Source organism: Vigna umbellata, chromosome 11, assembly GCF_029865625.1.
Source record: "Vigna umbellata cultivar VRB3 chromosome 11, Vumbellata_1.0, whole genome shotgun sequence".
Taxonomy (NCBI): domain Eukaryota; kingdom Viridiplantae; phylum Streptophyta; class Magnoliopsida; order Fabales; family Fabaceae; genus Vigna; species Vigna umbellata.
Window position 1 is genome coordinate 21,742,329 of NC_142175.1, and position 72,089 is coordinate 21,814,417.

The following is a 72,089-nucleotide window of genomic DNA, read 5'->3' on the forward strand; positions in this document are numbered from 1 at the left end:
TAAGCAGTGCCCTACAACCATCACATTGGTGATGAGAACAACCCTTAGAGCTCAAACTTGACAGGAATTGAAAAGAGGACAGTTCTAATTGCACAAAAGCAATAGAACCATAAGCCCTAAATTTCGAAAATAGCGGAGAAAAGAGGAAGCCACTTACCGGTTGAAGAACGTAAAATCAATCGGATGGTTTTGAAGCTCTCTACGAGGCGATCGCTAGGGTACCACCTAACAGAACATGCAATGGCTAAATCAGTGTGGAGGCTAGAGAGAAGGCAGAAAAGAATTTGGGAAAAGGGGTTTTAGAGAGAGAAAGGAGAATTGGCAAATGAACTTCAGCCTTTTCTTTTTAGGAGAGCCCCCTTACCAAGGTCATGAGCCCAAATTGCTAAAGGTCTGGCTGCCACAATTAAGGCCCAATAACCCTGGGTTCAAATTTTTAGGTCCTTACAATGCATGCTTAAATCTTTGCATTTAATTAATATTTGATTTCCATTCTCACATCATGCATTCACCCATTAGTTTTATCTATACATACACGTATTATTAGTTAACCTTCTTTCTTTTAATTCATTTTTCTTATTCCCCACCTTGTTTTAGTTAGTAATAATTAAGACCAAATTCTAGGTTCTAAACTTAATAAGGACCAAAGTCCTTGGATTGATTTCCTGTCAGTCCTTTAGTAGGGACTAGGTTTTACTCTGCCTATTGTTCGACCAAAAGCAAGTTTAACATTCTCCATACCTGGAACTTGATGTTCTTCACGTTGCAACCTCTTTCGCCTAGCTTCGCACTTTCGCATTTCCCTTTCACTCCCAACCAATTTCGTCTAGATCTCCTTTTTATAGGTTTGTTCACATCCAAACATACAAATCTCGAACCCTAAAAATCAAGCCTCAAAGTTCGAAAACTATGTCCAGCACACAACCATATTGACTCGTGAAACTACTTGAACTTTATATGGAATAATATCCTATAGTCTCCAACGAAAACTGTCCAACTATTGGATGCTACTAATTGCCTTCTCTAAAATCCCCTCCAGCACAAAACTACACCAATGACTATTCAGTAGTAATCGAAATCTACAAGGATAATAACTAAACAACCTCAATTAAACAACAAATATTCACAACCAGCATTTTAATCACCCCAAAAAGTGCTTAAATAATAAAAAAACAGTCCATACCTAGCATTACTAACAGAATTAAAAGCATACCTGCTCAAAACAGAACGTGCACTTAGCTATCGGAGTATTACTCTGGAGTATCAATATTCAACATATGATAACATTGCATCCAATACATATAACAAACACATCATTTTTACATATTAAATTGAAAACCGATACAGAACTGATAACTATGTTTTTATGTATATTAGTCATATCATCCCGTGATTTCACAATAAAATCACAGCAAACAAGTCACAGTAATAATTCACTAAGTCGTCTCCTCTTCTTTTTCCAACTTAAACTTTACATGCAAAAACCTATAACCACATCAACCTCTACCTTCAAAATGACACTAAAATAATTCTGCACATTCATGCCCTAACAATTTTTTTTCATAACCAATTAAACAAACATTGTACATATTTTTTTTTCCAAAAAAATTCTTGCACTAAACTAATCCATTTTCTAGAAAAACAAAATTCACTGCATTAAACCGATCATATTTAAACATTAGCTTCCAAGACCATGTACCAGATTCTTTTCTAATATTTTCCAGGAGCTAAAACCTTATAACAACCATAATACAAAAATTCATAGGTTAGTTTTTAAAGTCATTCTCCAGCAAAAGAAAAAAACACTACACCACCTAATGGATTCCCAACTTCAATTTCTTTTTAGAACCATATATCCTTTATCCTAACACCATATCAATTAATATATATATATATATATATATATATATATATATATATATATATATATATATATATATATATATATACCCAAACAACCATATACACTGGAAAAATATATAATACTACACATCCAACTAGAAAACTGCCACTTTACTAAACTAATTCCAGGTGCTAGTTTTCCCAAAAACGTGCGTCAATTTTCTCAAACAAATTACCAAACATAGCAAACATCCTGATTTAAAATTATTCTTAAGACCAACAATATAGCATACTAAGACAATTCCATCACCCAAAACACAATTCTCACTAATCCAATTCTGTAGAATAACTTTTGTTCATATCATCTACATTCACCTAACTACCACTTTAACATTCAAATCATAAATTTTCTACCTTTAGTTCATATCATCTACATACAAGCATACCTACAAAATTTAGCTTCATTTCAAAATGCACATATAAACTCAAACCATTCCATTTTCTCTACATCAAAGTACAAACATCCAAAAGTATTCCAAACCAAACAACAATTACTAGACAAACATGTAACCAATTCTACTCCTCATAGTACCAAAGTTTCCGGTTTAAATGTATAGACCCAAAATCAGAATTCAACTTGTACACTTCACGCATAACTATTCTAATGTTTATTAAAGGCACTTAAACCAACCACTATCCCATAGCCTTTCCTTTTTATTTAACAGAAAAGATATATTAAGGGTGTTAGAAATTGGAGAAATGGGCTAGAAATGGTAAGGGCTGGTGTGAGTGCATGATTCTGCAAAATTTACGTTCTGTAGATGATGCAGAGTCGCTATGCAAGCTGTCTCGCATAGCGAGTCCCTGCAGAGGGTACTCTCCGTTTGAGTCATTCGCTGTGCGAGCTAGTGCGCTGTGCGAATGACTGGAGGGTGCTGCTCTTTGTCTGGCGATTCACATAGTGAATCTGGTCGCTATGCCACTAGAGGTGACTTGGAGCCACTGCCAGTTTAATTTGAAAGGCGAATTGGGCGCAAAGCGAGAGTTTTAGGGGGGTTGGTCTCTGTCTAGGCTCTCGCATAGCGACCTGGGTACACTATGCGAGAGGTTAAAAGTCTGATGCACGCTGCGAGTTAATTCGCATGACAAATTAGGGGGTGCGCTGTGCGAGACCATGCTGTCTCGCTTTGCGAATAGTGTGCGCTATGCGAAGCGTTTAAGGTTTTATTCTTTATCTTCTCTTTTATATTGTTTCACATAGAGATCAATGTTGTATGGTTTGTGAAGTATGTGTTGGAGCAGATTATATTGTATGATGGGATTCAAACGTGTTGTATACTGTTAAAATGAAAGTGTGTGTGATTCAAAGGTATGATTGGTGATTCAAAGTATGTGCTTTTAAAAGTATGATTGATGGACGTAATTCCATGATCTTCAAGGAGAAGATCCATGGTGGTGCCCTTAGTTGTTTAGAATGAAAGTGGGAGCTCAGTCTTGGGGGTCATCCTGAAACTCCAATGGGCTTTCTTCTCACCACTAGTGCAGAAAGGGCTTTAGACGTCCGTTCTTTTGGCCTTTTGACGTCCGACGTTCACCCGACTTCTATGTGGGTGACGTTACTCAGACGTCCGTCGTGTCAGGACGGACGTCTATATAGACGTCCGTTGTGTCAGGACGGACGTCTATATAGACGTCCGACCTTGCACAACGGACGTCTATATAGACGTTCGCTGTGTTAGGACGGACGTCTATATAGACGTCCGCCTCCTCCTTCCCCGGATGTCTACCTAGCTGAATTGTTTGTGGTAGGGGCTGGGGGGTGGACGTCCGTTTGTGCACTGCCACACGTCTATAGACGTCCGACTGTACACTAACGGACGTTTACTGGGCGTTTTTTTTTTAAAAATTAATTTATTTTTTCAATAAAACCACACCTGAAAAGCAGAAAAATGTCCCAAAACAATTTTGCAATAATATAAATATGCGTTTCATATAAACAAAGTTCTACTTAATGTGGAGTTCAATCCACTACCAAAACTATCAACATAAAACTTCAACTAAAACTAAACAATGTTCAACAAGAAATAAAACTATTCCTAACTCCATCTTTGCAGAAGATAAGCGGTCCACTCCTGCCTTATCTGTTTAATTGTGTCCTCTGGAATAGGCGATGTACTCTTGAAGCGCTGCAAAATTCAAGAAAGATTCATTATGGTTTCATATATGTTGAAGATGAATTTGATTTGTAATGTATTGAAGGTATACATCATTACCTCATTCCAGTCATCTGTAATGACAGCTCGAATGATGGTCTTAATCCAACACATCACATAGAAGCCACATTCCCATGAATCTAGCTGCTGGTTACACTAAAATCACAAACTAAATAGTTAAGAATTTAGATCATTCAATAACATAGAAAATGAATTAGAAACTATAAATGACTTACAACCTTTGGATACAAAATTTGAACTAGTTGACCACGAGATTTACCAATAACTCTGTATAGATTGAAAACACAAAGTATAATTAATATGACTATTTTATCATAAAAGTTGAAGGTGAACATCAAATTCAAAGTCATTTTTGGAGAAACACTTACCCTTGAAGCATGGTTCTCAACTCATTTTTCATCCTCATGTGCAACGAACAAAACCATATAATTTTACATTGTTTGGGAATGATGACCATCAGCTGCCAGTGCGACCTATCACAAAGGACAAATAGTTATTCAACTAATTAAGGAAACTATAATAATGAACTGACCACATATAACAACACCTACCCCTCAATGTATGGCACAAGGTATACGTCTCTTTTTGACTCATCCATCCATGTTTGCAAATAATGTTGTCTATTTTGAAGTGTGTTACCAAACGGTTGAATGGTCTGAGGTTCAACAAATCCGTACATGGAAGATCGACCTTGGTCTACAACGATTGGGTCCATGTACCTAAAACAACAAAGTTAAGTTGTTAGAAACTATAACAATGTAAATAAAAGTAATATGAAAGACCAAATTGACTATCTTACATGCATCACAGCTGAATGATGGAAATATTCAACATCCTGTCTCCCCCAATCACCTCCAATGCATCAGAGAATGTGATATAAACTGGCACATGTGGGGGAAGACCAAATACTCTCAAATCCCAGTATAGTTCTAATGATGCTTTCTTCAATCTGGGTAATTTTGTCATTAACTTTGATAGAGGATCATCCTCCGCTTCAGCCATCTCATCATCTTCATGTATGACTGTAGCATGAATTGGCTGCTTCTGAGGACGTGTGAACTGAAGATAAGAATTTACGTCAAAGCGTTATCAACAATTATTTGAAGAATAAACATAGAAATACTAAGGAAAAAGACATTATACCTGTGGAGTAGTGATGTGGGACATGATCAATGCTCTAAGCCAGACAATAAATGATCCTATGGCCTCCCCCACAAAGTTAATTTCTGGAGTGGGTACAGTCACCTGAGCCTGGGGATCCCGAACCTCGTCAATGGTCACACGCACGTGCTGGGGTAATATGGCAACACCATGAATGGTCTATCCTCCCTCAAGCACTAGTCCGATAGCCACAATGCGTGGGGGATCCCCATCAACCAACAGCTCATATTGACCGCTATACTGAGTGGGATCTACAGCAGAGCATGATCCTCTAATGTTGACACGAGGTGGTGTGGGAGTTTCATCGGCCCCCATGTTGCCTTGCGTCATGGAATGCAGCTTTTCTTCAAGCGCTCTTTGTATTTGTTTTTGTTCTTGTAGCTGCTCCATGAATTGTTGCTCCATTGATCTCATGCTTTGGTTGAGTCTTTCCTCCTACTGAAGATCCATCTGCCTCAGTGTCTCCTGACTCATTGATTGGGGGGTTTTCTGTGTAGGGCCAAAGTAGTCACGAAGACCAATCGCCCCAGGAACTCCACGTACACGTCCTGGGTGCTCGGGCCTTCCAATGGCCGTTGTTAGAATGTCGTCCCTACCTTGGCCAGCAAATGTGCCCTGAGTCTGCTGCTCAACCAACTCATCCTGCACATAAAAAAACCAAGTTACTTAGAAGACATGCTGTGATAGATACACAATCAAATAACTGCTTATAATTTGAACTTACAATTCTCTATGAGATCAAGGCAACTTAGGAAGATGTCATGTTCCCATCAGATTTAGTCCGAGCAGCCTTCCACAGCTCGTACCTAGCAGGTGCAGGTGCTAGGTCCGGCGACTCAAGTCCCAAGGCATCCGCTCTAGACTTTCTCAGTTTCTTCTCTAGTTTTGCATATCCACCTCGTGATAACAAGTGGGGTGCGTCGTTTAGCCTTTGTCTTTCTTGGGCGGCTAACCTTTTACCCTGTGAAACCATGTATATAAATAAGTGTAAAATCATAAAAACTCAATGAAAGACGATCTTAAGAAACATACCTTCCATTCCTTAGACTCTCTAGATGCACGAAACTGCATCCAATCCTCCTTTGTGAAGGTATAATGCTGACATGGATTTTCATGTTGTCTATCTCCAAAGACATATAGTCGTGTCAGCCTTGTCTTGAAATCCCTCCATCTTATCGCTATACGCGATAACACTTTCTTTCTAATTTGCACTGTGTTTGGAATATCAAAATGTTACTGTTTAAAACAAAAAACTTGTTATTCCAAAAGAAAACATAAAAGATAAGTATATCACAAATTGCATGAAGTATAAACATACCTGAACATCTTGCCATAAGAGGTTCTTGTCGACCTCTGGGACGTCATCGCAACATGCATGAAGGATAGAGACATGACTTTTTGCTAACTTACCCAGATAACTCCTAAACCTATCAGCATTTGGCCCTGATGGATGACCTGATCTGTGGTCGATGTCAACATGCCTCCTCTGACCATCCACGCGTCCGGATGTCACATCTGCTACTCGGGTGACGCCTCGTCCACGTCTGCTCTTTCCCGATCCTGAGTCTGAGGCCGACATACCTGAAAAATTGTACAACGTTAGTAATAATTCAATTATGATGAACATACATATAAAGTCAATAAAAGTGAAAATATCAACCTATTAATTAATTGTTTTTTCCCAAATGCCTTCGTTGTGATCACTACGAATTGCCTGCATGACATCGACAACGTCATCAACTGGGTCTTCAGTGGGTCTACATGCAACAAATGTTGTCTCAAGTATATCAAGAGAATTGTCATCATCATGTTCATGCATGTTTTTTCCTTCTAAAACCACTGACCATTTGTTATTCGATGGATCATTTACGTAGAATATTTGTCTTGCTTGACTAGCCATGATAAATGGTTCATCAGTGTAATTCATCTTGTTCAAGTCTACCAATGTGAAACCAAGGTCATCCATCATGACACCAGAATTTATATCAACCCATTTACACTTGAAAATTGGGACTCTAAAAGTAACGTAATCAACTTCCCATATTTCTTGTATTATTCCAAAATAACTGATGGATGTTGTGATTGGATTTTTGTCTTTAGAACTAGCAAAGTGCACAGCCTCAGCTTGTAGTATGACGCCACTATTTTGAACTCTGCTTTTGTCATCTTCTACCTTTGTCTGAAAAGAAATATTGTTTATATAGTACCCACCATATGTAATGACATCTGTGTTCGGCCCACGAGATAACCTCAATAAAGTTTCAGAAACATGTGGAGTCGCATAAATCTTTTTCTTAAACCATTGCAAGAAGGTTTTCAAATGTTCATTAAGATGCCATTTTTCACTCATTTTTGGGTTTGCTGCCTTTATTTCATTAACGTGGTCAGAAATGTAAGGAATCACATCAACAGTGTTGTTTAAGACGTATAAATGAGCTTGGTCAATTTCTTTTCTGCTAACACTTTGAATTCTCACACCTCGAACACCCTTACCTTCACATTTTCCTTCATTTCTGCTCTTGGGAAGACCGACGGGTTCTCCAACCACCCTGTCAGCACCCTAAACATCCGTCCTGGGAGGGGGCGGACGTCTATAATATTATAGACGTCCGCCCCCTCCCAGGACGGACGTTTAGGGTGTTGACAGGTTGGTTGGAGAATTAATGCTCTTCTGCCCCTTAAGGGGCTGACATGGGGAGTTGAAACGTTCAGTTATTCAGTCTAATAGACGTTCGTCCCCCTCCCACGGACGTCTATAATATTATAGACGTCCGCCCCCTCCTAGGACGGACGTTTAAGTGGATGAAGACAATTAATTCTCCAACCACCCTGTCAGCACCCTAAACGTCCGTGGGAGGCGGCGGACGTCTATAATATTATAGACGTCCGCCCCCTCCCAAGACGGACGTTTAAGGTCTGACAAGGGGAGTTGAAGCGTTGATTTTGTTCAGCCTCGTAGACGTCCGGGCCCTCCCACGGACGTCTATAATATTATAGACGTCCGTCCCCCCTCACAACGGACGTCTAGAGTTTCACTTATTTACGAATATGCCACCGGTCAATTATTTACGTTGGGGCTTTTGTGAACGGACGTCTATGGGGGGACATTAAAAGTCAATTATGCACTAGTGCACGTAGAGAGGATTGAACCATGTGGTAAGGAGTGGCAGGAGGTCTTAGTCTTGGGGGCTTCCAGGACGCCTCAAGGTCCGAAACAAGCTAACCTCGTGAGTGTGGTAGGGTGGGGAACCTAAGTATCATAAGCCACTAAGAGTGCAAGACCCACCATAGCTCGATTATCATTCTAAGTCCAGACGAGTGAAGTTTAAAGTGTAACAAGTTGTGTTAAGTGATCCAATATATATGAATTAAACTTGCATGTTGTGTGGGATTGTTATAACATGATTTTTGTATATCTAACTCACCCTTCTGCTTGTGTGTGTCTTTCGTTTGTGTGTGTTTTCTGTTGCAATAATCATCCATTTGGATGTAAGCAGAGGTAGATGAGGTGCTCTGGTGCAGGCCTTGGAGGGAGATGACATTGCTGCTTAGTCTAGTTAGGATCCATAGGCTTCTGCTTATTTTGAAATACTCTATCGTGTTAAAGTTTTAAATTTACAACCATTTTGGGATGACTGTAACCTTAAGACTTTATCCACAAGTCTTCTTCTAATTGTTCTATTATATTAAAATATGGACTACTAGATTATATAGTTCTATATAATTTGGGATGTTAATTTTTCATTACTTATAAATTTAATAAAATTAAATTCAAAAACTATATATTTTAGTTTAATTTTATAAAATAATATTATCTAAAAATAATAATAATTTTTAAATTAAATAGATAATTATCTGATTTTGATTGTAATTTTCTTCCGAGATTAAACAATCGGTAATGAGTTTTCAATTAATCGGTCGACACAAACAATATATTTTATAATTATCGTTACTTAACTTATATATTCATTTTTATTATATTAGTATATATATATATATATATATATATATATATATATATATATATATATATATATATATATATTTTCTATATTATTTTGATAAGTGCCGATCACACAGTTTAATATATTATTCCTACTCTTAATCTATATCTAGTATCGTAAATCTATATGAGATAATTTATACCAACTGTTCATATAGGTCAGATCATCTATATCACATTAATCTTCGCTGTTTTAATTTAATGATAATAAATTAATTATGATAAAAATATATGATCTACATATAAAATATTAAAAATTACGAGTCTGTGAGAGTCCAGAAATTTTCGTGTTATGAAGGTGGGACAGATGTCTCAAAATAAAGAGATCAAGTGTTGCATGAGCATATAAATAAAAAATTTAAACAAATATGATCTCATTAGTTTCTTGTTTTTATGCTAATGGAGTTGATAATTTGGTGTCCTATTATTTGTATATGTTTATACCTCTTGCTATATTGTTTTTCTTGTGTGCTAAAGTAGGAAAACTTTCAACTTTTCTTTTAATCCATCGAGAGAGTTTGTCATCACCAGGAAGCGTATGTGAGAAGAGCTGTTATTTTTGCTGACTCATGTGTATTGGTTTCCCTTCACTCTTTCCATTTCATCTGCCTTGCTCGATGAAAATGTTGAATTTCTACTGGTCTTGAATGGATTCGCACATGGGCCCTTGATATAGCTGAGTTAAACACAGATAAAGAATGTTATACGGTAAGCAAAAGAAAATTTGAAGGTTCCGAGAGGTTGAAATTCGTTCTGCCAGTTCTCACAAGCTTTTAAATTATATCTGCATGTACTTTGGTCATATGAAAAGGTTCAGATTTTTCTGCATTGGTCTACTGTTATTTTATGGTGCTAAGGTTACATATTGGTCTCATTCTCGACTTCTATTGATATTTATTTTAATTGTTCATGACAATATATTTGCTTTTAAAGTATTAACTGATAAGCATCGGAAGAGTTCTATCGCTAATCCAGGTACCTTGTTATCCCTAGGAATTTTTACTCAGTCTTTTTTGTTTTACTGTAGAGCTTTGCAAAGCCCCTTATCCTATTCTATGTTTTGGTTTAACTTCTGTTATTTTCCTGTTCCCAATAATTTTTTTTATTTAACTATATATGGCTATGCCATGTTTAAGGATTTTGTTGTTGTTTAGATGACTATAACATGTCTACAACTAATGATTTTGTTGTTGTTTAGATGACTATGACATGTCTACAACTAAATGCCAAGATGGCTCTTCAAACTTCCCGAGCTTTGGAGTCAGCAACAAGTTCACTCAAGGCAGGCCCTGCACTTACATATGGCACATCCAATGTTACATTAAAATTCCCTACTTAAATTGGGATTAGAGATGCTTCGGGCTATTGTGAGTGACTTCTAACCCAACTTGATCCATTCCGTTTTGGTTTTTGGTAGTTATTGAGAATCTTTCTTATTTTACAAAGAATGATGAGTTAACTTCTCTTAATAATTTCAACCATACTTATTGTTATATTTGAACTTCTTTTATTTTAAGTGTTAGTAGTAATTTGGCTACAATTCAATAGTGTATGTACATTAATGTAATATTTGGATTTAATATATAGTTTCATGTATAAATGATGTATTAAATATTATTAGACTATTTAATGTTTGAAATGAATTCTATTTTGTTAGTTTCATTAAATTTGTTTATTTGAAGATATATTGATTATAAATTGATTGGATGAAATAATAAGACAAGGATATTATTATAATTTCCTTGGATGTCAAATGTAATAATATATTTTGACGTACAAACACATATTATAACGTACAAAAATATATACGTAATAATATATCATGTATTATAATACAAAAACAAATCTACATTATAATATCTTTCGCCTTATTATAACATAAAAATGAGAATTTGTTATAATAAATTGTGCATATTATAACGTATTGCGCAAACTTACTATAACGCCCACAACTATGTTCCAGTAACTATTTTATAATATATAATTTTTTATATATGATCCGCATATAAAATATTAAAATGTACGGGTCAAATAATAAAAAATAAAACATGATTAAGAATTTATTTATTAATTGTTACGCATGCATTAAAGGATAGAAAAAAAATGAGATTATACTTGATATTTTCAACATTGTTATTTGATATTTATTTCATGGGTCATACATTTTGGAGATTTCAAAATACCAAAAACAGTTGATTTAACTCTACTTCTTTTTTATTTTTCTCTTTCACACAAAGGAGACACTCCTCTTCTTCCGTGAAAGACTCTTTACATTTAAATTCCTAAAAGATTTATTTTCATTGGTTCTTGCATACTCATGTCGATATTTCATGACATGCCTCACTATATATTTACGTCTTTCTCTCTCTTTTATGTTAAAAGATTTATCCATCTATCACATTCTTTAAATTATACATTGTATCGGTAGATATTTTAACCTGCTGACGTGTCTGGGCCACTCGCTCGCTTCCAAACTCCTGCTATTGGCCGATCCGTGTTGGCACAAATCGATCGGTCTCCTTCTTGACGAGGGAGGATGTACCTGCAAAAGATACTCCGACGCTCAAGTTAGGTGTGTGATTTGAAGAGCCTCGGCTCTTGGTTGAATATTTAGTGAATGATTATCACTATTGAGTATTTGAGAGTAGCGTAGAGTGAATAATGCGTAAGTGAAACCTACTTGGCCTTCGGCCCTGGCTTTGTATTTATAATTTACCTCATGGATCTTAAGTTGATATAAGCCCAATAAAATATAAACAGAATAAAATATAAACAGATTACCTGAAAATCCAGTTGGTTGTTTATAACCACTCGGTCAATATTTCATTTGATGCATCATACATGAATTAAAATTTATATATATATATATATATATATATATATATATATATATATATATATATATATATATATATCATTCTCCAACTTTTTTTTTCTTCACTCCGCTCTACTTTTCTCTTCCTTCTTTTTTTGTTAAAGATTTATCTACAATGGCTAGATTCAAGATAAACCATCACTTATTGTTTTCTTCTTCTATTCTAATCTTTTTGATTGTACTTCCAACTTTAGTTACAGCAGAATGTACATGTGACGAAGAAGACAAGAATCGTGACAGAGGAAAAGCTTTAAGGTACAAAATAACAGCTTTGGTACCAATTTTAATTGCCAGTTGGAGTGTGTATTCTCTTCTGGGAAAAGTCATACAGCGTTAAGTCCGGAGAAGAACGTTTTCTTCCTAGTAAAAGCTTTTGTTGCCGGTGTGATTCTAGCCACTGGATTCATCCACATTTTAGGTACTTAATATAATTACTCAATTATAAAAGGTTTAATTTTATTTAACTAATTTATATTTGTTTGATGAGAAGAGGGAAAGATATACAACATTTGGTTAATTGATCAATTCGGTTTTGGTTTTTAGTAGTTATTGAGAATCTTTCTTATTTTGCAAAGAATGATGAGTAAACTTATCTTAATAAGAAGGAACTAAACTTTTTTTTTATTTTAAGTGTTAGTAGAAATTTGGCTACAATTCAATAGTGTATGTACATTAATGTAATATTTAAATTTAATATATAGTTTCATGTATAAATGATGTATTAAATATTATTAGACTATTTAATGTTTGAAATGAATTCTATTTTGTTAGTTTCATTAAATTTGTTTATTTGAAGATATATTGATTATAAATTAATTGGATGAGATAATAATACAAGAATATTATTATAATTTCTTGGATGTCAAATTAAAAACACATATTATAACATACAAAGGATGTACGCATATTATGACGTACAAAGGATGTACGCATATTATGACGTACAAAGGATTGACGTACAAAGGATGTACGCATATTATGACGTACAAAGGATGTACGCATATTATGACGTACAAAGGATGTACGCATATTATGACGTACAAAGGATGTACGCATATTATGACGTACAAAGGATGTACGCATATTATGACGTACAAAGGATGTACGCATATTATGACGTACAAAGGATGTACGCATATTATGACGTACAAAGGATGTACGCATATTATGACGTACAAAGGAAGTGCACATCTTATGACGTACAAAGAATGTACACATCTTATGACGTACAAAGAATGTACACATCTTATGACGTACAAAGAACGTACACATATTTTCATTGGTTCTTGCATACTCATGTCGATATTTCATGACATGCCTCATTATATATTTACGTCTTTCTCTCTCTTTTATGTTAAAAGATTTATCCATCTATCACATTCTTTAAATTATACATTGTATCGGTAGATATTTTTGGGACCGAGAGACTAACCTTCTGACGTGTCTGGGGCACTCGCTCGCTTCCAAACTCCTGCTATTGGCCGATCCGTGTTGGCACAAATCGATCGGTCTCCTTCTTGACGAGGGAGGATGTACCTGCAAAAGATACTCCGACGCTCAAGTTAGGTGTGTGATTTGAAGAGCCTCGGCTCTTGGTTGAATATTTAGTGAATGATTATCACTATTGAGTATTTGAGAGTAGCGTAGAGTGAAAAATTTGTAAGTGAAACCTACTTGGCCTTCGGCCCTGGCTTTGTATTTATAATTTACCTCATGGATCTTAAGTTGATATAAGCCCAATAGAATATAAACAGAGTAAGATATAAACAGATTACCTGAAAATCCTGTTGGTTGTTTATAATCACTCGGTCAATATTTCATATGATACATCATACATTAATTAAAATTTATATATATATATATATATATATATATATATATATATATATATATATTTCATTCTCCAACTTTTTTTTTTCTTCACTCCGCTCTACTTTTCTCTTCCTTCTTTTTTTGTTAAAGATTTATCTACAATGGCAAGATTCAAGATAAACCATCACTTATTGTTTTCTTCTTCTATTCTAATCTTTTTGATTGTACTTCCAACTTTAGTTATAGCAGAATGTACATGTGACGAAGAAGACAAGAATCGTGACAGAGAAAAAGCTTTAAGGTACAAAATAGCAGCTTTGGTATCAATTTTAATTGCAAGTTGGAGTGTGTATTCCTCTTCTGGGAAAAGTCATACAGCGTTAAGTCCGGAGAAGAACGTTTTCTTCCTAGTAAAAGCTTTTGTTGCCGGTGTGATTCTAGCCACTGGATTCATCCACATTTTAGGTACTTAATATAATTTCTCAATTATAAAAGGTTTAATTTTATTTAACTAATTTATATTTGTTTGATGAGAAGAGGGAAAGATATACAACATTTGGTCAATTGATCGATTCCGTTTTGGTTTTTGGTAGTTATTGAGAATCTTTCTTATTTTGCAAAGAATGATGAGTAAACTTATCTTAATAAGAAGGAACTAAACTTTTTTTTTTATTTTAAGTGTTAGTAGAAATTTGGCTACAATTCAATAGTGTATGTACATTAATGTAATATTTAAATTTAATATATAGTTTCATGTATAAATGATGTATTAAATATTATTAGACTATTTAATGTTTGAAATGAATTCTATTTTGTTAGTTTCATTAAATTTGTTTATTTGAAGATATATTGATTATAAATTAATTGGATGAGATAATAATACAAGAATATTATTATAATTTCTTGGATGTCAAATTAAAAACACATATTATAACATACAAAGGATGTACGCAGATTATGACGTACAAAGGATGTACGCATATTATGACGTACAAAGAATGTACACACATTATGACGTACAAAGAATGTACACACATTATGACGTACAAAGAATGTACACACATTATGACGTACAAAGAATGTACACACATTATGACGTACAAAGAATGTACACACATTATGACGTACAAAGAATGTACACACATTATGATGTACAAAGAATGTACACACATTATGACGTACAATGATGTACACACTATGATGTACAATGATGTACACACTATGACGTACAATGATGTACACACACTATGACGTACAAAGAATGTACACACACTATGACGTACAAAGAATGTACACACACTATGACGTACAAAGAATGTAGAATGTACTCATATTATGACGTACAAAGAATGTACACATATTATGACGTACAAAAATGTACGTAATAATAGATGGTGTATTATAATGTAAAAACAACTCTACATTATAATATCTCTCGCCTTATTATAACGGACAAATGAGAATTTGTTATAATAAATTGCGCATATTATAACGTATTGCGCAGACTTATTATAACGCCCAGTACTATATCCTTGTAACTACTTTATGATATATAATTGTTTTACGTTATAAAATGTTATTTTTCCATTAGTGAATATATCATCTGCATATAAAATATTAAAATGTACGGGTCAAATAATAAAAAATAAAACATGATTAAGAATTTATTTATTAATTGTTACGCATGCATTAGAGGATAGAAAAAAAAATGAGATTAGACTTGATATTTTCAACATTGTTATTTGATATTTATTTTGATGGGTCATACATTTCGGAGATTTCAAAATAACAGTTGACTTAAGTCTACTTTTTTTTTTATTCTTCTCTTTCACACAAAGGAGACACTCCTCTTCTTCCGTGAAAGACTCTTTACATTTAAATTCCTAAAAGATAAATCAATTCTTTATTATATAAGGTTGCTGATACATAGTTTCATATATATATATATATATATATATATATATATATATATAAAAGTCTCCAACTTTTTTTTCTTCACTCGGCTCTACTTTTTTTTCTTTTTGTTTTGTTAAAGATTTATCTACAATGGCTAGATTCAAGATAAACCATCAGTTATTGTTTTCTTCTTCTATTCTAATCTTTTTTTGTTGTACTTCCAACTTTAGTTACAGCAGAATGTACAGGTGACGAAGAAGACAAGAATCGTGACAAGGAAAAGCTTTAAGGTACAACATAGCAGCTTTGGAATCAATTTTAATTGCCAGTGCAGTTGGAGTGTGTATTCCTCTTCTGGGCAAAGTCATAGCAGCGTTAAGTCTGGAGGCTTTTGCTGCCGGTGTGATTCTAGCCACTGGATTCATCCACATATTACTGGATGCTTTTGAGAATATGATCTCACCTTGCTTGAAAGAGCATCCATGGGGAGATTTTCCCTTTACTGGGTTCGTGGCAATGTGTACTGCCATGGGAACTCTCATGGTTGATACTTATGCCACTGCTTATTTTCAGAAATACCATTGCAATGAAGTACATAGTGGAGATGTGGAGAAAGACACAGGGCACGAGGGGCATGTGGACTCAGAACTAACAAGGATCTCTTAAAGAAAAATAATGAAACCCAGAATAAGAGAAGAAAAGGAACTAAAAAAGAAACTAACGAAAATCTATGAAAAAGGAATGAGAGAAAGCTCAATAATTAAAGAGAAAGAGAACACTCGGTTTTGATGATACTGGAATGAAAGCAGCAACTCTATTTATAGAGAAGAAAATAACCGAAGTTGGCCCAAGGCCCAAAACCAACGGGAAAATCTCGTATCTTGCGAAACTCTCTTCACGGTTTAATCCCAAACCTTGCGGGAGTGGTTTTGACCACGAAAGGTTGCAGCCACGTTCCACTTCTTTCGGAAGAAGGATGCAACAGAAAGCTTCACTCTGAAAACATATATTTCGGAAGATATTTTGCAATATAACGGTACTCTTTTATATAACACCCAGCTTCTTCGCCATCGAGTCATATCACATGTATTCATTACTCTTTCATATCAATTCTGAATTGAAAGTTGTATTACATATATAAGTTTCATTCACCGTTATCATTTCATTTGATAGTGGTTTAGGATTAAGGGTTTTGGATCTCTTACACAGGTGTTGGAGTTGGGAATTATTGTTCACTCTGTTATTATTGGAATTTCATTGGGAGCTTCAGATAATCCTGACACGATAAGACCACTCGTAGCTGCGTTGACTTTTCATCTTTGAAGGCATGGGACTTGGGAGCTGTATATCTCAGGTATTGTATCCAAATGAATCTGTGATTGATTTAATCTGAGTCATGTCTTTTATAAGAGTGAAAAGAATAAAGGAGCATTGACTTTTTATTGTTTGTTGTAGGCAAACTTCAAAAGGTATCTGTCACCATGATGGGATTGTTCTTTGCCTTGACTACTCCAGTAGGAATTGGAATTGGCATAAGTGTTTATGATGAGAACAGTCCAACTGCTCTTATTGTGGAAGGAGTTTTTAATGCAGGATCTTAATTTACATGGCTCTTGTTGATCTTCTTGCCAATGATTTCATGAGTCCAAGAATGCAACAAGTAGCAAGCTTTGTTTTTCCACTTCTTTGCTATCGAGTCATACCACAAGTATTGTATAGAGTACCTGAGATATGGCAGTGAACATTGCCACAAATTCAGTGAAGGAAAATCTCCCCATGATGCTCCTTCAAGCAAGGTGAGGTCAGATTCTTAAAAACATCGGATAACACATAGGTGAACCCAGTGGCCAGAATCATACCCGCAACAAAAGTTTTATTATAAAAAAAATATTTTTATGGGACTTAAAGAAGCTATAACTTTGCTAAGAAAGTAATACGCACCCCTTAATGCACTTGCAATTAGAATTTATGCATATGCAGGAAGCAAAAACTGAATACAAATGTATATTTGGGCCTGGGCTGGGTCAGAGGCCTGGGACTGTTCCCATAGTCGAAAGGATCCAGAGGGTTACTCCCTACACCATCTCACTTTGCTCTCTACACCACCACATTTTTTTAAATTTCAAAATTATCCTTTATATTTTAAAATATCTTACACCGCATTTCTTTTCTTCAACGGATGTCAACGTCCCGTTGAAGTAAAAATTCTTCAACAGATGTGTCACATCCGTTGAGTTTTTTTTTTTTTTTTTTTAATTTTTTAATTTATTGTATTTTAAATTAATATATAAATATTATTTAATTTTTTTAAACTTATTACTTAATTATTTATAAATTTATTTTATTTTATTTAATAAAATAATTATTATTAATTTAATTTATGTATTATTATTTAAATAATAATTAAAATATTTTTTATAAATATATTAAAATGGATGTGCCACATTGAATTTTTTTTTCTAGTTTTTAGTTTTTTAATTTTTTGTTTTTTAAATTAATATATAAATATTATTTAATTATTTTAAAAATATTACTTAATTATGTATAAATTAATTTTATTTTTTTTAATAAAATAATTATTATTAATTTTAATTTATATATTATTATTTAAATAATAATTAAAAATTTTGTTATAAATCTACTAAACGGATGTGTCACATCCGTTTAATTAGTTTCTTTTTTTAGTTTTTGGTTTTTTAATTTTTTATATTTTAAATTAATATATAAATATTATTTAATTTTTTAAAAGTATTACTTAATTATTTATAAATTAATTTTATTTTATTTAATAAAATAATTATTACTAATTTAATTTATATATTATTATTTAAATAATAAATAAAATACTTTTTAAAAATCTATTAAACGGATGTGTCACATCCGTTGAAGTTATTTTTTTTAAATAAAAACAATAAACTAAAATATAAAATATGTAAATGGATGTTAACTTCCGTTCATGGATGTCAACATTTGTTGAAGGTGAAACAGATATTGACATTTATTTTATAGAAAGACAAATTAGGTATGGAGTGGTATGGAGGGAGCAACTCTCAAGTATCCATGGCGGATGAAGAAAAAGTAGTGGGGTTCGTGGTTCTGACATTCTTCACCAAAGAGTGTTTATGTGAAGAAGAGTTTAATGTTGGTGCTGTGAATTGAAGTGAAAGTTGTTATGGGCCATCATATTTTTTACCACGTGCATTCATCGCATTCTTCTTTGTAATAATTATTAAAAAATATCAATAAAACATAACATCGTACAGCTATACATTTATTTATCCAACACCTTTGATGGTTTTGCATTAATGATTATGCGGTGCAACCTAATAATAGGTTACAAATTCTATCTCCTCATCCGGGACTACATAGATCAGTATCCCTCATCTATTTCACACAATAACGATACTCCAAAATCTAAACCTATCATTCATCTCTCACATGCCCTCATCCCATTGCCACAAAGCAACCAAAACAAACAATTTTTATGAGGTTTGGCACATACTCATTTTACATTGTTTATCCTGTTCACATATATAATGTCTCTATTTAATAGATTATTTTATTTTTTTTATAGTTGTTAGGAAACTTATTAATTACTTTCAAAAATATCTTATAATCCTTTTTTATTGTATATCTTTTTTAATAAATCGTATTTATATAAAAAAATATATTATGTCACTCATTTACGAATGCTTTATAATCAAACTTTTCAAAATAAAGAAATAATGTTATATAGTACGTCTTTTCCTATCTTAATATTTTATATAGTATTAGAGTCAGAGTTCTGAAGCGTGGTATTCTCTTGTGTTTAAGTATTGTATTTTTGTGAGTATCTTCGGGTTAAAATAAACGTAGATGTGTTGAATGATTAGGATTTTACACAATCATCTTCTTTGTGAGTTTTGGCTTGATCCAAAATGTTTCGCATTGGAACTCGCCCTCCTTCTCCTTGGTGCTACCTTGATACTCTATCTGAAGCAGCTTTTGAATCTACGGGGCACTTGATGTAACGGGAAAAACACATCTTCAAAATTCAAAACTAATATTAAATTTTCTTCCTTTATTTTCAATGTGCTATTTTTAAGAATTTTTTTTATCCTAGATGTTAAGATGAAGATAATCTTGCTATAAATTTTGATTCACGACTCTTATGCATATTGACATACATGATATTGGTATTTCATCGCACAAGTTTAAACAATTTATTATCATTCATAGATTTTCACTTTAATGTCATTCTAGTCACATGAACAATAATAACAAATTCTAAACCCATGAGAAACCTCAATTCATAAACAAAAATGGAAAGATAAACTTATTAAGTTTTTCTGATCCTAACAATAAACATAAAATCGCAATTACTTGACCATTAACACATACAACTTTGTCACTGATACAACCTTCAAATGTTTTTTTCTATAACTAGAGTTAATCCTCCTTCAACAAAAGAATGATACACATAAATATCGGATTTCTAAGTAAAACGTGTAAAACTGTACCATTAACACACAACCATTTGAATGTTCTATTGTAACTTATGAATTTTTTTTGTCACATAAAAAAGACTTTGACAATATTTGTTATGAAAAATATTTTATATTTTTTCATAAGTACATGAATAAAATATTAACACAATTTACACTAGTAAAAAATAGGTTTTTTAACACGCTATATATGCCTCGGTTTTACTTAAACTGAAGCGTATAAAAGCATACTGACATTTTCATAGTTGTAGCGAAAGTATATGCCTCGGTTTTACAGAAATCGATGCCTAAAGAGGACTACTGTCTCGGTTCTGTGAACAACGGAGGTAGAAAACCCTGCCACCCACAACATAATGGACTTTTCACCTGCCAGGCTTTTTGAAATAGGGTTACTGTCTCGGTTCTCTGGCCAAACGAGGCAAAAAAACCTGCTACACTTTTACAAATAGTACTTTTGACTTAACAACCTTTCTGATATAGGGCTACTGCCTCGGTTCTCTGAACAACCGAGACAGTAGAGGTTGACAAAAGGTATGTGGAACGTTCTATGCACTAACAACTCCTGATTCAAGATGTTTTGTCTCAAGCTCTACGACATTGGTTGCTTGCCAACCGAAGCAATATGTTGTTTATGCTTCGGTTTTAAAGCTAAACGAGGAATATATTTATTAACAGTTGTATTTTTAAAATTTTCTAGGGGGTTTACGCCTCAATTAAGTGGAGAACCAAGGTAGTAAGGGTGTTATTGCCCCGGTTAAGTGGAGAATCGAGGCAATAGCCTATTTAAATTTTAGAAATCGCGAAAAATCTTTCGTTGTTCATCTTCTCCCCAGCGAACGAAACCCTTCTTCCACTCTTTCTCTGCTTCCATCATTGTCGGTGACCGTAGTTCTTCTTCCTCAGGCGGACAACAACCACCATTTTTCTTCTTCCCTTGTAGCATTGCCTTCTTTTTCTTCGTCTTCCTCACGCCTTGCCTCTTTCGCCATTGTCAGAACCATCGCGAGACCATTTCCCCGAACCGGTGTCCGTCCGTAGTCGCCACCTACGCGCATCCATTGCCCCCAACCGTCATTCGCCATTGCTTTCGCACCTTGTGTCTGACGCCATTGCTGCCATTGGTCGTGCCGCCACGCTCCTAGGTTCATTACTTTTTCCATTTTCGTTTTACATGAATCTTGTTTAAAATTGCAAGAAATATAATATTGTGAAGAATGCTGAATGTAGTAAAGCTAAAAGAGAGGTAAGAAAACAGAAAAAAGAAAATTGAAACTGCTGATAGAAAAGAGTCAATAAGGTTAACTTGTTTGTGAAATCTACATGTGTATAATATTCTAGCTTAGTTAGACACCATATTAAGAAAACATACTTGAATGTTAATAAGGTGCTTAAACAAGCAATTCAATCCATTTTGAAGCCCTTCAATGACTACGAGCACATCGTCAAGCTCTTTACGTGCAAATTGAATATTTTCAACTTCAAAATCTTTGGCTGGATTATCCATCAACATTTTGCAAAGTGCCAAGTCCACTTTTTCCAATTCATTCACATTTTGAACAAGTCTCCCTTTCATCATCACTCTTGACACAAATCTCCACTTGTTATTCACCTTTGACCTTAAGATTGGTGAAGAAAGAAACGACATAAGTGACTGAAATATGCAGCTGGTGATCAAGCTAGCTTCTCTCAAAACCCTCACTACTGCTAAAAGATGGTGATTCAGATCCAAAGGAGGAGATGCCCCAAATGATGACCCTTCAATGTTCTTAAAAAAAAAAACAAGTTATTTCGTACATTGTTTCCTTGTGTTTCTTCTCAGACTCCAATATGAATACACATGGTTTTGAATCACCAAGTCTTCAACTTTTCTCCTTCTGAGTGCTGATTGAAAATCTCTAACATTTCCCTTCATCAGCATCATGGCATCCCTTGTTTCTTCCAATATGTCCAAGAATCTTACTGGACAATCTAGCAACTCATCTACCCATTTTAAGTTTTGATTAGATTAATTTAGGTATTGATTAAAAATTTTGTTTTAATATCAACATATAATTATTTGTTTGCTTGAATATATTGTATGTTGCATATGTTTTTATTTGTTTGTTTGAATATTTGATTTGTTTTGAATTAGCCTTACTTTCCCGTTTGAGATTCAATACCAAAATTATTTACTATCTCCATATTTTTTTGAAGAAATATACTTTTTACAAATGAATAGAAAGGAGATAGTAATAATAATTTACAAGTATTGAATCTTGAATTGTCCGGTTGGACAATTTAAGAAGAGTAATAACTTTTACATAGTTTATTAATATATATAAATTTTAATATACATGTCTTAAATTTCATGAAAATTTGCAACTGTGTTTTGTATTGATCTTTGGGTGCATATTTGATTATGATCTATAATCACTTTCATTTCGTGTACCTGAAGACCAATGCGAAATGCTGACAAAATTTCGTGAAATTTTAGATATGTTGTTTAAAATTTATATGTTCAATAAACTAAAAAAAGTGAATATTCTTGAATGGGATAGGGTCACACCTTGAATACAAAAACGATCAAAGTGATCATTCAAGATTATTGAAATTGTGTAAACAATTTAAGTAAATATGCAAAGAGATCGATATTGGATTAATTCACCACGCATCAGTGTCGAGTACGAGAGAGTGGTAGATGAATTTATAAAGTTTGCACAACGTAATGCGAGTACAAGTGATGATGAAGTCAAGTTTAGATGTCCTCGTGTCAACTGTTTGAATGAGAAGAAGTTGCACACAACCGATATTAGGGAACATCTTATCTATTATGGTTTCATACGAAGTTATACAACATGGATATGACACAACGAATTAATAGACTTTCCAACTGTCTCTCCAACTAAAAATGTATATGATTCCACGATGGATATGGAAGATCGACCGCAAGAAGACAACTTAGAGGACATGATCCGTGATGTTGGTGCCGAAGCTTTTGCCCAAGTGCATGTGTATGAAATGATGTCCACTGATGTGGAGAATCCTTTATATGTCGGTTAAACTAAGTTCACACGGTTGTCAACGGTGTTAAGACTCATGAATTTAAAGGCGACCAATGGTTGGATTGATAAGAGTTTTACATAATTGTTGTCGTTGTTGAATGAAATGCTGCCAGATAGAAATACATTACCCACTCGTAATTATGATTCCAAAAAAAATTCTTTTTCTGATGGGTATGGAGTGTAAACAGATACATGCATGTCCGAATGATTGCACATTATATAGGAATGAGTATGAAGTTTTGACAAAGTGTCCAAAATGTGGCTTATCACTATACAAGTCAAAAAACAACAGTGATAATGGTCACACAGAAAAGAATGGTTCTACTTTAAAAGTAATTTGGTACCTTCCTTTGGTGGCCAGACTTAAGCGTTTGTTCGCGAATCCGAAAGACACTAAAAACCTAAGATGGAATGCAGATGAGAGAATAATTGATGGGTTGCTTAGTCATCTAGCTAATTCAAAGCAATGGAAAAATATTGATCAAGAATTCCCTCAATTTGGTCAAGAATGTAGAAAGGTCAAAAGAATAAAAAGGTCATCTTTGTCAGGAAACAAGGTCAAAAGCACAAGGCATAACTATTCAAAATAAAAATCCACACCTACTATCTCGGAGTGGATAAAGGAAGCTTGAGGAAAAAATAATAATGAAGCAAAAGTCAGATAGTAGACTTCTACTTTCTGAGGGTAGTGACCTTCCTCCTCCTCCTTCACCACCATCTCGGCACGAGAAGTACAAGTTAGCCCGTCTAAGATCATCAAACTCTTACACTTCCGACAGTGCCAGAGACATATCAGAAAGAATTGTAAGATGTCATTTCTCTTATTTTGACAACATTTTTGTTATATATATTACATAGATCTTTCAAATAATTTTAAAATTTTTCTATGTTACAGAACTCCTTGGTTGAGTAGTGATGGAAGCAACTCCAGGAAATGCAGAAGAAGCTTCTCGAAGCAGAGAACTGGCAGCAGATTAAATGAAATGCAGTGGAGTTTATGGACGCATGCAAGGTGTTTGTGAATATGCTGGAAGTGTTTTGGAGTGGCTGTTTGGTAGAGTTCTAGCTCAGTAGGCTTTCCAAAGGGGAAAGAAGCTAGAGGAGGTGCAAGATAACAATGCACAAGGTTGAACTTGAGAGTAAAAGCTGAAAATTGGCAGCATTTCCTTACTTCAAATCAAGTTACCTTTACAAGTGATTTGGCTTCTCTTTTATAGATGAAGAGAAACTTGCCTAGCAAGCTACTGGACATATTAGCAATGTACATGAAGCTCTATAAGAAGTGTGCAGGAGAAGCTAAACAGCTGGCCACATGTTCCATACGGTAAACATTGAAAACATGCTTTAAAAGAAAGTGGAAACGCTGGTTTGCTTGGTTGGCCATATGTTGTATATCAACTTTTCTTTTCCAATCCAAAAAGCACTTCCTTTCTTCCTTTCTTTACCTCCTTTGCGTCCCTTAGTTCACCAAGCTTCTTTGGTTGATTGGCTATGGTTTTCCACTCTTATTAGTGACCTACAAAACAAGGTAAATGTATTTAGTTAAAGAGAACATTCTAAGACTTAGAAAGAAAAGATTAAGTCCTTTATTCAACTTCCCTTTCTTGGTCTTAGAGTAAAGTTGATACTTCTTTGGATGGGAAGTCCCTAAAGGGGTTGCCATCATTCCCTCCCTCTTTAAAAACGATTTGTCCTCAAATCGGGAAGAAAGAAAGAAGCACAACTTTGGTTTTTATATTCCTCCGGGATCAAAAATATATCTTTGTCTCCTTCTTTTCTTGAGAAGGTTGCTGGCCAACCTATTTTCTTGTTTTCTTTCTTTTTCAATTTTTTCTTTGATTATTATCTCATCCTCTTTCACTTGTTCAGGTGTAAGAGGAATCAATGTGATTTTATTACCTTTATGGAAGAAAGTTATTTTGTTGGTATAGCCATCATGAGTGGAATTATGATCAAATTGCCATGGCCTACCAAGTAATACATGTCCAGCATCCATTGGAACAACATCACATAAAACATTTTCTTCATAGTTGCCAATGGATATTGGTATGGTTACCTGTGTGTTCACTACTATTTCTTCATCCTCTGTTATCCACTGAAGCTTATAAGGCTTGGGATGAGAAATAGTAGGTAAGGCCAATTTGTGTACCACTCTAGAACTACAACAATTGCAAGAGGAACCACTATCCACAATCAATGAACAAGTGTTTTCAAAGATTTTGCATCTTGCTTTGAATAGGTTTTCCCTTTGTGATTGTTCTAGTTCATGGGATTGACTTCCAAGAAGTCGTCTTACCAATAATAACTCACCTTCACAAGGTAAGGCTTCTTCCTCAGATATAGAAGTATCTGAGTCACTAGAAGAATCTTCACTTTCACTCTGATGGTCTAAGAGATAAGTAGACCTTTTGTGAGGACACTCAGAAGAATAATGTCCTCTCTCTCCACACTTTTGAAAATCCTGCACATAATTTCCAAATCTGGTGTAGTAACTATACGCTGTTTCAGACCAGATTTACTGGTTCTTAAGCTTTGTACAAGTTTCTATGATGTTCTTAAGCATTGCTAAAGGTGTAGCAACTAAGATTCAACATTGAATTGTAAAAAGCATAGTTGAGTTGCTTAAAATCCAGTAGCAATCTGCTGTCACTGTTTCATTCAATTTTTTTTCACCGTGATTGATGTCTTTGATGTGTCTTAGGTGTTTAAATTCTTCTAGCTGATTCTCTACTGCTAGATCTAGTCATTTAGGACTTTCTCCTGCTTTGATTGAACCAGCCAGCTTTGCATCTAATGTTTTATTAAATCTGCAACAATTTTCAATGCATTTTTCTGCATTTTAAGCAACTACTACTGTCATATGAAGCCACTGGCTATGTCTATGCGTTCTGACCAATTGAGCAAGTGTATGTTGTCATTTGAAACTTGTGTGCAGTGTTCAAATGGTCCTTGAGAAGCCTATATGCAGAATTCACCTTTAAACCATCAAATTTTGCTGCATTTTAGGCTACAGCTGTTGTGAATTAATGAATCTGTCTATTTCAGTGCATTTTCAAAGTGTATGCAAGTTTAGTTTACCATTTAACACTTGTGCACACTGTTCATTTGGTCATTTTTTTCAGTCCATATTCAAAATCACCTTCTAGATCATTCATTTTGCCTACATTTGGAAGTGCAATAGTGAAATTCTGTTGTAGTGTATTCCTTGGCTGTTTAAGTGTTTGCACACATCCAATTTGATGATATAAACTTGTTTGACAAATCATTTGAACCTCACATACATTGCTGCTCATTTTAGCCACTGCTGCTCATTTTAGCCACTGCTGTTAATTTTTCCAGCCACTTTGTAAGGTGCAGAGTTCATTTTTATTGCTGTTTGCCATTGTTCTCCTTTGGTTTTTCATCTTTGGATTGGCAAAAGCTGGGTTTAAGTTTCCAAATACATTTATATGCTTATCCAAGTGTATAGCAATCATAAAAAGCACTTTAAACCCTGCAATCCAGATTTGAAAGGTCAAAAACCAGAAAACATAAAATCTGTTGTTCTTTGTGGCATTTTTGTCAAACAGTTTGTCATTTTCATCAAACACTTTCACTGCATTTGAATTTGCTCTTGGTTTTGAGTTTTTCTTGCTTTTCTAATCTGTTCTAGACCCTATCTTAAGTTCCTTTTGTGTGCTAGCCTTTATTCCAGCCCCAAAGTGTTTAGAAATCACCTTTTCTGGACTTCCATATTCTGTGTCATATTACTTCTGTATTCAACTTGGATGCACCATTCTTTTGATCACTCACGGGTTTTTGTGATTCTTGTTTGCTGGAACATCATATTTTGGTGGAGTTTTAACATCCAGTTAAGCCTTATCAAAGGGGTAGCATCTTAAGGAGTGGAGGTCTTGCTAACTTTGCTACAAGGGAACTTCAAGAGGACTTTCCATTGGCTGTCCAGCACTTCTTTGCAGCAGAAAAACATCACTTTAGAGTTATATTTCAGCTCATTTCTTTTGCTGTAGCAGCCACACTTGGCTTTGTATAAATTCTTTTACACTTCTTTGTATAAGTGGCATTCTATCACGGAACCTTTGTGGTAATTTCTTCTTGGTTTTTGAAACTTAAAGTGACTTGGGAAAATGCTTTTCAAGCAATTCCAAGTGCACCATACAACATTGTAATAGTTTAGTTTCCACTTCTTAGTGTGGAAGTGTGTCAAGTGGCTCCAAGTGTCATTTGCACTTTCACTTAGGGCCGTTTTTTTTTCTTTTTCCATTCATTTCATACTTCCTTTCTTTTGCTTGTTGAATATTTGTGTTCTATGTCTCCGTGATAGCTAGGTGCGCTACCATATAGACAAACCTTCGTTTGGTTTATTAGGGGCATCACATCGTTACATTCCAAAAGGTTTTGAAAGACTTCTATCTAGAAACTTGGGTCAGAAACGTCAGGAGACACTCTGGCTAAGGAAGGACAAGGTTTCTAAGCTTGTCCGTTGTGACTCACCTCTCCTTCCTGGGAGCTATTCGGTTTCTTCACCTTTAGAATCTCTATAGAAGTCATTCACCAAATACAAACAAATCCTCTTTTCCAAAAGTTTTGATTCATACTTGTGCAAGGCTTTCAAATTTTGTGAAAACACTTTCTCTACTTCACAAGCATGAGTCACTCTAGTGTTCAAGGTAACACCAATCCTGATCAGGACAACATAGAGTTGAGAGAAGAGCTCAATAGAACCAAGACTGAGTTGAATGAGCTAAGGCAAATAGTCGCCACTCTTACTATCAATCAAAGCAGGCACACACAGGGAACTCACTCTCATAGGCAAAATTATGATCAAGATGATCATTCCCACCATAGTGATCACCATACTTACCAACCTTATGATCACTATCAACACCCTCCTAGGCGACATCACAACCATAGAGAACATCATGTAGAACCTAAGCTTGACCTTCCTCCTTTCTATGGTCGAGATAATGTTGAAGAGTACTTTGAGTGGGAGATGAAGGTTGAACAAATTTTTGAATGCTACAACATAGATGATAGGAGGAGAGTGACCCTAGCCACCTTAACCTTTCAAGGTGCAGCCCTTTATTGGTGGACATCCATCATAAGGGACCAAAGGATGAATGGCGACTACAAAATCCAATATTGGAATGAGTTGAAAGCAGCCTTACACAGGCGACATGTCCCAGCCTATTATGCTAGAGAAGTCATGGACAAGCTCCATAGACTTCAACAAAGAAACATGAGTGTTGAAGAATATAGGCAAAAATTAGAGTTACTCATGTTGAGAGCGGGAATCAAAGAGGAGGAGAGATTCACCATAGCTAGATTCCAGAGTGGATTAAACTATGAGATTAGAGATAAGTCAGAACTCTTACCTTACTTAGATCTAAATGATTTTGTCCAGCTATGTGTGAGAGTGGAAGAACAAAACAGGAGAAAAGCTTCCACAAAAAGCACCTACCCTACCACATCATCATATAGGAGAGATCTTAAGAGGGAGGGTAGCTTTCCAAGATATGAGGAAACAAAGGAGAGAGAGCAAGAAAGGACACAAGATAAGTTCAAAAGTAAAGATAGAGAGCTAAAAAGGGAAAAAGAAAGCTCTAAAGGAAAAGATCAAAGAATTCCAAGAGAGCCACCCAGAGATACCAGAGGTAGGGAGACTAGATGTTTCAAATGTGGGGCCAGAGGACACTATTCAACTGAGTGTCACTTTAAAAAGTCAACCTATATCCTTGAACATAAAAGTAATAGTGAGGAGTCATCCTCTAGTGTGTCTGAGTTGTCCTCATCTGAAGAGGAAAATGAAGCTCCACCTTGCGATGGAGATCTTCTCATGGTTAGGAGACTCCTTGAGGCAAAGCATGTTGAGTTAGAACAAACTCAACGAGAAAACCTATTCCACACTCGCTGCAAAGTTCTTGATAAAACATGTTCTATGATTGTGGATAGTGGTTCTTGTTGTAATTGTTGTAGCACTAGAATGGTTGAAAAGCTAGGCTTAACTCCTACTCCTCATCCTAACCCTTACAAACTTCAATGGATAAAAGAGGATGAAGGAATAGTTGTTAAGGAACAAGTAAGTGTTCCCATTTCCATAGGCAAGTATGAAGACCAAATCATTTGTGATATTGTTCCAATGGAAGCGGGTCACATTTTACTTGGACGGCCTTGGCAATTTGACAAACAGGCTTTGCATGATGGAGTCACCAACAAGATCACCATTCAACATAAAGGCAAAAAGATTATCTTGAGTCCTCTTACACCATCACAAGTGCGAGAGGATCAAATAATACTTAAGAAGAAGTTGGATGGTGAGAAGAAACTTTACTCTAATAAAGTTTCCAAAGAGAAGAAGTTGAGTTTGGTTGAAAGTGCCTCAACCAATGAAGTTGTTCCACCACACACTTCCAAAAATCTTTTCCTTGGACAACCTCACTTTCTTCTCTATTGTAAGGAGGCACTTCTTTCCATAAATCATCCACTTGATTCTCATCCAAAGGGGTTACAAAAGCTTTTGAAAGAGTTTGATGATTTATTTCCTAAAGAGGTTCCAAGTGGTTTACCACCTCTTCGGGGAATTGAACATCAAATTGATTTAATTCCAGGAGCCAGTCTTCCTAATAGGCCAGCCTATAGGACTAACCCCACAAAAACCAAAGAGATAGAGAAGCAGGTTAATGATTTATTGGGAAAAGGGTGGATACAGAAAAGCCTTAGCCCTTGTGCGGTGCCAGTGTTGTTAGTACCTAAGAAAGATGGATCTTGGAGAATGTGTACAGATTGCAGGGCTATTAACAACATTACAGTCAAGTATAGGCACCCTATTGCTAGATTGGACGATATGCTAGATGAATTACATGGAGCAAACATGTTCACCAAGATTGATCTTAAAAGTGGGTATCATCAAATAAGAATTAAAGAAGGAGATGAATGGAAAACCGCTTTTAAGACCAAATTTGGCCTTTATGAATGGTTAGTCATGCCTTTTGGTTTAACCAATGCTCCTAGTACCTTCATGCGATTAATGAATCATGTCCTTCAGGAATACATAGGCAGCTTTGTTGTAGTCTACTTTGATGATATTTTAATTTATAGCAAAGGTCTTAAAGAACATCTTCATCATGTGAGGAAAGTATTGATTTTGCTTAGACAACACCATTTATTTGCCAACTTTGACAAATGTACCTTTTGTCAAGAGAGTGTTATTTTTCTAGGCTTCAAAGTTGGGAAAGAAGGAGTACATGTTGATCCTAGCAAAATCAAAGCTATCCAAGAATGGCCTATCCTCAAAACAGTGGGAGAAGTAAGAAGTTTTCTAGGTCTAGCAGGTTTCTATAGACGCTTTGTAGAAAATTTTTCTACTATTGCTGCTCCCCTTAATGAACTTTTGAAGAAGGATGTGCCATTCAACTGGGATGAGAAACAAAGTTTAGCTTTTGAGACCTTAAAGCATAAGTTAACACATGCACCCATTCTACATTTACCTAATTTTTCCAAAGCTTTTTCAAGTAGAATGTGATGCTTCTGGGGTAGGAATAGGCGCTGTTCTTATACAAGAAGGTCATCCAATAGCTTATTTTAGTGAAAAACTTAGGGGACCTACTTTGAACTATCCTACCTATGACAAAGAACTTTATGCCCTCATTCGAGCATTGAAAACTTGGGAACATTACTTAGTGTCTCAAGAGTTTATAATAAACACTGACCATGAATCTCTCAAGTATCTAAAAGGGTAAGGAAAGTTGAACAAGCGACATGCAAAGTGGATTGAGTACCTTGAGCAGTTTCAATACGTCATCAAACATAAAAAGGGGAGTACTAATGTTGTTGCGGATGCTTTATCTAGACGACATGCATTGTTAGTTACTCTAGGATCCCAAATACTAGGTTTTGATGACATTAAACAACTTTATGAATCTGATCCTACCTTTGCATCTACTTATGCATCTTGTCTTAAGAAGCCATTCGATGGATTTTATATTTCTGAGGGGTATCTTTTTAATAAAGGAAAACTATGCATACCCCAAGGATCTATTCGAAAGCTTCTTATCAAAGAAAGTCATGGTGGAGGACTCATGGGCCATCATGGAGTTGATAAAACTCTTCATACTTTGAAAAGCAAATTTTATTGGCCACACATGAGAATAGATGTCCAAAAGCATTGTTCTAGTTGCATAGTTTGTTTACAAGCTAAGTCTAAAGTAATGCCTCATGGACTCTATCTTCCTCTGCCCATAGCTAGTACCCCTTGGGAAGACATTAGTATGGATTTTGTCTTAGGTCTACCTAGAACTCAAAAGGGCTTTGATTCTATCTTTGTGGTGGTTGATCGATTTAGTAAAATGGCTCATTTTATACCTTGCCACAAAGTAGATGATGCTAGCTATATAGCAAAACTCTTCCTTAAAGAAGTTGTTAAATTGCATGGTTTACCCAAAACTATAGTTTCTGATAGAGATGTTAAGTTTCTTAGCTACTTTTGGAAAACACTTTGGGCTAAGCTAGGAACTAAACTACTATTTTCTACTACATGTGACCCACAAACTGATGGGCAAACAGAAGTAGTAAATAGGTCTCTATCTACTCTATTACGGGTAATGTTGAAGGGCAATATTAAAAATTGGGATGATCATCTACCTCATATAGAGTTTGCTTATAATAGAGTAGTTCACAAAACTACTAAACTTTCTCCTTTTGAGGTTGTTTATGGTTTTAACCCTCTCACACCTCTTGATCTACTTCCTCTTCCAGAAACATCTTCTTTTCTTCATAAAGAAGGTCTTTCTAAAGCGGAGTTCATCAAAAAGTTGCATGAAAAGGTTAAAACACATATTGAAAAACAAACTCAAAAGTATTCTGAATACAACAACAAAGGGAGAAAACAAGTACTCTTAAAAGAAGGAGACTTAGTTTGGCTTCACTTGAGAAAGGATAGATTTCCTTCTCAACACAAATCCAAATTAAGCCCTAGAGGTGATGGTCCTTTCAAAGTGATCAAGAAGATAAATGATAATGCATATCAGTTAGACCTTCCTGAAAGTTATGGCGTCAGTCCTACTTTTAACATTTGTGATCTAATTCCTTTCATAGGAAATGCCCAACAGGGTTCCCAAGATCTGGGGACAGATCTTTTTCAAGAGGGAGGGACTGATGGAGGACCATCCAAGCTCAACATAGGACCTTTAACAAGAGCCATGTCTAAGAGAATCCAAGAGGAAGAGGGAGCACTAACTACTTTGCTCTTATGGAGTATTAATTACTAAAATCTTCCTCCTCTTTAAATAACTTTACATTGTTTTGTAGGTCATTAAATAAAGCTTGGCAAAACACTTGGAGGAGTAACCAAGCAAGGAAAAGCAAAGGAGATAAAATTGAAGATGTTGCTGTTACGCTCAGATGCATGAACACTACAGACAGCAACTCCATCTTCCTCTGCAGTTCTGCTTAGCTGGCAAACTTAGCTTGCTTCCCAAGCTTCTTTTCATTGCATCACGTGCCTTTAGAATAGCTTGCATCACACGTCTTAGAAGTTCTCCTTCATCTATAAATAGGGGGCTTCATCCTTTGTAAATTCAACTTTGAATTGATAATGATATGCTGTTGAGATTTCTCCAGACATTCTTTCAGAGTTCAAACGCTTTGTGCCTATTCTGCACATTCTCCTCTAGCTTCCTTCCCTCTTAGAAGGCTTTTGGAGCTTGAGATTCCTTGATCTACTCATACACCTTCATCAAACACTTACCGTGCCTCATCGTCATCCAACTAACCGCTGCCTTCTCTGGTTTTGGAAGTGTTCGTGATTGAATTGCAAGGATGCTTCCATCAAGTAGAGCTCCCAAGGTCAATTTACATAGGAAGGTCGTCAGGATATTCTTGCCACTGCTTTTGGACGACCTAAGCACCCAAAACGGGTGCGTGCTGCTGGAATTGGCATATGCATTAGACAATTCTTTGGGTTTTCCTCGCGTCCATCTTCATACGAATTAAGTCAAGAGTATGAACAAAAACTAAAGCAAGACATCACAAAAGAGATCACGTAGGAGATCACAAAGAAAGTCAAGGCAGAGCTGTATGACAAAGTTGCCGAAATGGTTATGCGCTAGTTCAAGCAGTATGAGAGTTATGGCATGCGTCCGCGAAAGATGTCCCTCCTACAAGTAAACTTAATAATCATTTTTCTTTATTAATTTCCATTTTGTATAACCTAACGTTTAATTTGATAGGTAGAAGTGGAAAATAAAGTTGCTCAGCTACCGGTGCCCCAGGAGACGACATGGACGACATTCATCCATGTCAACTATATATTCTCTCTCTTATCGGGACCATGCTAGTGGCTCGTTGCATAGCCTATGAGGCAACCACTGTAGTGCATGGTATGAAGCTAGGAAAAGATGAGGTCAAGGTCACGATGGAGGAAGTTGTCTTACCAGTTGCCTTTGTTCGTGTGCCTACAGAGGAGTTTATCACTATGGCACAGGCATTTAAGTGCTTTGCCGCCTGGCCTAGACATTTGGTTGGTGCTGTATCTGACCCCCCGGTAAACAGTCCTACTATATACTTCTAAATTTTAAACTTTACTTCTTATTGACGTTAGAACATAACCATTCTTTCATGTAACAACAGACATGTCAAGAGGGAAGTCCTACACCGAAGAAGACTCATTTATCTGAGGACGACCCTCTTGGTGCGTTAGACGAGCTTTGTAACATCGTTGTAGATGCACCGATGATTGTACCATGAGATTTCACTACATTTGGAGGACATGCTAAAATCCCATTGTACTTGCATCAGCAAGATCTTAAGTAGCTTGCGTCGAGGAGAGAAGAAATTAATATTTCACTCGTTTAATTGTGGATGATGTAAGTTTATGAGAACTTTTTTATATAAAATTGAGTTATCAAGTTACTTATATCATATCATTTCTTGATTTCAGGTATATGTTTGGTGTCAGCAACAAGATGGGGTTCAATGATGTATATGGGTTCATTGACCCCCAAATGACTCATGAAGGAAATAAATTTGATGACATCCAAGCATACATCACCAACTGCTTTGCAACGGGGAAGGAGATATATTTTCTCCCTTATATACTTGGGTAAGTGAAGTTTGTTAACTTTAAAGTTTCATTTATGATTTTAGTATATGACAATTAAGTTATTACCAATTTCAGGCGTCATTGGCAGCTACTTGTGATCTCCATACCGGAGAACACTGTTGTATGGTTTTGTTCATTGCACAAGTCTCCTCCCAACCCTCTTAGACAAGTAGTAGATTGGTAAGAACCTCAATGTTTGAACTTTCTTTGTTATATAAATGTATGTTAAAACATTTTTTTAATAGTTTCCTTGCAGCACATATGATGTTGTCTGGGAGATCAACTGCTAAAGTTAAAAAGCTTGCATGGTTGGCCCTTAAGGTTTGGTATTTTAGTCCATACTTTGTTACATTTTGTACAATTCCAATGATGTTACTTAACATTTTATAATTATGATGATATATTGTAGTGTAATAGACAAACTAGGTCATAGAGTGTGGTTACTACATCATGTATTGGTTGATGATCACTATTCGTGCACATGTTATCAATGGATAGGAAATGACAATATTTTGGTTTTAATTTTTTTTTCTCTATAGTTTAGATTCATATTAACTAATTGAAATCATTGTGTTTTATGCAGATATTCAATTTTACTACTTCAGTTCCAGAGAGGTCACTTAAACTCATAAGGAAACCATTGCCTAAATATGTAATTCAATTGTATAATAGTATGTAGTAGATATTAGGATATAATAAGTTTTAACTTTATGCTTCTAAGTTGATTTATGCTTTGTACATTGGATTGATTTATGCTTCTAAGTTGATTTATGATTACATTGAATTGATTTATGCTTCTAAGAAGTTGATTTATGATTACATTGAATAGATTTATGTTTTAATATAATTTTTATTGAAAATATATGCTTATAGATTGTTCGGATTATTAAATATATGCAGGTCTGTTTCTGCAGTTGGGAATGTTGCTAAAATAGACATGTTCTTAAAAAAACAGGGAAATACATCTCGGTTGTGACCATAACCGAGGCAGAAAGCCCTCTATGGCCTCGGTTCAAGTCACAACCGAGACAGAAAGGTTGGCGAAAAAGGAAAAAAAATAAAATAAAATAAAAAACACTTTACTGCCTCGGTTCAAGTCCCAACCGAGGTAGTAGAGTCTGAGATACTGCCTCGATTTAGAAGGAACCGAGGCAAAACGTCATTTGAAAAAAAAAATGAAAAAACCTTACTACTTCGGTTACGTTTGAACCGAGGCAAAATCCTACCCATTTTTGCCTCGGGGGTAAACTTTTTGCCTCACCTGTTGTTATGTTTCGATTCAAGAACCGTTGCCTATGGACGAAAATAACCGCTATCGTTTCTCTTGACTGCACTAGTGTTAATTAAGAAATAAAACACAATATTTGTAAATAGTTTGTGAATCATTTTGGAATTTCTTTTTTCTAAACTTAAAATTTAATCTAATTGTTGTTGATTTGTTGTGTAACTTCATCCGAAAATTATAAACTTCTTATATTGATGGTGTATTGTTTCTCCTTGACAGATGCTATTTAATATTTCCTTATAGCTATTATGTTATCATATTTATCTTTGTTTACTTGGAGAATGTTTTCATTTTTTTTCAATTTTGTTTAGCCTAAAAATAACAAAGACCCCACTTTTGATTTTTCTCACTAATTTTATGAAAGGTAACTTATTATAATAATGAGTTAATAGTTGGATAGACTAGCTAGTACGTGATTGATTCAATATATACATAAAAAGTCAAACAATTTAGTTTTATCCTATCTATCTATATCCATTTATAGATATAGATAGCTATGTAGATACGCATAGAAAAGACTAGTCACAAATTTTTTTATATAGAAATTTTTGAACTGGAATTGACGAATAACTGTCAACACCCAATTTCGTCCGGATTGACTAATACAGTGTAAAATAAAAATAAAAATAAAACATTAAAAAGAAAAAGAGCGTTCGTCCTCCACCGTTCGTCCTTTGCTTTATTCGACCGTTTGTCCGTCTTTACCTCTAGGACGTTCAGCAATCTCAGCTTCAACCGTTCGGTCTTCAAGCGTTCATCATTCGACCGTTCGTCCATTCATTCCTCTAGGACGTTCGGTCTTCAGTCAACCGTTCGTTCGGTCTTCATTTGAACGTTCGGCCTTGGTGAAGTTATTCTCATTTGAACGCTCGGTCATCCATGATCAGCCTTCAGCCATTCTCATTGACGTTCGACAATCTTTACCATTTAGCGTTCCACCTTTAGATCGCTCGTCCTATACCGTTCGTCCATTCCTGACCATAAGCGATTGTCCTACACCGTGCGCGTTCGTTTCTACGCTTTCAAACGTTCGTCCTCTATCCTACGTGAGCGTTCGTCATCGACTGTGAATTCAACCGTTCGTTCTGTATTAACGTTCGTCCTATTGGGGAGCGAGTGTCGATAGGTAGCTTTTGGTCTTGATGATGTATATTCTCATAAAGCAATCTCGAGCGTTCGGTCTTGTTGGATTGATGATTGTGGGCGTTCGTCCTTAAATTGGTAACTCTTAAGCGTTCGACCTAGATCAGAACTCTTACCTTTTGAACATTCGGTCTGAACGTTCGTCCATTTTATGTGAACGGTCGTTCACGGTCGTTCGTTTCCGGTATTGACCGAGCGTTCAAAAGTGGTGGTGGCTGCGTTTTTAATTCGTCTCAACTGTACAGCAAAGATTCCCATCTTCAACTGCAGATTTTGTCTGAAGTGAAAGCGATTGACATCATGGGTTTCTGAAAAAGAGGATATTTTTGGCTGACACCTTCACTTTTGTCTGCCACGGGTGCCCATGTGGTGCCGGTACAGATTCCATCTGTAAAGTCTGGCGAGCACTACAACAGACACGGGGGTCCTCTTGGGGGGGATTATCTCACATTTTTCGAACTCAACAAGATGATCTCCCATGACCATCATCATACACACACGGCCATTCAGGGGCACTGGTCCCTTTCTTCTTCATCTACATCATCCATCTCCCCTGTTGCGGCAACTCCCATTCATCTATAACAGAGACAAAAAGGGAAAGCCAGCCACAAAGGGGGAGCTTCAGGAGTTTAACAATGGTGAACGGAGCTCCAAGAGTTTGTGAAAGAAGACAACACATGTCACAACCAAGTCTTGGAAAAACATCAGCACATTGAGTCAAAAAGAAGGGGCCACCACATTGAAAACTCTTTGAAGCATCCAACAGCTCACGGTTTGCTTGAAGCTTCTTCTTGGAGAAATAACACACGGTGGAGCGGTGTCAAAGCTGGCTGGATCGAGGAGCTGGTGTCTCATTCACGGACAACATCAAGGCATGAAGAGCATGGTGAGTGGATACTGCAACAAAGTTTAAACGTCCATTGTGAAGGATGAAGCCACCAACACGGCTGGAAGGAGCTCACGGTCTAGGTGCAGCAAAGAGAAGGGTGGTAGCAGCTCCACACGTTCAGCAACTCCAAGGACCTTCACAGTCCAGCGCCTAGCAGTAACGTCCAGCCAACCCAATCTCAACACCCAAAACAGATAACAGATATTAGAGGATAAGGGAGCAATTGTCGAGAGCAAGTTCTAAGTTCAAATGAAGGGGGGTAACTGTCGGAGCTAGGTTGGCGGCAGTATCGTGCGAAGAAAAGAGAAGGAGAGGGGAAAGCTTGGCGTGAGCCGGTGGACAGGACGAACCCCTCCCTGGGGTTGCCGATTTCAAAGGGAGACGAGAGATAGGGAAGGTGGTGGCGCGGTAGCCGTTTTGGCGCGGTGGCCGGTTTGGTGGCACGCAGGGAAGATGCCCCTTCATCGAAGTTCTAGGCTGGGAGAAGAGTCCAGAGGTGGCGCGGAGGCTGGGTCGTGGTCGTGAGCGGCGGCCGGCTGGACGGAGGCGGCAGCGTGCATGAAGAGGGGACAAACATCCCTGGGTTACCTTTCTCGTAGAGAACCCTAAGCGTGCAAGGTCCGAATGGAAAAATGAGACGAGGTTGGGGGAACCCCTAATGGGTTTCTGATTGGGGTTAATAGGCTTTGGGCCTGGCTGGTGGGCTGCCTCCTCTTCTCGGTGACGTGAGATTCCCATTCACACCCCCACTGCGCTTCTGTGAGCAAAGAGGAGTTTGGGCATTGGGCCCATTTCGTTTCTAATACTTCCAAACCCCACTGCTGCACCCATATCGTCACTTGGGCCTGGACTGAACCTGACTGGGTCACACCCCTGGTTTGTTTTATCTCCACACCCCCACTCTTTTTTGGCAGTTTTTTTGTTTTTATCTCGTGTCAGGTTTTGTTTATTTATTTATAGCATGTGTTTGATTATTATGTTTTTAATGTACATAACCCTTTCATGATAACCCCACCCCCTATCTTTAGTGTTTTATACATTGTGTTTGTTTATTTGCTACACTTTGAATACTAAAAAAGATAAATTATAAAAATATAAAAAATAGTTATTGTTTTCACAATGTTACGAAAATATTATTTTAATATTATAAAAATTACAAAAATTATAAAGTAAAAAAAAATGATGAAAAAAAATAAGAAGTTAAGTAATGGTATAAGTACTCGTGCGATCGTCTACATCAGCCTAGTACTTAATATCATCATTTCTAAAATTTAAATAATGGTATAAGTACTCGTGCGATCGTCCGCATCAGCCTAGTACTTAATATCTTCATTTAAAAAAATTTAAATTAGCACTCGTGTGATCTCACGCATCGTCCTTGTGCTAAAACCTTTTCTTCTTCTCAAATAAAAATATTTAAAAGGTTTAGGCACATGTGTGGTTGCTCGCATCGTCCTTGTGCTAAAAAACCTTTTCTTTCTTTTATAAAAAATACAAAAATATATTTTAAAGGTCAAGCACATGTGTGATCGCTCGCATCGTCCTTGTGTTAGAAACCTTTTTCTTTCTTAAAAATACAAAAATATATTTTAAAGGTCAAGCACATGTGTGATCGCTCGCATCGTCCTTGTGCTAGAAACCTTTTCTCTTTCTTAAATAAAAAATACCAAAAATATGTTTTAAAGGTTAAGCACGTGTGTGATCGCTCGCATCGTCCTCGTGCTAAAAACCTCTCTTTGTCTTTTATAAAAATATAAAAAAAATATATATAAAAATCTTCAAAAACTAAAAACGACACTTTCAAGCAAACAAACAATATTTCTACCCAGAACTACGTGATCCTTGATTCTCCATCGAAAGTGGAGATACGTAGGAGCAAGGCTAGCCCTTGTCAGGTTCACTTTCCCAAAAATCCAAATTTATCCGTAATCATTTTCTCAAACAAATCTTTCAATCAATTTCTCAAACAAATCTTTCAATCAATTTCTCAAACAAATCTCTCAACCATTTTCAAAAAGAACTACGTAATCCTGATTTCTCATTTTGAATGAGAATACGTAGGAGCAAGGTTAATCCTTGTCGGGCCCAAAAAAATAAAAAATATGTTTTGTTTATTTAGAATTCTATTTTAGGGGATAGTTAAACATTTTGAAAACCACATCATATTCGTGCATTTAGTTAAAGGTACTGCCTTAGGGCAGGCGTTGTGGGGTGCTAACACCTTCCCCACGCGTAACCGACTCCCGAACCCAGAATCTGGTTTTCGCGGACTGTGCTTTATCGTTTTATGGTTTTCCCGTAGTTTCCCATAATAAACTATGGTGGCGACTCCAAATCTCTTTTCAAAAGCCGCGTTTCTTTTTGGATCGTCGTCCCGTCGCGATTCCGGTTGCGACAGATGGCGACTCCACTGGGGAGGCTAGAGAGTCAGGCCATTTAATTAGATGTGCAAATTTGATGTGGTTTTTCATTATGTTTTTCTCCCCTTTTCTTTTTATCTATGTTTAATATTTGAAGTAATTGCATGTAAATTATTTTGATTGTTTCATGTTGAACCCCATGATAGAAAAACATGTTTATATCTGCTTGGATCTCTTTGGTTTGTATTGCAGATGAGGGTTTGGGTATGCATTACATTCTCCCTTCACACACACCTTATGCATATCATGAGTGAGGTCTTATACCCGGGTCTGAGCGCAACTTAGAAATAGAGGAGTTGTGTAACGGTGTCACTCTGGGATGTACTTCCTGTTTGGCTATCGTGAGAACTCCAGCCAGAGTCTGTTCTCTTCATTCGTGTCTCCGCATCTAGTTGATTACTCTGACTGTTGCGGAGAAACAGTGAAAAGAGCTATAGCTCTGGTGGCCTTGATTTAAGCATTAGGGAACTATCCTTGTGAGTGCATATATTTGGCCTTAGAACTTTAGTCATTCAACCTTTGATAACCTTTGATAAGGCACAAAAGGGGGAGGTATGCACATTGATATCGCACTTTCATCAATGACCTTCAATGTGAACATTACTGCATGGTTTATCCAAGCAGTGCTAGAAATTGAGTCTTGAAAGGGTATTGCATAAAAAAAAAAAAAAAAAAAAAAAAAAAAAAATACATTTGTTTTTCAAATGTTTTTCTGAATCAAACTTTCTCATATCAATTTTTGTCCCACAAAGCCCACTGTCCACATTCGCCCGCAAAAGCCCAGTTCCTACACTGGCCCAAAAAAGCCCAGTTCCTACACTGGCCCAAAAAGCCCAGTTCCGACACTGGCCCATAAAAGCCTAGTTTCCTACACTGGCCCAAAAAGCCCAGTTCCTACACTGGCACGCAAAGCCCAGTTTCGACACTAGCACGCAAAGCCCAGTTTCCTACACTGGCCCAAAAAGCCCAGTTCCTACACTGGCCCAAAAAGCCCAGTTCCTACACTGGCCCAAAAAGCCCAGTTCCTACATCGGCCCAAAAAGCCCAGTTCCTACACTGGCCCGCAAAGCCCAATTTCTACACTGGCCCGCAACGCCCAGTTTCTACAATGGCCCGCAAAGCCCAATTTCTACAATGGCCCGCAAAGCCCAATTTCCACAATGGCCCGCAAAGCCCAATTTCCATAATGGCCCAGTTTTCACCTTTACCATCAAACCCAATTTTCTCTAAAATTTTTTTTCAGCTAGTATCATCATTTTCACTTCTTATTACTTTTCTTCATTCATAAAAAAAATATATGCAAAAGTTGAGTCAATTATTTTCGATGCAAATCATCCATTTTATGAGATTTCAAAAAAAAATGTAAAGGATGTCATAATCTCTTATAGTCAAATGATTAAATCACATTTCCTTAAGAAATATCTGTGTGTGCGTCGCTTGAAAACATCATCCTTCAGCCATCGCTATACCAAGAGATTGACCCAATCATGTTCTTGAGCCCAAATAATAAGCACAAAGTTTTACACTAGGGCAGATTTTCCATTACCTCCACTGGCTTTCATTTGGGAGATTCCTGAATCCGTTAGGACAAAACAAAAACAAGAAAAAATGAATGACTCTTGATGAGATCATTTAGTCTTGTCTCCTAATTAATTTGTTGAAGATAAAACAATCAGAATTTGAAATGATGTGTGGCCATCTTTCTTCATCCAAAAACAAAAAAAAAAGATATATCCTTTGATACCAAATTTGAGCCAATACGAATTTTCTTTTCAAAATTTACCCAAACAAGGGTTACCATCACAGTAGAAGTCGACTCAAATTGCAAAAGAACACACTCAGTGATCAAACAAAGAGAGTTCATCAAAAGTGAAGCAAAAATAGAAAGAATCACGAAATAATGACAAACAAAGAGTAAAGTTTACAAATTAGCAAAGAAAGTCAAAACAGATTTGAAGAGTAGCTGATACAAGGTGCAGATGGTAACTTTTGTTTCAAATAAACCACAAACATTTATTTGGGCCTTTATATCTTTTCTTTCAATACCCTTTAGCCCAAGCCACATTACAAGCCCAATAAAAGTCCACACAGATTGAATAATGATTGCTTAAATTTTCGTAAAGCTTAATTTTGAGACAAGACAAAATGGCTAACAATGGAGTTTTAAAAAAAAAAATAAAAAAAAATAAAAAAAATAAAAAAAAAATAAAAAAAAAATTTGAAAAAAAAAAAAAAACAACAAATGTCCTCGGAAGAACGGAACTCCCTATTAATCAAAATTATACAAAGGAAAATCAAGCCAATTGGGGCAATCCTTTCAAGCCAATCATTTTCATATACATCACAAATTCATATCCCATTCGAACTCTTCCCCGTTCTCCAAAACTAGGGGCAATTTTGTGAGTTTCATGTGTTTTGGCCCACTCAAAATATTGGGCAACTTTGTTAATCTTTCATCTGAATATTCAAAGCTCATACAAAGACTGGGGCATCCCTTGTTGGGCCTCGCATGATTTTGGTTCGCCCCGAACTTCAAAAATCCATCACCACCAAAATTGGGGCAATTTGTAAATCTCACATGATATTCTCACTCCCTGATTCGTGACTTATTCTCTCACAATTCACAGATACATTTGCCCATACCTACCTTTTTACCATGCCCCAAACTGGAGCAGCTTCTGAGTATCTACTACCTCACATTGACATTTGTAGCCGTTTTAAGTAGTAAGAGGCCCAAGTAGCCAACCCGGTACTCTCCAAATCCTTCCAATCATCCTCCACACATTTGTCCCAACCCTTGATATCAGGCATGCATACACTGATGTTTCAAAAGAAAATGTTGAGCACACAAGTTTGAACATTTGACTTTTAGAATTTAACATCCATCGTAAAAATAAAATGAAGGTCTAAATCTTCATAAATTCGATGATTTCAAAGAAAACAAATTGACTCAATAAAAAAAAAGTGTCATAGTTTCATAATCTTCCAGTAAAACAAAAACAAAAAAATCACAAGTCAACATGTACATATTTTCATAAACTTTGAATTCATTTTCATGAATGTTTATCAAATCTTCTTCCTTCAAAAAGACAAAAAAATCATCAACATACAACAAAGTTTTCTCCTCAAATTTACATCCACCATATCTCTCTTACGTATCGAGATTTCAAATCCTTGTACAAAAATGCAACACTTTGTTTATTGATTTCAAAAACTTTCAAAAAAAAAACATCAGAGTCAACATCATGTACATATTTTCAAAAACTTTGAATTTGTTTTCGTAAATATTTATCAAATCTTCTTCCTTCAAAAAGACAAAAAAATCAACATGCATCAAAGCTTTCTCCTGTAATTTCCAAATTTACATCAACCATGCTTCCCATTTCAAAAAAATAAAAATGGACACTCATTTCTATCTCAAGAAAAAAAAATCAATAAATTTCAACATCTCAAAATTTCAACAAAATCCAAATTTCAAATTCAAAATAATCAAACAATTTTACTTTCTGCCATTGGTATCTCGACCCTCTGCAAGGCAATAGTCGAGCCCAATTTTACTTTCTGCTATTGGTATCTCGGCCCTCTGCAAGGCAATGGTCGAACCCAGCAATCAAGCTCAAATCATTCACTTTCTATAGGGTTGGTACACCCTCCAAGAGGTTTGTACACCCTCCACGAGGTTAGTACACCTCATATCATTCATTCCACAGGGTTTGTACACCCTCCACGAGGTTAGTACACCTCATATCATTCATTCCACGAGGTTTGTACACCTCATTCGCTTTCTATAGGGTTGGTACACCCTCCAAGAGGTTTGTACACCTCATTCATTCCATAGGGTTTGTACACCCTCCACGAGGTTAGTACACCTCATATCATTCATTCCACAGGGTTTGTACACCCTCCACGAGGTTAGTACACCTCATATCATTCATTCCACGAGGTTTGTACACCTCATTCGCTTTCTATAGGGTTATTACACCTCATTCACATCCATAGGGTTGGTACACCCTCCACGAGGTTTGCACATCTCATTCACTTCACCCATAGGGTTACGACACCCTCCACGAGGTTTGCACACCTCATTCATTCATCCATAGGGTTGGTACACCCTCCGCGAGGTTTGCACATCTCATTCACTTCACCCATAGGGTTACGACACCCTCCACGAGGTTTGCACACCTCATTCATTCTTCCATAGGGTTGGTACACCCTCCACGAGGTTGCTACACCTCATCAACTTCATCCACAGGGTTACGACACCCTCCACGAGGTTTGCACACCTCATTCATTCATCCATAGGGTTACGACACCCTCCACGAGGTTTGCACATCTCATTCACTTCACCTATAGGGTTACGACACCCTCGACGAGGTTTGCACACCTCATTCATTCATCCATAGGGTTACGACACCCTCCACGAGGTTTGGACACCTCATTCGCTTCATCCATAGGGTTGCGACACCCTCTTTGTACACCTCATTCATTCTCTAAATCGTAGGGTTGTTCCTTATTCATTTTGAAATACGGACGAAATTAGTGTTTCTTTCTTTACTTAGCTTTTACTCCGATAATACAAAAATCTCAAATTTTCATATTATCGAATAATATCTAAGTAAAGAGGGGCAGCTGTCAACACCCAATTTCGTCCGGATTGACTAATACAGTGTAAAATAAAAATAAAAATAAAACATTAAAAAGAAAAAGAGCGTTCGTCCTCCACCGTTCGTCCTTTGCTTTATTCGACCGTTCGTCCGTCTTTACCTCTAGGACGTTCAGCAATCTCAGCTTCAACCGTTCGGTCTTCAAGCGTTCATCATTCGACCGTTCGTCCATTCATTCCTCTAGGACGTTCGGTCTTCAGTCAACCGTTCGTTCGGTCTTCATTTGAACGTTCGGCCTTGGTGAAGTTATTCTCATTTGAACGCTCGGTCATCCATGATCAGCCTTCAGCCATTCTCATTGACGTTCGGCAATCTTTACCATTTAGCGTTCCACCTTTAGATCGCTCGTCCTATACCGTTCGTCCATTCCTGACCATAAGCGATTGTCCTGCACCGTGCGCGTTCGTTTCTACGCTTTCAAACGTTCGTCCTCTATCCTACGTGAGCGTTCGTCATCGACTGTGAATTCAACCGTTCGTTCTCTATTAACGTTCGTCCTATTGGGGAGCGAGTGTCGATAGGTAGCTTTTGGTCTTGATGATGTATATTCTCATAAAGCAATCTCGAGCGTTCGGTCTTGTTGGATTGATGATTGTGGGCGTTCGTCCTTAAATTGGTAACTCTTAAGCGTTCGACCTAGATCAGAACTCTTACCTTTTGAACGTTCGGTCTGAACGTTCGTCCATTTTATGTGAACAGTCGTTCACGGTCGTTCGTTTCCGGTATTGACCGAGCGTTCAAAAGTGGTGGTGGCTGCGTTTTTAATTCGTCTCAGCTGTACAGCAAAGATTCCCATCTTCAACTGCAGATTTTGTCTGAAGTGAAAGCGATTGACAGCATGGGTTTCTGAAAAAGAGGATATTTTTGGCTGACACCTTCACTTTTGTCTGCCACGGGTGCCCATGTGGTGCCGGTACAGATTCCATCTGTAAAGTCTGGCGAGCACTACAACAGACACGGGGGTCCTCTTGGGGGGGATTATCTCACATTTTTCGAACTCAACAAGATGATCTCCCATGACCATCATCATACACACACGGCCATTCAGGGGCACTGGTCCCTTTCTTTTTCATCTACATCATCCATCTCCCCTGTTGCGGCAACTCCCATTCATCTATAACAGAGACAAAAAGGGAAAGCCAGCCACAAAGGGGGAGCTTCAGGAGTTTAACAATGGTGAACGGAGCTCCAAGAGTTTGTGAAAGAAGACAACACATGTCACAGCCAAGTCTTGGAAAAACATCAGCACATTGAGTCAAAAAGAAGGGGCCACCACATTGAAAACTCTTTGAAGCATCCAGCAGCTCACGGTTTGCTTGAAGCTTCTTCTTGGAGAAATAACACACGGTGGTAGCAGCTCCACACGTTCAGCAACTCCAAGGACCTTCACAGTCCAGCGCCTAGCAGTAACGTCCAGCCAACCCAATCTCAACACCCAAAACAGATAACAGATATTAGAGGATAAGGGAGCAATTGTCGAGAGCAAGTTCTAAGTTCAAATGAAGGGGGGTAACTGTCGGAGCTAGGTTGGCGGCAGTATCGTGCGAAGAAAAGAGAAGGAGAGGGGAAAGCTTGGCGTGAGCCGGTGGACAGGACGAACCCCTCCCTGGGGTTGCCGATTTCAAAGGGAGACGAGAGATAGGGAAGGTGGTGGCGCGGTAGCCGTTTTGGCGCGGTGGCCGGTTTGGTGGCACGCAGGGAAGATGCCCCTTCATCGAAGTTCTAGGCTGGGAGAAGAGTCCAGAGGTGGCGCGGAGGCTGGGTCGTGGTCGTGAGCGGCGGCCGGCTGGACGGAGGCGGCAGCGTGCATGAAGAGGGGACAAACATCCCTGGGTTACCTTTCTCGTAGAGAACCCTAAGCGTGCAAGGTCCGAATGGAAAAATGAGACGAGGTTGGGGGAACCCCTAATGGGTTTCTGATTGGGGTTAATAGGCTTTGGGCCTGGCTGGTGGGCTGCCTCCTCTTCTCGGTGACGTGAGATTCCCATTCACACCCCCACTGCGCTTCTGTGAGCAAAGAGGAGTTTGGGCATTGGGCCCATTTCGTTTCTAATACTTCCAAACCCCACTGCTGCACCCATATCGTCACTTGGGCCTGGACTGAACCTGACTGGGTCACACCCCTGGTTTGTTTTATCTCCACACCCCCACTCTTTTTTGGCAGTTTTTTTGTTTTTATCTCGTGTCAGGTTTTGTTTATTTATTTATAGCATGTGTTTGATTATTATGTTTTTAATGTACATAACCCTTTCATGATAACCCCACCCCCTATCTTTAGTGTTTTATACATTGTGTTTGTTTATTTGCTACACTTTGAATACTAAAAAAGATAAATTATAAAAATATAAAAAATAGTTATTGTTTTCACAATGTTACGAAAATATTATTTTAATATTATAAAAATTACAAAAATTATAAAGTAAAAAAAAAATGATGAAAAAAAATAAGAAGTTAAGTAATCGTATAAGTACTCGTGCGATCATCCGCATCAGCCTAGTACTTAATATCTTCATTTCTAAAATTTAAATAATGGTATAAGTACTCGTGCGATCGTCCGCATCAGCCTAGTACTTAATATCTTCATTTAAAAAAATTTAAATTAGCACTCGTGTGATCGCACGCATCGTCCTTGTGCTAAAACCTTTTCTTCTTCTCAAATAAAAATATTTAAAAGGTTTAGGCACATGTGTGGTCGCTCGCATCGTCCTTGTGCTAAAAAACCTTTTCTTTCTTTTATAAAAAATACAAAAATATATTTTAAAGGTCAAGCACATGTGTGATCGCTCGCATCGTCCTTGTGTTAGAAACCTTTTTCTTTCTTAAAAATACAAAAATATATTTTAAAGGTCAAGCACATGTGTGATCGCTCGCATCGTCCTTGTGCTAGAAACCTTTTCTCTTTCTTAAATAAAAAATACCAAAAATATGTTTTAAAGGTTAAGCACGTGTGTGATCGCTCGCATCGTCCTCGTGCTAAAAACCTCTCTCTGTCTTTTATAAAAATATAAAAAAAATATATATAAAAATCTTCAAAAACTAAAAACGACACTTTCAAGTAAACAAACAATATTTCTACCCAGAACTACGTGATCCTTGATTCTCCATCGAAAGTGGAGATACGTAGGAGCAAGGCTAGCCCTTGTCAGGTTCACTTTCCCAAAAATCCAAATTTAACCGTAATCATTTTCTCAAACAAATCTTTCAATCAATTTCTCAAACAAATCTTTCAATCAATTTCTCAAACAAATCTCTCAACCATTTTCAAAAAGAACTACGTAATCCTGATTTCTCATTTTGAATGAGAATACGTAGGAGCAAGGTTAATCCTTGTCGGGCCCAAAAAAATAAAAAATATGTTTTGTTTATTTAGAATTCTATTTTAGGGGATAGTTAAACATTTTGAAAACCACATCATATTCGTGCATTTAGTTAAAGGTACTGCCTTAGGGCAGGCGTTGTGGGGTGCTAACACCTTCCCCACGCGTAACCGACTCCCGAACCCAGAATCTGGTTTTCGCGGACTGTGCTTTATCGTTTTATGGTTTTCCCGTAGTTTCCCATAATAAACTATGGTGGCGACTCCAAATCTCTTTTCAAAAGCCGCGTTTCTTTTTGGATCGTCGTCCCGTCGCTATTCCGGTTGCGACAATAACCAATATTAAGAATAGTCTTTATTAATGTAAAATGGAAAATGGGGTGTGGCCAAGCGGTAAGGCAACGGGTTTTGGTCCCATTATTCGGAGGTTTGAATCCTTCCGTCCCAGAGCATATCTATTTATGATGTATATCATATTTGAATACAGATTGTATAATCATATAACTCTTCTAATCTGATTGGCATATGTTTTACATTTGAGTTCTATTATTATTATAACATGATATATAAAATCATTATCAATTTTATATTTTTAATGCAAATATCAACTAATCATTTCTTAGTGGTTATATTTTCCATTTAACTTTAAAAAAAGGTTTAATATTTCGGTAGGTCCCTATTTTTGTCCAGAATCTCAAATAGGTCTCTTTCTTTCTTGGCGTCTCAATTGGGTCCTTGCTTTTGTAAAATTGAAGCAATTAGAGGTTGGCTGTCAAATTGGACAAATGAACGTTTAAGTTTGGGTTATGTGGCATGGTTAGTGTATTGATTAATCAAACATGGAATTAAAAACGAGTTTGAAATGAATTTTTTATTAAAAAATGGATTGCACAGAGTCAGATGTACTCAAGGGAAAACTGGGCAAATTGAAAAAAATTAACTGTTGCCCTACAATTGAGAAATCAAAATCAGATTGGGGAAAAAAATTGGGACTCCGAATTAGGGTTCGTGGGAGAGAAAAAAAATCATTTTATCTTCAATTCTAAGCGCGAGCGTTCGTGGGATAGAGAAAAAAAATGTTCCCTCTGCAAAAGTGTTTATATTCTTCTTAATATCATCAATCACAAACCTAACACCTTCCTCATTTTTCAGAGCAAAATCAGCACTCTACAACATAGATTCAATCTTTATTTCCAATTGGTCAATGAGCACTCGAATATTGCTCAAGTCCACCAATGTAATGTAACTACCAACGTGCATAGAACTGATTAAATCTCTTTGGCTCTTCAGAGCTGTCTCGTATCTCTTAAAAAGTGAGACGCACCATTTTCCCACTGAGCCTACCGGAACAGCTAGAGCACTAGCCAGAGCACCAGCCAAAGCAGTTACAACAAGTGGTGCAACAATTGTAGCTGCTACCGCTGAGAAAATCAATACAGACACGAAGGCAACAACGAAAATAGCATTTGAGACCACCTTCTTCAGTGTCTTGAGGGTCTTCAATTTCTTATCAAGCTTTTGCTTTCTGGTCTCCAGTTTCTTCAGATTGACGCTTTCTTTTTATAAACTGATTGAAACAAGGAATAAAACTCTTCAATGAAAGGTCCCTATCTTCCTTGAAACCCTTAAGCTCTTGAAATGTCTTCAAATAAGTAAACCCTCCAACCCCATTTTGCTCCTCTTCCTCAAAATAGGTAATTGCTTATTTAACGATAACATGCCTTTCGCGTGCTCGATTCAAGCATTTGTCAAGAAAGAACGCGTTTTTTTTCTCTCCCACGAACCCTAATACGGAGTCCCAATTCTTTTCTCCGATCTGATTTTGATTTCTCAATTGTAGGGTTGCACATATTTTTTTTTTAATTTGCCCTTGACTACATTTGATGTTACCTCTGTGCAATCCATTTTTTAATAAAAAAAATTAATTAAAACTCATTTTTAATGTCACGTTTGATTAATCACTAACCATGCCATGTAACTCAAATATAAATGATCGTTTGTCCAATTTGACGGCAAGCCTCTAATTGCTTTAGTTTTACAAAAACAAGGGCTCAATTGAGACCCTAAGAAAGAAAGGGACCTATTTGAGATTTTGGATGAAAATAGAGACTACCGAAACATTAAACCTTAAAAATAAAAGGAAAGGAGTTAAAACCTCGACAATCAGCACCCACTCGTCATATGCGAGTTTTTCTTCACGTACTTTCATAATTTCTGTATTATTTTTATCTATTATTTATTTTTAATATTCTTTCAACGTTTAAAATTACAAAATTTAAAATTACTATAACCACTAAATAAATATAATTTCTAGTTGGCTGTTTCATATATTTTACTTTTTATTTCATAAAATAATATTATTTAAGTAAATTAATTCTTTTTTCTATATTACTTTTTTTTATGATTTTTACTACTTAAATATTTAATAAAATTAAATTTAAAAACTATATATTTTAATTTAATTTTATAAGATAATATTATTTAAAATAATAATAATTTTTAAATTAAATAAATATAATTAGCTGATTCTAATGATAATTTTTTCCAAAGTTATATCAATAATGACATTTTGATCAATCGATCAATACAAAATATTCATTTTATAACTATTATTTTTTAACTAATATACTCATTTTTATTATATATGTTGAATATAGTGAAAGAGTAGGTATGAAATTAATTTCGTTTGTGTTAAATATATACACACATGGTCATTTATTTATAATAGAAAAAATATGAGTTAAGTCCAAAATACAAATAATAATAAATTAATAAAAATATAAAATAAATATAAAATAAAAATAATATATTTAACAAAATATATATATATATATATATATATATATATATATATATATATATATATATATATAATTTCTGTATTATTTTGATAAGAGCCTATTCAACAGGTTAATCTATTCCTATTGTTAACCGAGGTAGTATAGGAGGGTTTAATGCCTCGGTTTAGAGTTCATTTGAATACAAACCATGTTAAATTATAGTTCCCATGTTGAATACACTCCAATTATAGAAAACTGATTAAATTAACAACTCTAGAAAATTGAATCCAGTGAAACATACCAGGCATTTGAATACAAGCCATGTTAAATACTAGCAGCGTAGAAAAGGTGCAGAATGGGAACTTACAATGTGCACATCCTATAGTCGTCAAGTGAAATAGGAGAAGAATTAGGCAGCCTGACAGACTTTGACTGAACTTGGCTTCGATCAGAGGGTTTTGGGGGCTAATGAAAAGACACTACAAAATACAAGTATAACAAAAGAGCTTTCTTTTTAGTTTGAAATTGAATAGAAGAAAACAAGAATGGAAGTTAATAGCGTACTGGATAAGAAAGAAGGGACTGGAAGGAGATGACAGAAGTGAGAAGAGCATGCAAGAGTTCTACACGTTGCGCCACCGTCGGAGACGAAGCGCCGAGAAGCGCTGATTCGATGATGCCTAAGAGCTGCTTCGGTTTTCACCAATCGCCGGTGAAACCCTAAAGCTGGAAGGAGAACGCGGAAAGAGAGGTGTGTTCCCTTAGGGCCACTAGAGCGGGAAATGAAGCACAGCGGTTTCAGTGAAGATTGAAGATCCGAGAATGCGCTCTTGTGCCAGCTTTAAACCCTATAAACCCCTCCTCTTTGAAAATTTGAGAAAACTAAAGGCGGAGCGAGATCGCGAGGCGCACCGCATATATACATCCAGATTGGGAGCGCAAACCTGATTCTCAAGAAGTTTGAAGGCAAAGCGAGCCACGTAGTATAGCTATTGAGCCTCCTTGTAGAAAAAATATGCAGTTCCACCCACACCCATCTCCTGGTGGTGATTGCTGTGTTGGATGCAGACGGAAGCGCATTAAGGTTGGAGCACAGAGAAGAAAGAGAAACAAGAAAAAGAAAAGGGAAATGGGAGATGGAAGAGGAACGCGGCGAGAAAATATCAAAGACCAACGACCTCGGTTCCTAGGGCAACCGATGCCTTCGGACCAAACGACTTCGGTTCCTAGGCCAACCGATGCCTTAGGTCTGACTGGTACAGGTCTTTCTACCTCGGGTGCCTTGTTAACCGAGGTCATATCTTTTTTGTGCTTCGGGTGAGGAAACCGATGCCTATAAGTTCATCTTAATTACGACAATGCCACCGTATTTTGATAGGCTTCGGTTTTTCATAAACCGAAGTCTATTGGACGAGTTAAAAAGCATACTTTTAACTAGTGTTGATTAATGTGTATGCAGTTTTATTAGTTGACTGATTGGTATTTAGAATGATTAATTTTATATACTCTCATAGTTAGTTTATTTGGGCTACACAAGGTATATGCAATATAGTCTTAGTTATAGGTATTGTGTTTGTTGAAAGGAGTTTGTGAAGGTTGGGTTATGTGATGTATGGTTTAATTGGGTAAATCAGTTTGTGGAATCACAGGTATGTTGGTATTATTATTGAAGATAAGTTGTTATGAATCTACTATTATCACGTAACACTAGTGGAAAAATCGCTATTTACGATGGGTAAAAATGATTTATTATGACGAGTGATCTGACATCATAGTTCTGGACATCATAATAGGTCTACGCATTTTAGGAGGTCGCAGAAAATTACGTCATAATAGGTTCAACATATTATGACGTACTTTCTGTCACCTATCATAATAGGTCCAGTGTATTATGACAAATTTTCACTTATCAGTTATAATATAGGGAATATATTATGACGTAGTTGGATTTACCTATCATAGTGTTTTATGACAGATATTTTCACCTATCATAATATGTCAAATATATTATAACAAGTAGTTGTTCACCTATCATAATATATGCTTTTTAGAATTAACCTTTTATTACATACATTGTCATATTCGCCATACAAACTTGTTTTGTTAAAAAAAATTATTATTACATTTGACATATCCAATCAATTTAGAATCAATTTCCTATATTATCATCTCATTAATCAATTTATAATCAATATAGTGTGAAATTAACATATTCAATTGAACTAACATAATCAAATTCATTTCAAACATTAAATTGTCTAATAATATTTAATGCATAATTTGTACATCAGACTACATATTAAATTCAAATATCACATTAACCTACATACACTACTAAATTGTAGTCAAGTTTCTACAATTTAATAATACTTAAAATAAAATAAGCCCATTTTGTTCTAATGTGTTTAATGTTTGGAGCTTCCATTGAAGATGAATCATTAAAGATGTACAAATAAAATAATTAACTTAAAACAATTTTGTAATGAAACAACTAGGTAAATATTTAGTTAGTTTTTTAATACCTGAATAAGTAATGTTTATACAAATAATGGTGTGCATGTGCTTTATTACGTAATACTCACATTCATAACTGCCTAATTAACGTCGACCGTGTAAATTAAATACAAAAATCAAGACTCATTCAAACTAAGGACATACAAGATCATATTATACTCTAGCTATAGCCTTTGCACCATGTAACTTTGACCAATTTTGGTAAACCGACAAAAAACCAAATTCCACAAAAACCAACAAATCAACCAATTCCTCATAAAAATAGTAAAATCACAAAACACAGAATAAAAGTCAACTTCTCTTACATTAGGTGTCACTATTTGCATCTTCTTCCTAGATACAAATGGAATACCCTGCAACCTTGAATGAGCTTCCGAAGACCTACAAAAGGTAGACATTCATTATATCATGATAATCATATACGGAGGAAATAAAATAGAAAGGAAAACTTATGCCTCTAAAATATTTTTGATGGACAATGTGTTATCTTTCTTACGCAAGGAACATAAGAGAACTACAAGAGAAAGATCCGAAATAATAACTAGCAATTGTCAATGACCCCTACAAGTTACAATAATATTAACTAAAAGTAACTTTTAAATTAGTTACCAAGAATTCAAAACTTGTGTACACTAGTGCAAAAAAGGTTTTTTATACCTGTTAAAAAAAGTTTTTTATACTATTTTTGAGCAGGTATAAAAGTAGGGGGTATAAAAAGTTTTCTAATTTTTACACCAGATCTAGAATCAATATAAAAAAGTTTAACTTTTACACCGGTCTTGTCTAGAACAAGTATAAAAGTATGATTTTTATACAAGATATTCTGAGAGCATGTATAAAAAAGTCTCCTTTACTGGTAAAAAAAATTCACTTTTTATATCTATTAGTGCTAGAACAGGTATAAAAGAGTCTTACTTTTATACTTGGTGATGTTATAACCGGTGTAAAAAGTGACGTTTTTTTTTAGAATATTTGATTTGTATGTGATATTACTTATATCTAGACTTGCATAAAATTCAATCTCATACATAATACAGTCTAAATAATCATTAACAAGCAAAATAATTAGGTTTAATCATTTCAGAGGTCCTTATTTTCGAGAAGAATCTCAATTTCGTCTTGTTCTTTTTCGATTTCTCAATTGGGTCCTAATTTTGTGAAAATTGCAACAATTGGGCCCCTCCCATTAAATTGGGCCCAACGATGTTAGTTTGTGGTTGACGTGGCACGCTGGACTCAATTTCTTAATTGACGTGGCATGCTGGACTGAGTTTTTTAATTCACGTGGCTGAATGATGTGCATTTGGGTAGTTTTAAAATTAAAAAGTTGGTAAAATGTGGGAGAAAAGTTGAAGGGAGAGAACTTTGTATAAATCCCTACTTGAATCCCTAGTAAAAGGGTATATTTTCATTCAACTTGTTGTTCTTCTTCGAAGGTGGATAACTTGGTTGTGCTTGAAGATGACCCATCCCTGTTCGTCTTCATGCAGTGGGTGGGGGAAGCAAGACGGTAATGTGGTCTGTGGTGGTGGTCGAGGAGGATCTAGCAGTGGTGGTCCGTTTTGGTATTGTGGGATGAAATGTGTTGTCAGAACTGCGAGGACAGTAAAGAACAAAGGCAAGCAATTTTGGGGCTGCCCTAATATCAAGGTAAGGTTTTTTTTTGTTGTTGTTTTTTGGAGTTGGAGGCTGCCCTAATTGGTGTTTTCTTCTCACAGAATGGTGGTGAAGATGGTGGTTGCAATTACTTCAGATGATGTGTTGATGATAGGGTTGTGGAAAGGGAAACGAGTGTAAAGTGTGAAGGCAAGACTGCGTCTTTCTTGAACAGAGAAGCAATGGAAGGTGGATGGAAGATTATAAGTGATTTGAACATGTCAGTGAAGAAATTGGAAAATAGGCTTAACGTGTTCTTAGAGATTGTTTGTGTTCTTTGTTTGTTGAACATTATTGTAGTTACATTAGTGTTCTTTCGTTCATAGGAGTGTTTTAATTGTAATTATGATGGAATGTACTTAAGATGCAATGAAGCAAAGTTATTTTGACTTGAAAAGTTTGTATTGTTTGTAACTTTTGGTAAGGAAGTAAGTCAAAGTATTGTTTGTAAGTTTTGGCCAAAATACTATACGTAAAGAACTGCGAACTGATAAAGCATTAAACAATAGGAATTTTCCATGTGTGAATTGATAAGCACTATGAACTCTGAATTGATAAGCACAAGCATATAAACTTGATAAAGCATTAAACAATAATGTAAACACTAGTTGGGAAAATATATCAAACACACCAAAATAACCATTAAACCAGAATTTTCCATGTGTTCTCAAAAGCAGAAGCAAAATAACACTGATTGGATGACAAAAGTAGAATCTTCCATGTTTTTCCTACATGCACTGTTTTTTCCTATACAATGTTTTGTAGCCTTAAAATATTACAAAAGTTGATTCCTATAATGTACTAGGCTTGAGGTTGAGTCTGATGTGCTATTTCAGATTGTTGAGTGGATGGAGTTTGTTCGTCGTAGTGCACAGGTCCTGCTTGGGTTGCTGATGGGCAACTGACTTCTGTTATGGCCATGTTCCCTACATATGCCACATCTTTTCCGACACCCAGATTTGGTCATTCTTGAATCCTCCTTCCTCATTTCCCATTGCTCTAATCTTCGTTTTCTCTTTGGTCTTCCAAGCAATAGTCTTTTGTGTGGAGGAGACACATCAGGATTTGGAGTAATGATCCACATGTTGGCTCCATTTATGGGATATATAATTGATGAATATGTCTCCAAAGCATAACTTTTTATAACATCCAAAATGTCTTGTTTTTCAGTAAAATATGTGCCAACTTCCCACTTGTAGTCAACCATAATTTTTGGTGAAAGAAATGTTGCAAAAGTCCAATAACCCTCTACATCGATGTCGTTTTCATCACTATCTGCTCCACTAATTAATTGTTCAGATTCCCTCTCATCATCTGACAAACCTCTATCATTCCCACCTCTGTCATTCCTACCCTCTACATTAACATCAAACATGCTGTCAGAACTCCCATTGGAATATGGTCCACTAAAGTCATTTGACACACTTTGGACTTCCACTTCCTCATTTCCCTCCAAATCTGCATGTATATCATCATCTATATCGCAACCAACATTGACATCAACAAGCCCCTCCAACTACTCACTATTTCCATCAAGAGGAATTCCAACTTTGGATTTCCACATCTTGTTCAACTTCATTCACTTCTTCACCTTCATCTTCACCATCACCACCAACTTCTTCAACTCCATGCACCTCTTCCTCCATAACAGCCTCAACTTGCACTTCTCCATCAACATCACCCATCTGTTCTAACACACCACCAACTTCTTCAAGTCCACGTACCTCTTCCTCCATAACAACCACAACTTCCACTTCTCCATCAACATCACCTATCTGTTCTAACACACCACCAACTTCTTCAGATCCATGGACCTCTTCCTCCATAACAGCCTCAACTTTCACTTTTTGTTCACCCATCTCTTGATATTCACCATCAACATCACCCATCTTTTTCTGTTCACCATCAACACCAACCCTCTCTTCAACTTGTCCTTCATCATTACCAACATATTCTAGCATATGTATGAATTCGGGTTCAGAAATAGGGTGTATCACAAACATATGCACCTCACCATTCAGCCTAGCTAAATTAACCATATGCATGGCAATAATGTCATCACACAAAGACTTTAACTTATCATCCAACACTGAAGCCTTGATAACGGTAATTCTTACCATTATCTGTGGTGCAATTTTCTTACCAAATCAACTCTCTTGAAGCTTGAAACATGCTTAATCCTCTCTTTTATCTAACTTTGTGAATAAGTTTAGCTTAGGTTATACATAGGAGTTTTCATCACTAGTTCCTCAAGTTTTGTAGGCAATTTGTGTGCTTTGGAAGAGCATCTAAACTACCAAGAGTGGAAGCCTAGGAAAAGTTGAAAAAAGCAAGTGTTTTGAAGGATCATGGAAGATTTCATGCAACGAGGGTGCCATCTTCTTGGTGGGTAAAGCTCTAAAACACCATTTTGGACCTCTGGAGCTGGTTTTGAGTAGTGGGAACTCTCCTTTCTTCCTCCTTGGGTCTCCATCTCCTCCATTTTCTTCCATTGTAAGCTCAAGCTCTCCATGACTATGGAGAGCTAAGTTCATTTTGTTGGGGAATGATGTAATTACGAAACTTTCTTATAGATGCACTTGTGTTTAATGGATATAAGCTTCTTTCATTTATTGTGAGTGTTTATTTCCTTCTCTTAAAGCTTGTTGTGACTTGATCAACCATAGCATGATTCTTAGGTTTGCTTGATATTAGGAAGTATTGTGTAAACCTTGAACTGGAATAAACACCTAAAGGAAATTGTGTCTAGGGATAGAGCTTGGACCTTTAGTTGTCTTAAACCTCTAGTCTTAATGCAGATGAACTTGTTAGGTTACCAAGGGATTGGAATTTAATGAGTGAATCTAGACTCTCTCTCTACCAAGGGATTAGGTTTGAGTAACGTAGTAGGTTGACATGAGCAATTAAATGAAGAAGTAGTAATATGCATTTGCATGAGAGTGTAGTATGTAAAATCATTCTCCAACATCTCTATTCCATATGATCTTTAATCATTTAATTTTCAAGTGTTTTAACCCCAAGAAGTTCAATGTATCACTTATGCATTATGTTTATTTTCATTGCACTAAATTCACATTAAATGGAAATATTCTTTAGTCTAAATTAGTTATATAATTATACGATTATAAAGTGTCATACGAGTCTCTTGGGATACGATATCCGGTCTTACCGGTTTATTATTTAAAACGATTTGGTACGCTTGCCAATGATCTTTAAACCCATCGTATCCCAAACCTTTCACTACACTAACAACCACGAAATAACTCCAAACATCTGGGTCAAACAAAAACCTAGATGTGTCGCCCCTGCATACTTAAGCTTCCCATTATTAACTAATTTCCCTCCATGGTGAAAGACAACCTCAATATCCTCGTCCATGACGTAAAACACTATATATATATATATATATATATATATATATATATATATATATATATATATATATATGTATGTATGTATTTATACACCTATAATGCAATCACATTACGACAAAACATGTATTAAAACCATAAATAAAACACACTCTCACATAGAGAAAAACAACTTTAAACATGGGGGGACCACAACATCGCAATAAAAAATGGAACACAATACAACGACGGGGACCACCACCCAACATCGCAATAAAAATAACACAACGAAAGAAGGTCCCACAACTCCAACGACGACAACTGCATGCTCTCTGTCAACGTCAACTTCGATTAAACCCTAAATCCTCAAATTCATACCCCAATTTGTGAAATTGAGAGAACTTTGCATGAACCCTACAAGAACCCCATAATTTCATAACAAACTTCTCCCAATCCCAGTCCCTAACTCGATAAAATTCAATCTCAATCCCAATCCTAATATTTCATTCGTACTTTCCCTTTCTTTGTCTTTAAAAAAAATATAATTATCCACGTCAATTAAGGTTCCCCTACTTTAGTCATTCACGTCAATTAAGAAACTTAGTCCAGCGTGCCACGTCAACCACAGACTAACGCCGTTGGGCCCAATTTAATGGGAAGGGCCTAATTATTGCAATTTTCAAAAATTAGGACCCAATTGAGAAACCGAAAAAGAACAGGACGAAATTGAGATTCTCCTCGAAAATAAGGACCTTCGGAATGATTAAACCAAATAAGTAATATTGTTTCTATTGACACATCAAAATGTAATGTTTACCCAACAAAGTTCATAAATATATTTATCTAACATAGTTACTTATCAAAATTATATATAAAATAGTTCCTCAACTTAAAATGTAATATTGAATCATCTAATAATTTACAATCGGTTAATATAAATGCAACTCACTTCTCCCGAACAACCTTTATAACATGTTATTCCATTAGAGACGTGTCATCGAATATCTACACAATGAATAGTTTGAGTCAAGTTATAATAATAGTGTTAAATAACATTTATATAAATAGACTTTTATTAATAAAAATTATATACTTATTGTTGCAAATAAGGTGTTGAGTACACTTGCTTTTTTCTCTTTTCAAAAAGCCTCTAAGAAGTACTTTTGGACTTAAGATCTATGAATAAAATGGTGAAACAAACATGAATACAATGGTATGTAGCTAGACAAAGACACAAAGAAAATGAAACATTAAAAGACATTGATGCGTACTAGAAGTCTACACAGCAAAGTAAATTGTAAAAGAGAAACTTGCCACTTCAGTTCATCTTGTAGCTGTGACATGATTTTGAACTCTAACAAATTTCCTTATTCTTGAAGTAATTATGAGGTTTCCGAGAGAACAGAGAAATGTCATGAAAGGCAACATCATGTTATCAATAATTGCCAAATTAACAAAGAGGTGTAACAGTTAACAAAAACTATCAACATATGGATACTGAAATATTCTAGTACCTTTTGCACTCCTCTTCGCATAATTGAACTTCAAGCTCCTGAATTCTAGAATTAAGGCTATCTACTTCTTGAATACTCTCATCAAGGTAGACCTTCAAAATTAAGAATTTGTACATTTTTTTTTTCAAATTAAATTTAGGGAAGCTAACTGGAAGGTTGACTTCATCAGTATTCCCAGGACCTCATATGAAACAACATTTCAATATCAGGACATCATATGCAACTATAAGAGATAAAACTAACCTCTAGTTGGAATTTTCAGTTTTGTAGAGCATTGATACCTAAATCTACTTTCTTCAGCTACAAAAGTTACAAAAATATAAAAACACATGCAATTTTCCATAATAAACTAGGGAATCTTCCACATATTGTTTGCTATAGAAAGAATAAAGAGTTTCCAAACCTTATCCTCAAGTATCACTTTGACCAGTAATACCCTGTTTTCTCCCATGTCTTATGTCCCTGCAACAACAATTAATGATATTTATTTTAGACTAAAATCATGAATAAAGGCATATGCTCCACGAAAAATTGAAATAACATATGCTCCAAGAAAGGCATATTCCACGGTCAAAAGAAAGGCATTTTAATTTTAACATATACACATGGAAGAAGAACAACAATAGACCATTAGTTCCCACAAAAAATTAAAAGATGTATACGAAAGTATCCATAATGATTCATGGTTGATTTACCTTTTGTTCTTCAAAGACCTTTTTGTTATCATAACTGCCAATTCTGTTACTTGTTCTTACCCTAAATGCTTGTAATATTTATACTATAAACACCCTAACTCTATTGAGAGATTCAAAAAATCAATAACAGGAAAACTCTTTAGTCTTTAATTCTTAGTTTCTTTAAATTTTACCTACCATTCAAGGTTTGAAGAATGAAGACATAAGCCTAAGAACATAAAGCATAAAATTGCCAGTGAGGAAATAAAAATAAATATTTAGTTGACAAAAAAGCTAAACCTCTAAGGTACAACCAATTAAGAAATAACACTAAAATTTATGAGCAAGAAGAACTATGAAGTTGTGTCTACCATGGATGCTCTGACGGCCTCTTAAGAAAGATCTGAGGTAACACTGTAGTTCCATAGATTCAAGGAATTAAGCATAAAAAACATTGCCAAGGAAATTAAGACATCAAGCATAAAAACTATCTCACTAATGAAAATGTTTACATCATAGTACTTTCACAAAGTAGGCAATTAAGACAGATCATTCACTGCAAGCTATATATATTTATTGTCACGAACAAACAAGTTATCATGCAATCAAAAGACTGTTCTTGTCATTTCACTCAAAAGCAATGGAAATTCCCCTCGCAACATTTATATGCGAATGACCGATGCTTGGCTTCAAGACTTTAAAACTAATCAGACATGAGAAACTCTAGCATATTACAAGTCCAATCATTTAAAAACTCAAATATAAAAATATTAATATGAAAATATAACAAATCCCTATTTGTAGTTATTTTAATGTAATGTTGTCTTGAGATTTTTACCAGTAGCGTCTGCAATAGTACAATTGCTCATTAGACAAGAAAGTGAATCACCTATACACACAATTGTAACAACTCCTTTTCTTTTTCTTTTTGAATTTTAAGGTAGATATATAGAAAGATCCCCACTGCGAAATTTTCAATCCTGTGAAAGAAATTCATGATAATTAATAAACACATACTCATATATAAAAATTTAACTATTTTCACATGAACGATAAAAAGTAAAAATAAAAGTCGAAGTAAGAAGTTAACTGAGACGAGATTTTCCCCAAGGTTGCCCATATGCTCTTTTGTATCTAAATAGTATTTCATTCTCCGAGTATTCCACACCATACTTTTCGCCAATCGTCCTATAAATCTACCAAAAGCACACAAACTGGAGTCCATTCCAAGTCGAATATATAAAAAAGAAACCATGTATAGAAAGAAACTGGTAGAATGTGATTATAATCGGTGGAAGATGTAGATCAAAGGTGAAATAGTGTTTAAATGACGTTTCAATCGGTCAAAGATGAGAAATTGAGGAAATGCGGGAGAAACCTTAACTTAAAGGTGAGGAAGATGCTCTGTGATGGTGAAGGACTCTCGAGGCACTAAAACCACGAGGAATGTAAATGTTGCTTCTTGAGTGAGTGAATGCGAGATATAAGATGTCACGAACAACTTTAAATGCAACTTCACCCAACATCAACAAAGAACAATGGTGAATTTTTGCATAGAAGAGAAAGAAAGAGAAAGTATGGCGGGAAATGTCAAATAATCATACCTGTTAAAATATTTAATGATATAGATCAATAATCTATACCTATTCTAGAGTTTGCATGTATAAAAAAAAAGGATTTTCTATACTGGTTATGATTGTAAGCAGTTTAAAATATTTTTTCTGTACCGGTTACGTTTGCAATCGGTTTAAAATATTTACATTTTATTACAATAAGGCAATTGTATCACTTTTTATACCTATTTTTATTATATCCGGTGTAAAAAAGTTTATCATATTTACAAAGCTGTCACCGAATCACTTTTTATGCCTGATGAATTTTAACAGGTATAAAAAATCGATATAAAAAGTATATTTTCCACTAGTGGTAATTACTTATGCAAGTAACACTAGTACAGTAAAGAGAAACAACACCAGTTATTTTCGTCTATATGCAGCGATTCCTGAATCGAGGTATATACAAGCGAGGCAAAAAGGTCGGTTCTGAATAGAGGCAGTATATGGAGGTCTTTTACCTAGGTTGGTTTCGAACCAAGGTGGTAGAAGCCTTTTTTTTTTCAAAAGATAGGGACTTTTTCTTTCCCAAATATTTTCTTTTTCTTTTTTATCTAGGACAACGGAGGTAGCGATGAAACAACCAAAGACGACTTCGAATGACCGAAGGCGACAAAAAACGGTTGAAGGCAACGTTAAATGACTAAAGACGGTAACGAATAGCCAATGGCGACAACGTACAACGAAAGGCGACAATGAACGACGTAGTTCGCGCGAGAGAAGTTTTGGCAATAGCGACGACCGGTGGTGGAAGCAGCGGCAACGACCAACGATGGAGGCAACGACAACGACCAACGGTGGAGGCAGCAACAACGACCGATGGTAGAGGCAGCAGCGGCAGAGTGAGTTGAGGATGGTGAGTCTGAGGTTAAGTTTGTTTGGTGGGAGTTGAGGATGATGTTGGTGAGAAGGTTGTGGAAGGGAATAATGAAAGGGGAGAATGAAAGCGGATAATGAAAGGTCTGAAATTTAAAAATCGAAGAAGCTATTACCTCGGTTAAGTAGACAACCGAGGTAATAAGACTCTACTACCTCGGTTCTAAAGACAACCGATGCGTAAACCTTTCAGCAAAAATTCCAAAAAAAATTATAAATGGCAAACTTTAAAGATATTTCTAATTATAGGCATCAGTTCGCGGTTAAACCGAGGCATAAAGGCCTTATGACATCGATTCAAATGGAACTGAGGCAGTAAAGGTTGACAAAATTGATTTGAAACGTTCAGATATAGAGGTTGTCAGCTTTTGGCAGGACAAACTGCCTCGGTTCTGCATAGAACCGATATTTTGAAAAAGCTAGCAAGTGAAAAGGTTGATTTGTAGAGGAAAAGTACAATTTTTTGCCTCGGTTAGTCAAAGAACCAAGGCAGTATACCCGTTAGGCATCGATTCCAATTGAACCGAGGCATTTAGTTTTTCAAAAATTACAAAATTGCCATCGCGTTTGGATACGCTTCAGTTTTTTTGAAATCGAAGCGTAATGTGCGAGTTAAAAACCTTTTTTTTATTAGTGTAAGGTGCTAAATAAACCTCTTTACCATCTTTTTCAAACATCTATGTTAATTACTTTTGCACCTACTCTGATTTATTTCCTACATTTTGAATGATAACAGGGTTAAGAAATCCATAGATAGTAGCATTCTTTCTCTCGATGCAGAGGTTATGTAAATACCTTCAATATAAACAAATAATGTAAGAATCAATACATGAATGCAATATGAGAGTATTTTCATGCTTTTATTCCCCATTGTCACTACCGCTACACCAAGTTGTTGTAGAGGAGACAATTGTGGTTGCGGAGGTGTAACAATGTTTGTCTTCTTAGAAACGTCCTACATTGACCACAAAATAAGTCTAATAATATATGCATCCAAATACAAGAAATACACAAGTAAAATTGACTTTGCCAATCTGGACGGCCAAATGATAAAATCCCCTGAAGTTTGTCCCACTACTTAAACCTCCCCACTGGGCACAAGAACATGAGCAGCCACTAGTGCAGAAAGGGGTTTTAACGTCTCCCAATAGACGTCCGTCCACAAAAGCCCCAACGTATATAATTGACCGGTGGCATATTAGTAAATAAGTGGAACTGTAGACGTCCGTCCTGGGGCTAGCCGGACGTCTATAATGTTATGAACGTCCGTCCTTGGCGACGGACATTTATAGGCTGAACAAAGTGAACACGTGTCAGCCCTTTGGACGTCCGTCCTTCGTCGAGACGGACGTTTATAATGTTCTGGACGTCCGTCCTGGGTGACGGACGTTTAATAGGCTGAACTAGTAAACACCTATCAGCTCTTTGAACGTCCGTCCTTGCCCGCGACGGACGTTTATACTTGAGTGAACGTCCGTCCTAAGTGACGGACGTTTATTAGGCTGAATAGTGAAAACCATGTGCAGCCTTTGAACGTCCGTCCCTGGCCGAGACAGACGTTTAAAATTGAGTGAACGTCCGTCCTAAGTGACGGACGTTTATTAGGCTGAACAGTGAAAACCATGTGCAGGCTTTGAACGTCCGTCCCTGGCCGAGACGGACGTTTATACTTGAGTGAACGTCCGTCCTAAGTGACGGACGTTTATTAGGCTGAACAGTGAAAATCCATGTGCAGGCTTTGAACGTCCGTCCCTGGCCGAGACGGACGTTTATACTTGAGTGAACGTTCGTCCTAAGTGACGGACGTTTATTAGGCTGACAGTGAAAATCCATGTGCAGCCTTTGAACGTCCGTCCCTGGCCGAGACGGACGTTTATACTTGAGTGAACGTCCGTCCTAAGTGACGGACGTTTATTTGGCTGAACAGTGAAAACCATTTGCAGGCTTTGAACGTCCGTCCCTGGCCGAGACAGACTTTTATACTATAGCGAACGTTCGTCCCTCGCCGAGACGGACGTTTATAGCTGAACGTTTTCAAGTACCCATTGCAGCCCTTAAACGTCCGTCTCAGGGGGACGGACGTCTACGAGGCTGAACGTTTCAATTTCCTAAGTAGGGACCTTACACGTCCGTTTTGGGAGGGCTCGGACGTCTATAATAAACACAGACGTCCGTGCCCTTATAACGGACGTTTAATGTACTGACAGGGTGGTTGGATATTTAATTCTCTTCAGGCCCTCAACGTCAGTCCTAAGAGGGCACGGACGTCTATAATATTATAGACGTCCGAGCCCGTATAACGGACGTTTAATGTACTGACAGGGTGGTTGGATATATAATTCTCTTCAGGTCCAGAGACGTCCCATATGCGGGGCCAGACGTTTATACTATTATAGACGTCCGGGCCCTCTTAGGACGGACGTTGAGGGCCTGCCACGGGGAGTTGAAACGTTCAGTTTGTTCATTATAATAGACGTCAGCCCCCCAAAACGGACGTTTATCATATTACGGACGTCGACGCAACCAAGGACTGACGTTTAAACCCACCCCGCGAATATCATTTTTAAATCCTCAAAGACGTCACATTAGTGACGAACCGGACATCTATACTATTATAGACGTCCGTCCACAAGCTCGCCGAACGACTAAGAGTATAATATCATGCTCCCGCGAACCAGTGACCAGTTAACGTTTGGAAACGCACTGTTCATCGTCTTCCTCCGCAAAACGCTGCTGCGCCATTGATTTCCAGGTGAGTTTTCTCGTTTTTGGACCGTTTAAATTCATTTTCAATCCGATTACATTGCTCTGTGATGAAATACCTTTGATTTGAACCGATTAAAAATCGTTTTCGTTCCGTTTTTTTGTAGACTCTTGCGTGTTCTTGGAGGCTTCTTTGACTGTTTTTGGACTGCGTTTTAGGCCGTTCACTCCTCCGTTTTCATCCTTTTCATTTCGAATCTACTTTTCAGGTTAGCTTGTTGGTTGAAATTTTTTTGTATGCATGTAATTGAGTTTTGTGAATGCACGTTTTTTACTGTAAAATGTGACTGCGTAATTGGCTTTTGAATATATCTGTATTAGTTGTGTATTTATATAAGTATCAAATCATTGAGTGACACTTAGTTCCCGTTTGAAATTTAAGACAAACGATTAATCTTTTAATCGTTTGTGTTAAATTTTGAATTGTCCGATTGGACAGTTTGAGAAAATTAATTTCCATAATTTGCAATTCCATGTCATTTGGAGTTTTTTGATAAGATTGATAAAATTTCGGTTCAGTACTTGTGTTGTTCTCCGGATGCATATTTGATTGTGGTCGTCGTTGACTACTCTCATTTCGTGTATTTCGGAGACCAATGCGAAATGCTGCCGAAATCTTATCAATTTTATGATGTAGACTTCAATGGACGTGGCTGATATAATTATGAAAATTAGTTTTTTTGAATGGGTAGGGCCTAACCTTGTGAGAGTTAAAACACTTGAACTAATGATTTTACGAACATAGTATGGATCGAAGCTGGATGAAGGAACGTCGCATCAGTGAAGAGTATGAGAAGGGTGTTTCGAAGTTCTTGCAATACGTTGAACAAAATGCTAAGTCCGTCAACGGGAAATATTTTTGTCCTTGTGTGCGTTGTCTTAATCAAATACGGCAAGACTTAGGCAATGTGCGTGACCATCTATTCATGTACGGCATAATGAGGACTTATACCGTTTGGACTTGGCATGGAGAACTACTGGAGCAGCAAACCACGTCACGAGGAACGGATTATGTGGAAGAATGGATGAGTGACCATTTAGAGGACATGATACGTGATGTCGGTGAAGATAATTTTGTAAGGGCTAATTTGTATGATTCTCTTATTAATGATTCAGAGCAACCGTTGTTCCCAGGATGCTCGAACTTTACACGTCTGTCTTCAACTTTAAAATTATTTAGTTTAAAAGCAAGGAATGGATGGACCGATAAAAGTTTCACCGAGTTGTTGGAGTTGTTGAAGGAGATGCTTCCAGAAAATAATACTCTACCTATTCGTAATTACGAGGCCAAAAAAATTTTATGTCCAATGGGTCTTGAATATCGAAAGATACATGCTTGTCCTAATGATTGTGTTTTGTACACAAAGGAGTTTGCTTCGTTAAAGTATTGTCCAACATGTGGTTTATCCCGTTTTAAAAAGAAATCTGACAGAGTCACTGGTGATGAAGGTAATGATGGTGCACCTGCTAAGGTGATGTGGTATTTGCCTATAATACCTAGGTTCAAACGTATGTTCTCTGTTAAAGAAGATGCAAAGAACCTTAAATGGCACTCTGACGAAAGAAAGTGCGATAATCTTCTTCGACACCCTACTGATTCTCCACAATGGAAAAAGATTGATGACAAATTTCCTGAATTTGGTGCAGATCCAAGAAACTTAAGGCTTGCACTTGCAACAGATGGTATGAATCCTTATGGAAACTTAAGTAGCAAACACAGTTCGTGGCCAGTTATGTTGATGATTTACAATCTTTCTCCTTCGTTGTGCATGAAGAGAAAATATGTGATGTTGTCCATGATGATATCGGGTCCTAGACAACCTGGAAATGACATTGATGTTTACTTAGCACCTTTAATTGATGATTTGAAATTGTTGTGGGAAGAAGGCATCGACGTGTTTGACTCACATGTTCAGGAACAGTTTCGTTTGCGTGCAATGTTGTTTTGCACTATAAATGATTTCCCAGCATATGGAAACTTGAGCGGTTATAGTGTTAAAGGTCATTTTGCATGTCCCATATGTCAAGAAAACACTAGTTACCTTCAGTTGAAGCATGGTCAGAAGACAGTATATACAAGACATCGAAAATTTCTTCCTCGTAATCATCCTTATCGTAGATTGAAAAAAGCATTTAATGGAAGTGTTGAGGATGAGGTTGTGTGCAGACCCCGGAATGGTGAAGAAGTGTACAACGAAGTGAAAAACATTGACATTGTGTTTGGAAAACATCATAAAAGTACCTATGCAAAGAACATCTGGAAGAAACGATCGATATTTTTTAAGCTTCCATATTGGTGTGAACTTGATGTTAGACATTGTATTGATGTGATGCACGTTGAAAAAAATGTTTGTGACAGTGTTATCGGAACTTTATTAAACGTCAAAGGGAAGACCAAAGACGGAATAAAAGCAAGACAAGATTTGGCTGACATGGGAATCCGATCTGAGTTACATTGTCCTTCGTGATAGGTCGCACTGGCAGCTGATGGTAATCATTCCCAAACAATGTAAAATTATATTTTTTTGTTCGTTGCACAGGAGGATGAAAACTGAGTTGAGAACCATGCTTCAAGGGTAAGTGTTTCTCCAAAAATGACTTTGAATTTGATGTTCACCTTCAACTTTTATGATAAAATAGTCATATTAATTATACTTTGTGTTTTCAATCTGTACAGAGTTATTGGTAAATCTCGTGGTCAACTGGTTCAAGTTTTGTATCCAAAGGTTGTAAGTCATTTAACGTTTCCTTTTCATTTATGTTATTGAATGATCTAAATTCTTAACTATTTAGTTTGTTATTTTAGTGTAACCACCAGGTAGATTCATGGGAATGTGGCTTCTATGTGATGTGTTGGATTAAGACCATCATTCGAGCAGTCATTACAGATGACTGGAATGAGGTAATGATGTATACCTTCAATACATTACAAATCATATTCATCTACAACTATATATGAAACAATAATGAATCTTTGTTGAATTTTGCAGCGCTTCAAGACTACATCGCCTATTACAGAAGACACAATTAAACAGATAAGGCAGGAGTGGACCGCTTATCTTCTGCAAAGATGGAGTTAGGAATAGTTATATTTCTTGTTGAACATTGTTTAGTTTTTTAGTTTAAGTTTTATGTTGATAGTTTGGTAGTGGATTGAACTCCACATTAAGTAGAACTTTGTTTATATAAAACGCATTTTTATATTATTGCAAAATTGTTCTGGGACATTTTTCTGCTTTTCAGGTGTGGTTTTATTGAAAAAATAAACTAATTTTTAAAAAAAAAACGCCCAGTAGACGTCCGTTAGTGCACAGTCAGACGTCTACAGACGTCTGTCAGTGCACACACGGACGTCCACCCCCCAGCTCCTACCTAAAACATTTCAGCAAGGTAGACGTCAGGGGGGAGGAGGCGGACGTATATATAGACGTCCGTCCAGACACAACGGACGTTTATATAGGCGTCCGTCCAGACACAACGGACGTTCATGTAAACGTCCCTCCTGACACAACGGACGTTCATGTCGACGTCCGTCATGACACAACGAACGTTCATGTAGACGTCCGTGCTGACACAACGGACGTTCATGTCGACGTCCGTCATGACACAACGGACGTTCATGTAGTTGTCCGTGCTGACACAACGGACGTTTACAGAGACGTCCGTCCTGCCACAACGGACGTCTGAGCGACGTCACCCACATAAACGTCGGGCGTACGGCGGACGTCAAAAGGCCAAAATATCGGACGTTAAAACCCCTTTCTGCACTAGTGAGCATAATTTAATATCTACAACCACCACTCGCAACATCTTTAATAGTCTTCTGGTGGATGATGCTTCCCAAATTATATATTTTACCTAAGACACACAATAAATTACAATTGTTGAGTACAATGGTATAGACTTATAAAATGCAATCCATGAGAACAATGTATTGAAGAAGATGTTTTGAATACATAGTTGTAGTGTAGGTGGAATTTGGGGTTCAATTTTCAAGATTACAAACCTGATAGCACTGGAAGTATAGAAGGTAGTGGATGGAATGATCACGAAATGGGAATCCATTTAGCCAATCAAAATTAAAAAAGGGGAATCAAGTTGTCTAGGTACCCCTGGTACGTGTTCAACTATTAAAAGTCAATTATATTGTTTTGTTAAATTTCCAGTTGTCCAGTTCACTTTTTCAATTCCAAATTTCAACTATTAAGTTGCCCAGTTCACTCTTTCAGTTCCAAATTTCAACTATCACGTTGTCCAGTTCACTCTTTCAATTCCAAATTTCCTATTGAATGATATGCAATGCTCAAGAATAAAAGTAAGAAACTATGCAATAAAATTAATGTTTGAAGAACAAAGAGGAGACTTAGAAACAATTATGATGAAACACTAGTGTAGCGAAGGAAAACAACAACGGTTGTTTTTGACAATACACTTCGGTTTTCGAACCAAGGCATATCCGGACGAGGTAAAAAGGTTGGGGACCTTTAGCCTCAGTTATAACCGAGATAATATTATGAAGGTTACTGCCCCGGTTCTGGCTTGAACCACTGCCAAAGCCCTATTTTTTTTTTTAAATTCTCGTGCACCCTATGGCATCGGTTGTGGCTGAACCGATGCCATATGGTGGCTTTCTACCTTGGTTTTGGCTACAACCGAGGCCTATTCTCTTGCAATTTTTTTTAATAGCAGGTCTGTTTTTATGATATCCACTATCACAAAAACAGACCTACATATCAAACACAATATATACAACATAATATTCAATATTTACATCACATAATGTACAAAGTCTAATAACTATAAATCAACATGTTCTAATGTATTTTAAATCTAATATGAACTATTATATAATCTAACTAAATGTTTTGCAAGTGCCTTCCTCAGAAATGTAAGTGGTTTCTCAGGAAGTGGAGTAGTAGTCTTGAATCTCTGCACAAGACAATTGATATTAATTAGTGTATATGAATTCCAAATGTTGGAGAAAATCAAAATTCATTAAATTTAAAAATTACTGTTTCCCAACCTCTTGTGCTATGGACACGAATATGACCCACTCTGTCTGTTACACTACAATATATCATCACAATCATAAATAGTTAGTGAAAATCATTAAAACAAAAAAACTATTAGAAGATATGACTTTATCATATGTCAAACCTTGAGAGCAATCCATGCAAGCTTTCTACCTTTAGTAGTTGATCTCCCAACCAACATCATACGTGCTGCAATAGAACTATATAAGAAAAAGGTTTTAGCATTCATTTATATAACAAAGAAAGTCCAAACATTGAGGTTCTTACCAATCAACTTCTTGTCTGAGATGTTTAGCAGGAGACTTGTGCAATGAGCAGAACCACAAAGCATAGCTCTCTAGTACGGAAATAACAAGTAGCTGCCAATGGTCCCTGAAATTGATAATAACTTAATTGTTATATATTAAAATCACATATGGATCTTTATGAAGTTATCAAACTTCACTTACCCAGATATATAAGGAATAAAATATATTTCCTTCCTGCTTCCAAATCTACTGGTGAGATATATTGTGATGTCATCAAAATCATTTGCTTCATGAATGCTATGCAATACTCAAGAATAAAAGTAAGAAACTATGCTAATAGAATTAATGTTTTAAAAATGTTTGAAGAACAAAGAGGAAACTTAGAAACAATTATGATGAAAAATAGGCTAATTCCACTGCTTTTGCAAGATAGATTCATCATCGATTATCCACAAATCATTGTTCATTGATTATTGTTCAAGTTTCAAATTAATTAAAGTACATTCATAATTAATTTTAGGGCGATCATTGATGAGTGCATATTTATGTCCACATTTTAGATTTAATTTCAAAATTTCAGTGGAATAATTGTGCCTAAATGATTGATTTGAATAAAATTTTGCATGATTGACTTTATCGGGTTTGGGACTTAAAGAAACTTAAAATGTGTTTTAGTTGCATAAATTATTTTGGAGAGTCTAATGTTTGTTGATACAACTAGAATTAAAGTTTGAATTGCAATTTTGAAAGAAAAGGCTAAAGTGAAGTTAGAGGAAATTTCTGGACTTCTGTGCAATTTTGAATAACATAAAAAGGGTTGAATTGTAATTTTGTGCAAGTTCAAATCTGTTAGATATTTTAAAAGATAATTTGGAGAAAATATATCTTAAGATATTTTAATTGAT

At 36.2% G+C, this 72,089-nt stretch overlaps 1 long non-coding RNA gene and 2 pseudogenes across 1 annotated transcript; 2 read left to right on the forward strand and 1 right to left on the reverse strand.

The window, feature by feature from the left end:
• Nucleotides 1–14,088: 14,088 nt before the first annotated feature.
• On the forward strand, nt 14,089–17,564 carry LOC148191174 (zinc transporter 3-like; annotated as a pseudogene).
• Nucleotides 17,565–21,646: 4,082 nt separating this feature from the next.
• Nucleotides 21,647–22,303, reverse strand: LOC148191175 (uncharacterized; annotated as a pseudogene).
• A 46,102-nt stretch (nt 22,304–68,405) lies between these two features.
• On the forward strand, nt 68,406–69,140 carry LOC148191176 (uncharacterized). Its single transcript, XR_015782906.1, has 4 exons — nt 68,406–68,479; nt 68,583–68,629; nt 68,710–68,805; nt 68,894–69,140. It is a non-coding gene; the product is annotated as an uncharacterized LOC148191176 (long non-coding RNA).
• Nucleotides 69,141–72,089: the final 2,949 nt, after the last annotated feature.